Here is a 72089-nt window from a genome sequence, read left to right on the forward strand (position 1 = left end):
GGGAGTTAGTGTGATAGGAGGTTAGTATTAATCATTAGTAGAGTAATTAGTAATTAGTATTAGTATTAATCATACATAGGGTAATTACTCTATGTATTAGTCTTGTTCCAGTCAGGAGAGAGAAACCACACAGAAATTTGAACGTGGAAAATTTAAGGTAGAGCATGTAGACTGGAACAGGAGATTGGAACAATAAGACAGGCTGGCTGGTAAGGAGTAAAGAGAGTTCTAGAGAATACAGAGATATCTGCTCTAAGAGGCCACCACCCCTAGGGCTCAAACACCCAGAGAAGGGCTGCGAGTCAGACATCACTGGATGGCAGGCAAGTCTCTGTCATGCCACGCTCATGGAATTTGCTGGAAATCCATCTTCTAGAACTTGGTGGAAATATTTTCTCCAGGGTGAGGCAGAAAGCTGTTTCTGGTGACTTCTCCCTGGAGGCACTGGCCTCTGCCACACCACTGCCTTCGGGGCACCACTGGCGAGGGGCAGGGGGGCTGCTGGGTGCTGATGGCCCCAGGGTGTGGTAGGAACTGGGTGCTGGCAAAGTGGTAACAGAGAGCCAGCAAGGGATAACTTTAGTGTCAGACAAACACGTTTCCCGAAATATCGATGGGGTAGGACTTATGGAAGGGGAGAATAGGAAGGTACAAAGTACACGAGAGCTTCACCCTCTCTCCTTAGAGGTAACCTGAACTGCCTTGTTCTTGCCTTTTTTTTTAAATTGGTCTTCCCTACAAAGGACTTGGGATGTGAATCTTAAATTTTTTTTTTTTTCAACGTTTATTTATTTTTGGGACAGGGAGAGACAGAGCATGAACGGGGGAGGGGCAGAGAGAGGGAGACACAGAATCTGAAACAGGCTCCAGGCTCTGAGCCATCAGCCCAGAGCCCGACGCGGGGCTCGAACTCACGGACCGCGAGATCGTGACCTGGCTGAAGTCGGACGCTTAACCGACTGCGCCACCCAGGCGCCCCTTGGGATGTGAATCTTGAAGGGAATCACTGTAGGAAACAACTCTGTGGAATTGGGGTTTATGGCTATAGAAATATTAAGTCATCGTTCCTCCTGATACATAAGGCACTGACGCGAGAAGTCTGTGGAGAATCGTCTCTCTGTGCGCACTTCTCTTGAGCAGCAGGTGGTGTTACGACGTGGAAGCAGCGAGCAGGCACCTGCCCGGCGGTCAGTGGCCAGCATACGGGGGTCACCAACCACTGACTTGTATGGCTGACCAGATTCCGAGGAGGGTTAAAAGGAGAAATTCATCAAGGGTGGAGACTTAGAAAGGAAACGTATATAAGACTAGGACAAACTTAAACAATATAAATATGCTTCCCTGGGTAGAACATACATTTCACCCTAAGCTTTCTTTCCAAGCATCCTTGTGAATTCATTGGTGTTTGATTGCAAATAACTGCCATTATTGAATCAACTGGGTTCGAATCAACTGGGAAACCATGTCTGGATTACTTATTCAAGACTATGTCTCCCCAGGGACTATGTGTTTGAATTTAGTAAAATAAACTCACAAAGGGATTAAATTTTCTAAAGTCACTTAAGCATTATTCTCCTTTTTATTCTCCTCTTCTTGTCTAACAATTCGCTACCTATTTTTTTACTAGTTTAAGAATATCTAAGGAACTAAATCTTCTTGAACGAATTCTATGTATAATAAAAAGCAAAAATCTTAATGAATGAAAAGAAAATGAATCCTAAAAGACTATCTCAATGCTTCCATTTCTTTGGTTTGTTGAAGTTCCGTGAGGGGGAGAGAAATGTCTCAGAGACGTTTCTACACCGAGCTTGTAGGTGGGTGCTGACTACCTCCTATTTGTACCTCCTCTCTCCCCACTTAAGGTCCGTCCCATTTCTCACGGGCAGGAACTATGTATTCTCTGCTCAAAACAAAAATGAAAACAAAAACATCTTGCAAAACTGGCTTAAGTAGGCTGTGCTTACTACATGCATGACAGGGAGAGCTAATTAACAAGACAGTTTAGGATGGCAGAATTTTATTCATGGAAAAGACACTTAGAGCAGTTAACAAAACACACGTTTTGGTAGCTACTTACTACCTTTACCATCACAAATAGTTTAGGATGAGAGGATTTGTCAGACTTTCCAGTAACATCTGTGCTTTCTATTTGATCTTTTTTGATTACTTTTGTCAGTTATTAAGCAAATGGATTCCTTAAAAAAAAATCATACAACGTACCCCAGTAAATCTTTTTTCTAGATGCTTCTTGGTAACTCAGTCTCACTTCCCCTTCCTCATGGAAGCTGGATAAAGTTTTCCTGTTCAACAAATATGTGCTTGGTAGGAAGGGACACTGAGAACGGGTGGAACTCGTGTCTGTCAAATACATATAAATTTCTAATGAGGCAGAACGAGAAGCCCCAGAAGAGTTTATCATCCCAGCCATTCCCAAGGCAGTGTGGAGGTTACACCGCGACATCTTCTGGCATTTATGAACAACCTCAGCAGACACACAAGCCCTTGGAGTCTGGGAGGATGTTTTCTGAATATATATTCAAATAGTTGTACTTAAATCAAGAGACCAACAAAGAAAATGTCAATTAATTCTAGAAGAGATTATCATTTAAATGGTCTGTTAGAAAAACTAAAGCAGTATTGTTCCTCTCAGAGAAGAAGGCTGAAAAGATAATGAAGCATCAGTAGAATACCAACACAGTAGCGGGGCAAAGAAAGGACACAGTGACTTCGAGAATGTATAGAAATAAAAAGGAGCACAGGGAACTAGACCCTCATTAGTACTGAGTGTGGATGAACAGCTGTTTAAGTTTTGTACAGTTCCAGAATATTCCTTGAGATTGTTCAAGGAATCAGAAAGTGCCACATTTCATATCACCTTTAGTATTCACCATGGGCAATAAAATTCATTTTCTGACATATGCCCAAATCAATATGCATGCTTCAACAAACCAAAGTCAAGGGCACAATCTAGCATAAATTATGTGTTCATTGTTGTTATTGTTGTTGCTATTGTTACCCGCCCCTTTCTCTTCCAGGGTCAGACCCAGTTAAGGGACATAAAGAAGCTAGTGAGGTAGATCAGGACACCAGCTTTATGACACATGGTGGGCGGAAAGGAGAATGGGAGTTTATGTGTGGGCCAAAGAGGATAATCATTTGTACCCTATGAACAGACTCAGCCCCTAACACTGCATGCCCTCCCTCCCAGGGGCAGACTGGCTGCCAGCTGGAGGCCCGCGATCCCTGAAGAGAGACACCCAGGAGGGAGCACTCCCCATCAGCTCCCAGGGAGGGCAGTGAGGTGCGTGATGTCGCCCCCTAGCTGAACTCTGGGACACTGCAGGCAACAGCGACACGACTTTTCTATGGATACACACACACCCGTTTAATAATCGTCCTGATCGACTCTATTTTTTTTTTTTTTCTGGGTCATCTTGAAGCAATAGAATCTCCTAGATCTCCACCGGTCCACCAAACTACTTTCTCACTTCCGATTGAACTAATTTCTTATTCCCCTGTAACTAAGACTCGTAGGTCTCTGGGTTAAATTCATTCTTACTTGGCCAAAATGAGTTAAAATCAGATAAAACAGCATAGTAAATGAACTATGACAAATATAAGTTAAAACTTTTGTTCATTGTTATCAGAGCTTCAAGTGTCTCGAATATCATAGGCCTTGCCTCAGTATTTTCTTGATGTGACGAAAATTAAAATTGAGTCGCTACTTTATGGCAAAGCAAGAGCCAGAGGCAAGCCTTCTGATGTCCCCATCTAAAATTCTTTCCATTTCAAATCATTTGCTATCTTCAGACCTTCAGATAGGGCATTGAATAGTAAGTCAAACTGAGCAGTTAGGAGCACGGAGTCTGGAGGCAGATGGCTTTGAGGTTGACTTCTAGCTCTGCTCTTACTAGTTGTGACTTTTACAGAGATCACTGACACCTTCCTCAGCTTCCGGGGCTTCCTGTGCAAAATGCAGCCTGCAATACCTCTCTTGCAGGCTTGGTGTGTTTAAGTGAGATAATGTGTTTAAAATACACGGGAAGTGCTAGCATCACCCACCATCAAGCTGCAGTTGCACGGAGCATGAATAAAAGAGAGTTCGATCGTACATGAGTTGGAAATGGAAAAAGAATGTTTAAGTGAACCATCTGGAAAGATTCATCAGCTTTGTAGCTGCCTCCTGAGTGCACCATTAACAGAAGTGACCTGTCTATGCTTCTGTATTTCCTTACATTCTGGTTTGATTTCTGACTGTTCTGAATCAAGTTTTTCTTACATAGCTGCCTTGAGTCTGCAGAAGACCCCTAGGGCTTTCTCCCCCAAATCTTGTCTTCGTGACTATTTTCATGACGAGCTACTTAACCACGACTGTCTCGGCTTCTCCTGAGGGCCTGCCATTATTTCAAGGGAATCAAGTTTTCTCTTTCACAGATAACAGAAAGTAACATTCTAGCACCCACCAAATGTGACATTACTAACTGAGATTCTTTTGGTTCTGTAATTATCTCTTTTCTTTCTTGTAGAAATATATATGATAAACTCTAAGTAGGACTTTGTATGTGCCAGACATTTTTCTAAGCCCTTTGTAAGTACTAACTCATTTTATCTTTATACCGTCCCTATGAGTAGAATCTATATTTAATCTAATTTTATGGAAAGTGGAAAGCAAGACAGAGGGAAGCTAAATGACATACCCCAAATTACACTGCAAGGGGTGTGTAGAAGCAGGACTCTCAGCCAGGGATTCTGGATCTAGCCTTCTGCTTCCAACAACGTAGCTTTTCACAACTCTTGGCTACCCTCGTTAAATCATCTTCGAGTATAGTATTGCCACAAAAGGGCATCACAGGCTTAATTAGATGAGGACTGAAGAACTTGAGAGTGTAAGTTTCAAAGAGTCCAACAAACATTTGTGATGCCATTGTCTACAGCACTGACAGGAAAGGTGATCCAGGAGGATGCCACATCTTGGAGCATGGTTTTTTGTTTTGTTTGTAGCACAGATGCGATGAGGGAGTCCTGAGCGCAGAAAATGGGGAGGGGTGGAACTGGAGCAAAGAACCGGAGATTTGCAAATCGTCAGAGCTGAAGTCCAAGAGCAAAAGAAGGCAAGTCGGTTGGGCTTAGGGGTTCGATCAGTGCAGAGTTTACCATCACTGCCCAGAGCGGACAGCAGGGAAAATCACCTGGGACGAGAATGAGGAGGGGGTCGGAGGGGTGGGCATCAGGTAAAAGTGGTATTTGGGACAGAAGGGAATTTAATGGTGTCCCTTCTCATCTGGGATTTGCTGTGCATTTCCCCTGGGCTTTCTGCCTTTCCGAATTTGGTAGTGGCTGTGCTCAGAGTTACAGTTTTGGAGGCACTTGAATCACAATAAAAATGAAATGCCAGCATCAGAATTCTGAGTCATCCTGATGAAGACAATGACTGGGAAGCGCCTGAGGCATGAAGCAGCCACTCTGTAAGCAGAGCCTCTCACTGAGCTCAGGAGCAAAATGGACCCATGCTCACCATGGTAGGGAGCCACCTAAGCAAGACAAGGTATCACACAGTGGACCATGCTTCTTAGTAGTGTTGGGAACATAACACCCAAACCACCTGGGAGGTATTATAGGTTTCTGACACCTCCACTTAATGTCTGTGGGGCTTTGAGCAAGTTAATTGAGATCTCTATGCATTCATTCCCTCATCCAAAAAAAAAAATGCAGAAAATATCCAAATGGTGTTGGTTAAGGATGGTGCTTACTAAGTCCAATACCTGGCAAACAGCAGGTGCTTAAATCTTTGCTGAATGGATAGTGGGAACTAAAATATATTAGCTTTCCACTGGAAACGATGTTAAAGACTCCCTTTATATTGAGAATTTGCCAAAACACAGCAGAGTAGAGAATGGTAAGTCACTCCATGCTCCCGCTACCCAGAATTGATGACCACCACAAATTTGCCGGAGATGCTTTGTTTTCTAAGTAAAAGAAAATAAATTATTGTACATTTCAACATTGTGTTTGGATCAGAACAAGCGGACAAGGAGTGTAAAGTTTCATTCTTCGGGCAGGTAGCCCAGGCTGCGAGATCAGAGGGAGAAAACATAGCTGCTCAACCTTCATCTGGCCCCCATTGCTTTGTGGCAGGTAGAAAGATATTTCAGAGCGGCACAAATATTGACAAAAATATCTGAAACCACTTGTCCAGAAGCATTTCATCTGAGGACAGAAATGGATAGGGATGCCTTTGGGTGTCACTATACATGTGATGTCTCAAGAACAATGGAGAAAGTCAATAATTGATCCAGAGAGGTGAGGGAGGGCAGATGTGCCAGGGAAACCATCTATGAAACCATCTGTGATTGGTGAGCTTAACCCAGGCAACAGTATGGGTACACGCTCAAAGGAATAGTTAGGGAGAACCTGGAAGAGGAATAAGAGCTGACCCCTGGGACTCGGCACACATTCACTCAGGAAAGAAATCTTTTCGGGATGAACTTTTTGGATATGGTGGTAGACTGGTAATCCAGAGACATGGTGTAGACGTGTGTAAGTGAGGACTTGATAAGTCCCCTTTGATGCCTTTGTGGGCAAAATCGTAAATGTAGGTAGGGTGATGATATAGATAGGTAGACTGATAGGTAAATGGTTGAAAAGTATTTGTATGAAATGCCGAATAGTGGTTGATGACAGCGGAGTAAGAAGTTGCTCCCAACCTGCCTTTCTTCAGTGGCAGTGAACTTCATGCTTTATCATGAAAAAGCTCTGTGGAGATGACATAAAGATTATTCATGGGCTTTCAGCATTAACATTTAGATACTTCCCTACAATTCCATGTTTCTTTTTGGAGGACTTGTTCATTTAATCTAATGAATGTCATTAAGTAAATGTTAAAGGTCACTATGTGAAAGGAAAATGGTAAATTTCTAATATTCAATAACGAAGACTTTATTGTAACTATAACACTCTTAGGATCATCTTAAAAGTAAGAATGAGATTCTTTCAGCTTTTTATCAAAGCTTCAACTATAAAGGGCTAATACAAAACCTATAAAACCTATAAAGGGCTAATACTTTATCAATCTTGTATACTTTGATCTTATCCTACTTCACTGCATGTTCCTGTTCAACGAATTACCATTCATTGAACATGTTTGAAGATGGAATTCTGGGTGTCTCGTGGGGCAGATCCATCCTTTTTGGTTAGTTGTGGTCCTTCATTTGTTTAACAAACGGGCAAGTCTCCTTTTGTTTGGGAAATGTGACGTCTCAGGGACTGAATCATAATTGATCCTGGCTAATCATAGTAATGTCATTTCTTTTGCCAATGATGAATCCAGGGTATGTGTGGGACTGATTCTGGCTTATGAGCTCAAATGGGAATTCTGGGATGGGAGACAGTAGGGCAAGAAGACCGCCTCTTTGGCTTCTTCTCTTCCCTTTGGACACTGTTGTGTGAGCACATGACGTTTACAAGGCAAGAAGCCCACAGACAATAGCCCACACGCTGAACATCATGGCAGACGGGACGAGTGCAAGAGGTTGGTGGCATTCTGGTATGCCAGCCTAATCCTGCACCTGAGTTGGTATCAGTAATGATACTTTGGGGTAGCTGGCTGGCTCAGTTGGGGGAGGACGTGACTCTTGATCTCGGAGTTGTGAGTTCAAGCCCTACCTAGGGTGTAGAGATTACTTAAAAATAAAATCTTTAAAAAATGATGTTTTAAACCACTGGTGGGTGCGCTTGCCAATACTTGCTGCTGAACAGATCCTAACGGATGCAGAGGCATCCCTAATTTGTGGGAGGCCCCAGAATAATTTCTTCCAGCTATCCCGGTACAAGTCAAAAAATTTAAGTTCTGAGACACTGGATTGTCTCCCCTCCAGAAGTTAAGGCAACCTGTGGTTAATTCACTGAGAAAGAAAATGTGGTTTGGCCATTGAGAGATTGTTTTTGTTCACTGTGTTTGCTCCCATATGATATGGAAATTAAATTAATTTGAAAGGCCCTTTTGAATGGATGATTTGGAGAGAATATGTAAACATAAAAAAAAATGATATATGTGTACCGAAAGAGTAAATGAAATTAAAAATAAATGGGACCTGACATTCTCTTTCAGTACATTTTTCACTTTTATACACTATGCTAGTTGATTTATTAAGGCTTTTTGGCTTTGAGCTTATCATATTGAGATCTTTCCTAGGAAAAGCAATTTGAAGGCTGTTGTGGCTGAAGGCACATTATGGTGGTGGGAAATCAAATAGAACACTGACTTTCATTTAAGGTTGTCAACTTGATGAATAGGATGAAGTTGACTTCAAACAGACAGGACCTGATAAAAATGATCTGTTTCTGACAGGTAGAAGGCATGCAGAATGATGGTTAAATAGAGCGTATTTATTTACTGTGTTCCAGAAATCATACATTAGCTCCTGTTGGACATGCAGAATTAAAAACAAGCTAAGACCCAGGATCTTTCAAACCAAATTATCTGTAAATAACATATGTTTTGATAAACTTTGAAATCAGGTACAGAATTCCTCCTTTCTATCTTTGGTAGGAATTGAAATTCTTTGAAAATTAGTTTTATTTAGTTTGTTCTTCAAAAAGAATATGTATTTTTAAGATTAACTTTATGTCATAATTTGTTAGGAAATATTAACCTTGAATGATTAACCTTGTACTTTGTAATTCTTCAATATAGTGCGTAATGCAGGCTCTGAGAACCATTTATTCAATATTATTGATTTATCACATGTTCATGGACTGCCTACTCTGTGCCCCGTGGCACAGAAGAAAAACACATCAAATGATCACCCAAATAAATATGCTGTTAAAATGATAAGACTCCACTATGTTTTAAAGGGACAGTCTGGATTCCGATCTGGTGTGAGGGTCAGGGAAGTTTGAATTGAAATCTGAAAGACAAACAAGATGTGTTACATGGACCAGTGTTATTTTCATCCAGTGTTTCTCCCCCCTTGGTAATTGAATCTTGAGTGTGTGTGTGTTGTGTTCAGGTGATTTTCCTTGGCTAGAGGACTGGTCTGAACCCCCCCCCCCAAAAAAAAAAAGAATGAAGGGATAATGAGCTAAATCACAGGGAGTTTTAAAGGTAGTTCTTAAAATATTCCAGGAAGACAGAATCCCTGAGGATGGCCGAGAAGAATCAGAAAAGAGAAAGAAAAGCTCAAATGACAGATTCTGGGCAGGACCACAAAGAGCTTGTTTCTGTTGCTTTTGTATTTAAGGAAACAAAAATCAAGTTATTAATCTTCCATGGGAGTAATTTCATCCCATTTTCATGTTAAGTCGTTCAATGATTTAGCCTCTTGTACAGTCTCCAAGTAATAATAGTTTGAGTGCATTAACAGCACAGTATCTGGAGTAGGGTCAGTGTCCAGCCCCGGAAGACACGTTTCCTGAGAGCCTGCTGTCTTTTCCATTCATGGCTCTCTTCCCTTTGTCTGGAACGGGGCCAGGCACATGGTAAGTGTGCAGTAAATACCTGCTGAATGAATGAATGGATAACTGTCAGCTAAAAAGCAGAAGGGCACTCATATGGATTTGTATGCATAAGGATGTTTTCAGCTCTTAGCTTTCCAATTTCTCTTCTGCCCATAGTCCCAACTTCTACCGAAAAGCACAGAGATTTCCACCAGGCAGATTTTACAAGATAAAGATGAAGCTTTATTCTTGTTTTTTACCCTCAGAGCGCAAGACCGGGGCAATAGTAGTTGCTCAATAAATCTGTGTTGAGAGATTGAGTTTTGTCTTTGTTTCTTGCTTTCGTTTAAAGAAAGACTGAGCTTTAATACTGCCTTGAGATCAATAGTCTTCCGTTAAGTTGCTCTGGGATTCTGAACTTTAAGAGTCTCAACTGTGGGGCTATCTGAATAGGAAAGGCACCTTATTCTTGCTGCCCCTTTGATTACACACAAAGCCCTTTGCAGAGGGGCCAGAGTATATGTACCTGCTTTACATCACACCTAGATCTGCAGACGACCGTGTTCCAGGAAGCTGGCGGCCTTAAACTCTAAAATTTTTCTCTAAAATGTTTACCATATTGAAGGATTTTTCTATAGCTCTTGTTTTCTGTGATTGAAGAAGTTATAAAAATATGTTGTAAGCAGTAAAGAATTAGTCAAACATAAGGTAATGATAGGAGGCTTACCTGATAGGAGAGTCAAACACTGAAACCAGTAATCTTTGTAATCTTTAAGTGTTTTAACTATTTCCTTTATCTGTCTCTCCCCTTTTCCCTTCCCTCCCTTTATTCCTTTACCAAAGAAACAAACAGACAAACAAAAACCAGCTTTATTGAATTCTTAGTGTGTCTTAAATTGGACAGAGAGGGGTAAATAAGGAAGGATTGCTGCCTTCAAAACTCTCCCTTTCTAGTGGTGAAATAAACGTGGAATTAAATGGAGAGGGATCCTGGCACTAGACCAAGTAAGTGGGCTTGGGAGAGTTTGAAGGGTTTCATGAAACCATAGAGGAGAGGTTTGAGGAAGGAAGTAAAAAAAATGGATGAAGATGGTAATTATATTCACATCTGTTTACACCGAGTACTACACTACTTGGTATCCACGTATCCTAACCCCGGAGGGGAAGATCAGGGTGGATGGCGACTAACCTCCGATAGACCTAAGTTCACTGGTGCAGCCAATCAGTGGGTTAACCTTGTATGGGACTATCTGTTTACAGGCAGGAAACAGAAGAAGAGAGGGCAACGGGGATGTGGTGGTGGGGTCACGGAAGTTGAACACTGGTGGCCTTAAAGTAACAGCTGCTTCAAGGCGCACTATGTAAAGTGCTAACATGGGTGCCATGAAGAGAGGTGGAATATATAAGGAGACTGTAGTTCATGCTTTGAAACCATTGCTTGAATACTGTTTTCAAAATTTTATGTTTTAAGCTTTTTATTACCGAAAATTTCAAACATCCACATAAGCAGAGAGAATAGTATAAAGTATAGTAGGAGAGTATAATAATAAAATGATGCCTTCCCCTTCCATCCCCATCACCTGATTTCAACAATCACCAGCTCACAAACAGTAGTTTTTGATGTGACCTCCCCACTGCCCACCACGGGACAATTATTTTGAATTCTAGACATCGTATAATTGTATATGTAAATGTTTCTTTTTTTTTTTTAATTTTTTTTTTCAACGTTTATTTATTTTTGGGACAGAGAGAGACAGAGCATGAACGGGGGAGGGGCAGAGAGAGAGGGAGACACAGAATCGGAAACAGGCTCCAAGCCATCAGCCCAGAGCCTGACGCGGGGCTCGAACTCACGGACCGCGAGATCGTGACCTGGCTGAAGTCGGACGCTTAACCGACTGCGCCACCCAGGCGCCCCTAAATGTTTCTTTTTTGATCTCTACAGTGTAGTAATTTTTTTTTTCTAAAAATATAACATGAAGCATTCTCTCACCTAAAATATTAATAATGATTTCTAAGTAATAACAAGTGATCTGGTCTCTTCATATCATCACATATATTTTTTTTTCACTGTTGATTTGTTTGAATTAGGATCCAAACAAGGTTCACAAGTTGCGTGTGGCTGAAATGTAGCTCAGATCCCTTTTTGCCTACAGGTTTCCACTCTCTGCCATCCGTGGTTCTGTGCAGTTTATGTGTGGAAGAAGTTAGGTTGTTTGTCCCATAACACTTCCCACATGCTGGCCTTCGATGATTGTATAGCCATGGTGTCACTTAGCATGTTCTTCTAAATTCTGGTTAGATGCATGCATCTGATCCGATTCAGGTTCATTGCTGTCGTTGTTGTTCATATTTGCTACATGGTGGTTTGTAGTTCTGTGAGGAGACGTGTCTGTCTCTTAGTGAGTTGGTGCATCAGCCTGCCTCATCGACTGTTATCTTTCCATCAGGACTTCACCTCAAGGTTTTAGTAACCACTGATCCTCATTGCCCAAACCCCTGTTTTCATTAGGGCTGCAAAACAGTTGCAAAATTCTAATTCAGAGTAGATGAATCCCACTAAGGATTCGAATCCCACCAAGATTGGAACCTGGATGCCTAGATTCAGAGGCCAGGGTGGAAGACTGAACAAGTCTGAGGGACATGCAAAACTGTGGGTTTTCTTTTTCAAATCTTACGCCATGCCTTCTTGTTTTCATTTCCGGTATGGTCAACGTGCCTTCCTAATCTGTAGCGCTTTGTTGTATCAAATGACATTAAATCAAGTTGTATTATTTTTAAAGATCCTTGAATTATAATGAAGGGGGGAAACAGAAATGTTGTAAGAGCAGTTTTCCTATAATTTTCTCTTTACTCTGAATATGGGTAACTTCAAAATGAGAGAACCTGGGGGTGCCTGGCTGGCTCAGTCGATAGAGAACTCTTGATCTTGGGGTCGTGGGTTCAAGCCCCACATGGGGCGTGGAACCTATTTCAAAACTAACTAAATAATAAATAAGAACAAAATGAGTAAAGCTGTGAGCAGAAGAAAAACATGCATTGCAACATGCAGACATTCAGTACCTCTTCTGAGCAACCCATGAGATAACATTTAAACACAATTCACCATCTGAGTTGTTCAGTAGGATCTTGGCACTGTTAGATAATTTGGTAATTTTTATTCTTTCCTACTGCTACTTTTAAAGTTTAATTATGTATTTTTATCTGTTATATTTGTGTTTATTTGCTTTAAAAAAATAATGTTCTCAGGGCACCTGGGTGGCTCAGTTGGTTAAACATCTCACTTCGGCTCAGGTCATGATCTCGCAGTTCACGGGTTCAGGCCCCACATCGGGCTCCATGCTGACAACTTAGATCCTGGAGCCTGCTTCAGATTCTGTGTCTCCCTCTCTCTCTGCTCCTCCCCTGCTCATTCTCTCTCTCTCTCTCTCTCTCTCTCTCTCTCTCTCTCTCTCTCTCTCAAAAATAAACCTCAAGAAAAAAATTTTTTTAATTAGTGTTGTTATTTTTGAATGGAAACACTAGTGAGGAGCTGGCCAATAGTATCTCAGTTTGGCAATATTAGAATACCAGCGTATCATTGCTTCAGTGGATGCATTGGTGAAAATGGTTGCTGCACAATGATGGGTCATTGAGAGCTTCCTCGTTGGCCATCCTATGTGGATTTCCCCCAATGTGTGCAAAGCTCTGTGAGCAGGGTGGGCTCCATGGATACGCAAAGTATATGTAGTCAAAACAAGACCTACCCTCAGAAGGGCCCTGTGCTTGGCTTAATGCTCTGCTGTCATTGTTCTGAAATCTTGATATAATTTTATCCTTGTGTGGGGGTAGGTTCAAGAATTCCTTATACTCACATAAATGGGTTAAAAAAAAGCTTAGGGCAGAAAGCCCCCACCACGGGGCGAAAGTGACCAAGGTTAGTGAGCAAGATATTAGAATGGGATCACAAGTAACTTGTAATATCACCTTCAGGAAACTAGTTTCCATCTGGTACCAATATACCTTGATCACAAACTCCACTTGCCCCCCCAGACCCTTTGCTTCTTACACACGCAAGTTAATGTTTACTGTCTGATTGTTTTCTCCATGTTTACATGTGTAAGATCTTGTTTTCTTCACATTCAGCACGTGTGTAGATCTTGAGATCTCAATAAATATGGAGACAAAACCCCTCTTTGGGGCTCTTGTCTCCTCCGCGACAATAGCCTCTTTTGTATTCAATTCTGCATCTGCTGTCTTGCTGGACAAGAGGGAACTCAGATTCATAGTCTGCGACATCTTTGCACTTGTGTTTTGTAACTGATGTCCAGTGGGACAATGGAGAGTGCATGTGAGGTCCTGGAAATATGTGACTGCTGTTTCTTGCTGCCCCATTTGCACAAAGCATTGAGACAGTCCACAAGCCAAGAAATCCGGTGGACCCATGACATATGAGGGTTCAGTGAAACTCCAAGTACATACGAGGTAAGTGTGTTATATCCATGACTGAGTAACGGGGGGCCCCAGTGACCCCAGGAGGCCGCACTTTCTGTTTGAAGCAGAACGTGTCCTGAACACAGAAGAAGTCAGTGGTGTTCTAAGAAAAATGAGTGACCAGAGAACCCTGTCTTGTCCTTTTTTACTCACGTTACTTCCTCACATTAACCAAACACAGTGAAAATGACGTCAGGTGATGACATAATTCCTTTTCCTTTCAATCCTCCTTCATCAATAAGCCTGAGGTAAAGAGCTGGTAGAGGGTGCTCATATCAAGGAGTGACATAAAAGCAGATGAGTGAGTTTTATGCAGGTTTCTACTCTTCCGGTAACAATGCACACACAAGTAAGAGCTATAAAATGCAACTTGTGTCATTTGGTGACTCTGCATAAGAATTAAATGCTCTTATATTTGCATTTAAAACTGACATTGCACGGGGCGCCTGGGTGGCGCAGTCGGTTAAGCGTCCGACTTCAGCCAGGTCATGATCTCGCGGTCCATGAGTTCGAGCCCCGCGTCAGGCTCTGGGCTGATGGCTCAGAGCCTGGAGCCTGTTTCCGATTCTGTGTCTCCCTCTCTCTCTGCCCCTCCCCCATTCATGCTCTGTCTCTCTCTGTCCCCCCAAAAATAAATAAACGTTGAAAAAAAAATTAAAAAATAAAAATAAAAAAATAAAACTGACATTGCACAATATGAACATGGAAGGTAGAATTTGTGCTGATTATTCAAAATTTTAAGTTTTATTTACTTAGAACACTGAATAACAAATTAAACAAACAAAAAAAAAACCCTACAATGATAAGTCAAGAGGGAGATTGTGAGGGAAAGGACAAAGCTTCATATCTGAAGACATGTTAATGGTGCTTTTCTGCCACTTTTTGAACAAGGGGCTTGACATTTTTATTTGGCACTGGACCCTGTAGGTGATGTAGCCAGTCTTGTCTGTAAGACACAACGAATTTCATGTCATATTTTCCCCTTGATGTCATACTTGGCTATTGCTTTTCTCTTTTCTCCTGATTATTTTGACATTTTGTACAGTCTTACAGAAGCCAGCCCAATGAGTGATTTCTCTTATTTAATCACACAAGGGTCATTTAAAAATCTAAAATCTCAGGTGCTTCAAGATTTCTGCTCATTTGTAGAGACACACGGGGCTGTGTCTAATTAGATGAGTTAGTCTCATAAATTAATTATCTTCTTGTCTGGTTTTATGGTCAAAAGATCATATTCAAATAAGAAGACAAGCTCCACGTTTCCATTTATATGGAAGGAAGACGGTAGGAGCAATTTCTTAGGGTTGTTCATGTCAAACCAAACGAAACTAAACAATAGAAACCCCTCTTCCAGGTGAAGCCATCAGCTCATGAAATGCTCCATTCTCGTAGTGAAGTTTATTATTAAAATCAGACTTCCCCATTAATCAAACTATGCTTCAACATTTCTTGGAGAGCTAAATAGCAAATAGAAATCCTTGAGATGGCTATGAACGAAAATGTAGCAATTTATTTAACTTCTCCACGTGTATTTATGGAAAGGTTATGATCTTAATTTGAACATTTCCTCCCTCTTACAGGTTGTCATTTATCTCTGCAGCTTTTCTTTTCTTTTTCTTCCCCTACAGTTGTCTTAGCTTTATTGAATACAGGTGTTCTAATCTCTGCTGAAATGCCTCAAAATTAACTGCTGATTTTGCTGGAAAAATATGAATGTGTTAGTCAAAGAGAAATCACCACCTGGCTGTCCCATTCCATCCACCAGACAGAATGCTAACTGTTCTTAGAGATAATGTGGTGGATTTATACCCAGAGAACTAATCCCACATGATTTTTTCCTGTATCTGAAATTATGTCAAATTTGATTCACTTCATTTTCATTCCTATTCTTTTGGTTATTTTTAAGGTAATATTACTGGTTATTTTTATTAGTTTAACTCTGATTAATTTCATATAATTTATTTCTCTTCCACTCACATATACATATAGTAAGGCTGCCTCTCTTTTAATACTTTTAATTTTCCCCTTGTTTCTGTTTTTCCCTGACTACCAACATATTGTTTTTCTGCAAGTAACAGGTAGTTTCATGTATTTAAAAAATTTTTTTTAATGTTTTTATTTATTTTTGAGACAGAGAGAGACAGCATGAGCAGGGGAGGAGCAGAGAGAGAGGGAGACACAGAATCCGAAGCAGGCTCCAGGCTCTTGAGCCATCAGCACAGAGCCCAATGCAGGGCTCGAACTCACGGACCGTGAGATCATGACCTGAGCTGAAGTCGGACGCTTAACTGACTGAGCCACCCAGGCGCCCCGTCTTTTTTTTTTTTTTTAATGTTTGTTTATTTTTGAGACAGAGACAGAGCATGAGCAGGGGAGGGGCAGAGAGAGAGGGAGACACAGAATCCGAAGCAGGCTCCAGGCTCTGAGCTGTCAGCACAGAGCCCGACGTGGGGCTCGAACTCACAGACTGTGAGATCATGACCTGAGCTGAAGTCGGGCGCTCAACCGACTGAGCCACCCAGGTGCCCCGTTTCATGCATGTATTCATCAAATACACATGTACAGAAGAAAGCAGGCAGCCTGGACAAGAAATCTAAAGGAAAACTCTCAACCAAACTCTGGACCAGTGACTGCTAGTTTTCTTCTTAGAACAGCTTCCTTGTACATGACAGTTAAGGTCAGGATGTCTCATCTAGCTCTTCAGAGAAGGTTGTCCTACCTCCTCTCTTCTCACTTTATAAGCTCTCCCTGACCCAGCTTATTTAGTCCGTGAGCTCAGCTGTCTACTAGACTTGCTGGTTCTCAAGCCTCCCCCTCTAGTGAACTGGCTCCTTTGAGCTCCATCTGCTCATGAGACAACTCCATGTGGCTTTCCCACACTGGATCCACCAACTGCCCTTCTGTGTTCCCATCTCCTATAATGGCTCCATGGTCTATCTGGGAATCCAAGCCAGAAACTTCAAAGACCACCACCCCCCCCCCCCTTCCATCTCTCACCCATCTGCAAATTTGTTGATCCTGGATCCTAAATACCTTTTGTGTCTGTCCCTTGTATTCTATCTCCGATGTCCCTTGACAGAGTTGCACTAAAAGACTTCTCTTGCCTTCAGAATGATCTTTATGAAATCCAAATCTTCCCACTATGATGATGAGACTTCCATCCTCAAAACAACCCAGTTCATTTTCTGGCTCGTTCGTTAACTCATTTGTTTATTTTTAAATTCTTTTAGAAGTTGTAGTCTAAACTTCATTACATTACAGCGTTCAGTATTTTACCAGCCAGCTTCTCAGTAGCTGCCAAGACTGTGGCCCAACAAAGTCTCTCTCTGTCTCTCCCCCTCCTCTCTCTGTCTCTGTCTCTCTCCCTCACAGACTTTATATTTAAGTAACATACAATTACCGGCATTTAGACAAATATATACTCTCCCTGGTGCTCCCACACTTTTGATTGTGGGATTCTCTGTCAACAGAACTCCTTCTCCTCACCTGGCCACTGGGTAACTTCTACACACTGTTCAAGGTGCAACTCCAATGCTACGTTCTTTACAATGTCTTCCTTCAGTCTCAGGTTGGCCTCATGGCTCCATCCATTACAACTGCGGTCTAACATATTTGTAATTGTTTCTTTATTTGTTGGGTTCCCCACTGGACACTGGATCATGTCCTTTCCTCTCTGTGTCCAAGCATTGAGCACAATGCTTGACAAGCGATGGACTTTTAATAAGTATTTATTGAATAAGTGAGAATATTCGATGCCTGCTTTGATTGACATTTCAATCTTCCATTTCCATTGACTGGGTCTTATATTTCTTTTTCTCAACCTCTTTTGTCTTCAGCCTTTCCCTTCTGAAGATCAGTTGTAGAGATTAGCCATGCATCTTTTAATCTGGATAGAAGTGTATTGGGGCAGAGGAAGTGCTCAGGTGAGCATTTTGTTCAGTAACCAATTTAGTACATATTTATGGAGTTCCAGGCTTCTTCATGGAGTTTATAGTCTGGTGAGGAAGATAGGCTTCAATCAGCCCTCCCTTCAGGGAATGTAGCAAGCTGAGACAGGTTCTGTGAAGGAAGAAATGTTATTTCTAAGATGTATTAATGCAGAAACGTGATCCAGACCACAGGTGAGCCCAGAATTAATTTGTTATGGCTTTCCAACTATTTCGCTTGAACTTAGTTAGGCATGACCTGGGGCAGTTTGGTGGTTGCAGTGCAATTCTGAGGTTCCACAGGTTGAGGGCATGAGACTGCCCTTGCTTCAGACATCAGACACAAGTCTGGGGCTCCCAAACTACCGACATATCTGACCAACTGGCTATAAATCAGGGGCTCCTAGTACCACGTGTCCCCCCCCCCCAGTTTGATCATTCCCAAACCTCTAATCTTGTGGTTGGTCTGTCTTCATGGCCAACCCCAATGTCGAGTGATCTTTTTAGCATCAACTCATAAACTCAGATGTGGCTCCAGTGTCCACCATGAATTAGCAAGGCCATTTCAATCTGAGAGGTCTAGGGGTCCCTGCCAGGACCTGAGGACTAAAGCCATTTAAATTCTTTATTGTACAGCAGTGATTTAGTTCCTCAGTGACAGCCGTGAAAAGATCTGTAGATGATGGAATAACAGTTGCAATCACACAAAGGATGGAATTCATGGCCTGAGGCTGGGAAAGCTTCCTGGTTGGGCAAATAGCAATCTGTAAATATGTGCTATTAATCAAAGCTGATATTTTCGGAACACTTGCTAAGAGCCAGGTGTGATTCTCCATGCTTTTCAACTATTAACTCTCTTCATCTTCACAACAGTCCTGAGAATCTACCATTATTATCTCCATTTAACAGTCAAGGAAAGTGAGGCACCCAGAGATATCCAGTGACTCTACTAAAGTGATGCCACAGCTGATAAGATGGACAACGATGCTTTGGACTCAGGCCGTCTGGCTTGCTTCAGAGCCACATGCAGAGCCACAACCAGTACGCGGCACATGTCAAGATCAAAGGGAAAAAAAACAGATAAATTAAGAGAAGCATTGAATTCTGATTTAAGACAGCAAACACAGGGGCACCTGGGTGGCTCCGTCGGTTAAGCGTCCCACTCTTGATCTTGGCTTGGGTCATGATCTCATGGTTTGTGAGTTCAAGCCCCACATCAGGATCTGTGCTCTCATTCTCTCTCTGTCCCTTCCCCACTCGGGCGTGCACCCTCTCTTAAAATAAACAAAATAAACTTTAAAAGAAGACAGCAAACACAAAACCATGTTCGATTTTATTAGAATAACGGGAATGAGGAGCAGGGTTAATCTCATGTCTCCCTGGCTGACCACTATAAACATTTCTTCTTGGTATGAATTACTTTTGGTAATATGGCAAGGACCCATGGAATAAGTTTTCATGTCTTGTTTGAGGTTCATCACGTTGCTTATATTTACTTTGCATCAAAACACATCTGGAAGAGTTTTGTTACAGATGTGCATTTGATTCCCATCTACTCACCTGCAAATAAGATCTGTCATTCTTCTTTTTCTGTTGTGATTTCTTCTTGAAAGAAATAGAAAGATAAAGGTATTTAGATTGAATTTAGCCATTTTATTTAACTTAAGAGATTTTTCTAACCAATGGTCCTGTTGTTGATGTGAGCCATGTTCTTTTAATGGAAAGAGCAAGAATTATCAAGATAACTTTTCAAATATACATATGAGGAACCTTGAATAGATGACTTTTGTCAGTTGTCTGTCATAATTGGCAAATATTGATGTAATTTGATAATTTGTTAATTCATTATTTTTGAAAACAAATTTTCATTAAGCATTATGCTAAGCGCTACCTGGGGGAAGTGCACAAGACTTGGTCATTGTTTTGTGGGCATTTAGGTAGTCTAATTGCAGTGAGAAGATTTTTACTAACTGAAAGTTTATTAACAAAATGGGCATTAAATGATAAAAATAACAATGATGTGTGATGTGTGGTCTAGGTGCGTGGGTCTGGACTGCAGAGATCAATGTGGGTTGGAATTATTTAGGAATGTTCACAGAAGAGATGTACTGTGTGTCAGAGTCCAGAAGAGGAGATAGATATGAATGTATGAAGAATTAAGATGAGGTTAGTCTCTGTGTGTGTGTGTGTGTGTGTGTGTGTGTGTGTGTGTGTGTGTGTGGTGTGGGGAGGGATGGAGGGAAAATGACTTAATTCACACTCATGCCCTTCATTCACTACCTGAGCAAGTCTTGGCAGTCCAATCTCTGAAGTCTTGCTGATTTCTCCTTTCCATTTGTCTAATACAGAACACTCTTAATTCTGATGTAGACTTCCCCCAAAGCTTGACCTGTTCTTCCTTTCTTCTCCTCCTTCAACCCATTTTCCACCCAGCAGCAAAATCCATTTCCCCACAATGTAAATTGGACCATGCCCCTGCTTAAAACCTTTGAGTAGTTTAGTAGAGTTTTCCAGAGAATAAAAAGAGCAAGAATAGAGCAACAATATCAAAGGGAGTGGAAATAGAAAACCTTATGAAGAGTAGAGAAAGAGTGGATAGAAACATTTTCTTGGGGAGGGGAGGCATGAAGCCACACACACACACACACACACACACACACACACACACACACACACAGGTATTTCAAGAAGGAAGCAAAATGCCTACCGCAGAAACAGGACATTGGCTTATAACTTATTATAATTTCATGTTACCAGACCATTAAGAATGCATCCTCTGATAATGTGGTATTTAATTTTGAAGGACATTTCTCATTCCATGACACAGAGTATTCTCAATCTGCAGAAATTTTATCATTGCTGTGGATAAAGGCATAGGAAGTAGGAAGATCAAATTTTCAGGTAACCAAATAATAACACAATCATACTTCAAATCCATACTTTTTATTATGGATTACATTTGGCAAAAAATTAACAACAAATGCAAACAAATATAAATATAAAGTTTTAGGGTGCCTGGGTGGCTCAGTTGGTTGAGAGTCCGACTCTTGATTTCTGTTCAGGTCATGATCCCAGGGTCATGGGATCGAGCCCCGAGTCAGGCTCTGTGCTGAGTGTGAAGACTGCTTGGGATATTCTCTCTCTCTCTCTCTCTCTCTCTCTCTCTCTCTGTCCCTCCCCCACTCACATTCTGTCTCTCTCTTTCTCTCTCCCTAAAATAAAAAATAAAAACTAACTAGCAAACTATAAAGTTCCTTACTTAGGTCTAAGAGGGGAAGATATATCGTTATAGAATCATATGTCCAAGGTATTTAGTTGATTAAAAAAAGATTTATGTACATAGAGATCAAAACCCTCCCTGGCCTGAAAGGGCAGAACCACCTGAACTCTACAGCTGTGTTCACTCAGCTACAGCCATGTTCTCGCACCACATTTGTCAGCCTTGGTCCACCCTCAAGGTTTGCAGTGGCTGTTTCCTCTGCCCGGAATGTTCGCCCACAGATACACACATGGCTCCCTCCCTTATTGACTCTAGTCTTCTCCCAAATGGTGTCTCAGAGGTGCCTTCTTTGACCACCTTATTCAGAATACTTCTTCCCATATTTTCACTTTCCATTCCTGGATCTCCTCCACTTTCCTTTGTGGCACTTCCCTGCCTGACATTGTATTGTATGTTCTGTTGTTTACTTCTTGTCCATTTCTGCTTCTTAGTGGTAAGTTTCATGAGGGGCCATTTGGTCTGTCTTATTCACCTTGATGTCCCTCCCTCCAACGGGCCTCATTCTAGACCGAGACCTAAATCTAGATCTAGATTTAATTGTGATCAAATATCACATAACATGTTGCATTAAACTTAGACATGCTCTTGCATCTTAAGAATTTGTCTTATACAACCACACCTTCTCTCTTTTATCACACTACATCATTAGCAAATTGCAATGACATAGGACAAATGTTATTATCTAAGTAGCGGGCACCAGAATTTCCTTGATACATCAGTTGGGGTAGAAGTTGAGACTTTGAAGAGCAGGCTCAAGTAGCAAAACCCTCTTGCGAAGAATGAGACCTGAGGAAGGATTTACTACACTCTGTAGTACGGACAGGGGGCTACCGGGGTCAGAAAGCAGGGTAGAGAAAAGAGAGGAGGAGGGAAACAGAAGAGGCTGAGTTTAGGGCAAGTCAGAGAAACTCCTGGGGTTGGGGGTGACCACGGTCATTCAGGAACTGTTGCTTTTTCATTAGAACTCTATTTCTCCATAAACATTTGGTGAGAATAGACTTAGTGTTGTCTAAGAGACCCAAAGGCAAATACTCCATGATGTTTGAAGCACCTAGAAATTTGTAAGAATCTTGGCTTGAGCTTCAGACATTGCATGTTGAGAAAGTGGGGGTTCCAAGCCAAGATCTCAAGATCCTGAGGCAGCAGGGAGGATGAACAGATACCTGGGTTACAAATACAGCTTAATGATGGATTTTGAGGAAGAGACAGAGGCACCTGTTACTCTTAGCTTAACTTTTACCACTTTCTCCCCCATCTCCAAGCAGATTCTTACAACTTTCAGTTTGGAATATGAAGCACTCAAGTCTTAGCAGTGCCCCATGTACAGGCTAAGACTAGATTCTGGCACTGGACACTGGTTTAGAATCCCAGCTCACTACATCTTAGCTGTGTGATCTTGGGAACATGACTTGATGTCTCTGTGCCTCACCTGTGTCATCTATAAAATGGGGATGGTATTTCTTAAGGTTGCTATGAGGCCTTGAGCTTAGACATAATTAATGTTGTGTGTTTGTTTTCCTTATTATTGTTACTATTATCATTATCATATTATTATTATATAGATAGATCAGAGTTTGAGACTTGAAAACAGCCCTTGAAAACTGAAGGCAGTGATCGAATCAGAGGTAGAACTCAGGTCTCCTTGAGTTTCCTTCCCCTCCTCTGAAAGGTACAATGTTATTTGAAGAAAGAGAAAAGGAAATATTTCTAAAACTCAAATTTTCCTTCTTATTTCAGTAAGATAATATTTATCTCAAATTTCCCTGAAATCTACTGAAGTACTTTTAAAAAGTGTGTGTGTGGGGGGCGCCTGGGTGGCGCAGTCGGTTAAGCATCCGACTTCAGCCAGGTCACGATCTCGCGGTCCGTGAGTTTGAGCCCCGCGTCAGGCTCTGGGCTGATGGCTCAGAGCCTGGAGCCTGTTTCCGATTCTGTGTCTCCCTCTCTCTCTGCCCCTCCCCCGTTCATCCTCTGTCTCTCTCTGTCCCCCAAAAAATAAATAAACGTTGAAAAAAAAATTAAAAAAAAAAAGTTAAAAAAAAAAAGTGTGTGTGTGGGAGGGCATTTTCTTCCTGCAGGCTCTCACATTCTTCTAGAAGCTTCTTGGCTGAAATTTAATTCCCCCACGCCCCAGGCAAGCTGATGTGGAGGGTGCTAGCAGGCCAATGCTGAGTGAGCTCTGGGACATGATGGCCAGGTTCGGTCAGAATGCTCTCAGGGGGCAGGGCCTGGATAAGATGTGCTGTGTTTGGGTTTGTACACTTAGAAGTAGCAGGAGACTGTGGAGGCCACGAGAACTCTGAAACTTTGCTTACAAGTTGCAAGGAAAGCTGTGAGTTTTCCAAAAGTTATTTGGACAGAAGAGGATGTCAGCATGCAGAAGAGAAGATCACCACTGCTGGCTCTTCCAGTTGTAGCCAACCCCGTCCCCCCCCCAACCTCCCCCACCCCCCACCGAGTGCATGGCATTGGTGACAGCCAGGCAAGGCCAATGTTCCCGCACAGAGAGGGCCTGTGTGTAACACCAGGCCTTGGGCCCCCAAGAGGCTCTGAACAGGCAGGGCAGAAGGTTGTCCTTATAAGGCATAAGTCGTTGGAAAGACAAACTTATGCACAGGGCTGTGTGCCCTAGGGAAGAGGCTCATGTCTAGACCTAGGCTCACATTTAAATCCTTCCATCTAGGAAGGAAGTTGACAGGGTGTGGGGCTGTGTGGCCAGCCTCTGGCTGCTTGTGACACAGCAAAATGTAGACTGATCTTCTAACAACTAAAAGGGAGCAAACTCTCCCATGGCCCTGTCCCCTCACACCAGGTAGGAGAAGATATGGCATTCTCTTGCCAGGGCTATAGTGGCGGTCTCCATCAGGAATAGGTAAGAGAAGAGAAAGGTAGGCAGTATGTGTTCAATGAAGTATGTAAGCTAAGATATACCTAAGGGTAATGGGACAATACTTTGTGCTGTTGGGGCTAGGATAGTTGTATCATTGACACAAATGTGTGTGTGTGTGTGTGTGTGTGTGTGTGTGTGTGTGTGTGTCCTGCATAAGTAATAAAAAAAAAAGGCACTCAGTGGAGATCACTTCTTGGGGGATGTGAAGGCAGATGGTGTTCTCGTGGTTCTCGTTACGTCACACCCTTTTTAGGCTTAACCCTTGTGTTGAAATTAAGGCTCCTTTCTTCCCGGTAACCCCCACCCCTCTCTCTTTTTCCCCCTGTATATCACATCCCCATGAATTACTCTTTCTGGTAGCTCCAAGAACAATCTAGTTCTAGGTGAAAGGGTGCCTAGAAATAGCAGTGTGCCCTTGCACACTTCCTTCTCTACCTGGTCCAGGAAGACCCACAGCTGCCGTGAGAAAATCCTTCCAGAGAGTTCTCCATGTAGGTGAGCCAGAGGAGTTTCCTCTTTCTTGTCCTTCAAGTCCCCAGAGAAGAGCTGAAAATCTTCCTACGACTGTCCATATGACATTTGGGAACAAGGATGGCTTCTTGGCCCATGCTTGCCTTCAGCTTTGACTTGTGACCTTTCATTAGGGGCCCTGTGTTTGACCTTATCAGAATACCTGTCATCCCCCAGTTATCAGGCAAGGTCATGGGGACTCACTGTCCATCAGGATCCTATGTCTTTGTGTCATGGAGGGATGGATGCAAATGAAAGAGAACTCCCAGGCCCTGTCTCCTACAAACCCGAGGTGGACGGATGCTAAATACATGCATGAGACACACAAAACTATCAAGAAGAAAATATAAACAATTCCTTGGTGATTCAAAATGTTCATTGTTTCTCCCAACTATTTGGTCGTGGTTGAGTATTGTCTTTTTCAATGAATGTGACTATATCCAATCCCAAAGGAGTTAATCACCCCTAAGTTATGGACATATTATAATTAGTAGAATGTATAAAGTGAGTTCATGTGGTAATAATCATTTCTGCTTTGCAAAATGCCAAAGAAAATAGGCCTTAGAAACCACATTTTGTTGTTGCAAATATTGCCTTTTAAATGTTCGCCCCTGAAGTTTCCCAAGATATTAGAAGTGCTCTAGAGAATTCTTAAATGTATTAGCTTCCTACATGGATAATTTGTCCATTTAAAAATAATGTAATGCTGAATCTTGACAAAATTTCCATACAAAATTATTTCTATTGTCCTCTACTCGGTTGTCACAGTCTCAGAATCCTCCCAGCCCCTGTGCCCAGAGATTTGTACAACTTTCTAAAATATCTATCATTGAGAAAAATAATACACATGTTATCAACCATCATTAAAAAAGAATCTTTGAATTGATTAGATAATCAGTAGAGAGGTTCCATGCACATCCCTGTGCTTATACAAAGGGTGACTTCATGCTTGGGAGGAGTACAATGGCTGGGGAAAGGTATAATTTGTGGGATTGCTCTAAAGGCCCCCTTATATTGTATTATATTTTTATGGATAAGATTTATCATTTGGGGTAAAGATACCAGAGCTTTAGGGCTCTTGTTAAATAAAAATCCCCCAGGGTCGAGGGTGGGAAGCATGACCAGCCCTTATCAGCTTCTACTATTATGAATAAGATCATATTTGAGCCGACAACAACGTAGAGACCATCTATTACATATTCTCCGTTTATGGATGAGGAACCGGAAACTCAGAGCTCATCAGTGACGATGCTGAGGATGCTGGAGACAAGAGCCGCCAGGGGGATGGTGAGCACGCCCGCGTTTTGTTTAGGGCTCCCCTTCTTCATCCATTTGTGTCAGGTGAATTACGGAATGCCTGCTCCCTTCACCGTTCCAAAAGCAAGTTCTTATTTCCACCAGGCTTTCTAGGGGGCTTCAGAGGCCACAGGCATGCTTCCCTCTGTTCCTAATCTCAGCACTGAATAGGGAGCCAATGCTTCATTGCAAAGAAATTAATACACCCCTGAGGATGGGCAATTTATGCCTTCTCCCTGCAGAAAACTGGCCCCTCCGAGAAAGCCCTTGGGGCTACTGTGGCCCCAGGGCGGCAGGCGGCCAGTTTGTTTACTCCCTTTCTTGGTTGTATTTGCTTAATTCCTGTGTCTAATGAGCTCATAGAAATGGGATGTGCATAAAGTTCATTTATTTCCTTTGATAGGTTTACATATTTACAGAAAAACAAACCCCTCCAAGCACTGGAAGAACAAAGTTATGCAGCTGCTTAACATCTTTGAGTTATGACAGAAACAATTCTTTTGGTTTTAAATTAGTAAAACAATGTCAAGTGGAAGACGGAAACCTCATGCCTGACAAACGTATTTCCTCAAACAGAGGGAAGGCTTTTGGATCTCAGACAGTATGTTACTAGTGTTTTTAGTCCATAGACTTTGAAACACTCCTGACCCAAGTAAATTCTTTTTTAAAAGCATCAGCTTTACATCATTTGCACTTTAAATAAAACTGAGAGGCTTTTTTAAAGTAAAAAAAAAAAATTATTACTTCGGATTACAAACAAAAGCTTAAGTTCCCTATTGGAAGACACAAAGAAATATATTTGATCAGATAAGTACATTTGTTTCAACGATATAAATTATAGTTTCATTCCCGTCAGTTTACATAAACAGCCTTTGTAGGAATTACCAAAGTTTGGTACGATTAAATTGCTACAAAATCTCTTGTACTCAAACTCTGTTTTGGGGATTCGTAGATTTGAAATTAGGCAAAAAAAAAAAGAAAAGTTTATTTTCTAGAAGGATTTGTTTGACATTTCATATAGGTCTTACAAGGCACATTTAATTAGGTTCCCAATTTGGTAATTAAAAATATGTTAATTGGGTTTCCCTGAAGTTGTTTCTTGGAGAAAAAGCCTTCCGGATTCCAGGGTAATATCTTAAAAAAACAAACAAAAAACCGTCTAGAACGTTTCCAGGGCACAGTGCTCCAAGGACGATAGCTAGAGATTGGGATTCTCTAACCTCTGCTGCTCTTTTTACACTCCAGGGCCTGTTTATATCCCAGCGCTAATCGTAACTGCTTTCGTAGAAAAAAATCGGATCAATCCGTGTCAACCATTTGAAAAAATTTCGTGCAAATAAAAAGATAAAGAGAAGTGCTCTTTTTTGAACGTGGTTTTTGAAACACCGAAACAATTTTGAGGAAAATACTTGATCTCAAAATTCTCCTATTTTACATTTTAATGTTTTCTACTGAAAGAGTGGATTCACACCCCAAATTACATTTTCCCCCATATAGTAAGGCTTTTGCTTATTCCAGAAAGCAGCCAGCATTTTGGCGCGCCGAGTTAAATTTGTTTGCTTCCTAATTCTGCAGGAACACAAAACTCAATGCCGAGGGTTATTTAAAGAATTAAAAACAACTTTTTTCCCATTGAAATTCATGACATCTTGATATGTACCACAAGGCGTTTGTGACACCTGTTAAAATAACGTCTTACTCAAATGTGTTAAACTGTTGCATATTCCTCCCAATGACCACGGTGAAATAGCACATACCTGGAAACCCGTGTGCAGTTGTGATAACACAAGGAGGGGTTGTTTATCTGGAGATTCTGTACCTGCAGAAAGGGCAGATCATAAACCTGGCTCACTGCCAATGTACCGAATTCACGGGTTTATTACTCAGCCATTCAGTCCATTCCACAAAGATTTCGTGACACCTCCTATGTGTCAAGATCACATTATGCTCTGGGAACACCTTGTCGGATACAAACACGCCCTCACGGGACAGTCTGGGGCTGGTGGGTGGGCTTCGGCGAGTGCTCCTGTGGGGAGCACTGAGAATTCAGCATCGTCACCTGACATGGAGGGAAAGCAATGTTACTTGTTTTTAGAAGCTCAGGTATGATGCTCTTGAATCCTGCATTTATTACCCATTCTACAGTTGTAGAGCTGCAGAAAAAAAGCAAGAGTTTCACTTTACTTCCCTAAGAGCCTGAGCCAAACCTGGCATCAGTCCCATCAGAGATCCTAAGTTGGGAAAGGATGAAACGTTGAGGGAGTGAGGAACAGATTCTCACATGAGGTACAAAGGAAGGCCTAGTGCACTGGCCCCTAATCCACCTCTTGAGTCCAGATGGGCATTGGCTATACATGGGAATCAGTTCAGAACCTCTCTGTGGACGACAGAGGCACAATGCCCTAATCCGGTGGACTCCCACTGACAGGAGATCCCACCATCTGCCTCCAAGGAGCATGATGGGAAAGAATAGAGTCACAGAATGCTTGTGACCTGAGCCATGTGCCCTTCTGCCTGGGCACTCTTGAGTGGAGACTCCTGGGCTTTCGGAGAGATGGGTCTGCACAGAACCATTCCTTACTTCCATTCAGTGAATGTTTCCTGTTCCTAGCACAGGTCCTGGCACGGGCAGGTGATTAATATTGGCTGAATGGAGAGGTAACAAGTTTCTTTATTACTAGACACTGCTACGTGATACAGAACAAGCGAAAAAGGTCCATTCCTTTACTCATTCATTAAACAGTGAGTGGGATCAGGAGCGCCTGGGTGGCTCAGTCGGTTAAGCATCCGACTCTTGATTTTGGCTCAGGTCATGATCTCACGGTTCGTGAGTTCGATCCCCACATCCAGCTCTGTGCTGGCAGCACAGAGCCAGCTTAGGATTCTTTCTTTCCTCTCTCTCCGTCCTTCCCCTGCTTGCACTCTCTCTCTCTCTCTCTCTCAAAAGAAATAAATTAAAAAAAAATTTTTTTAATAAAATAAAAATTAAAAAAGTTAGTGTGATCAGGATTAGGAACTTCCAGACTCTGAGAAACAACTTTCGCTTTTTTAAAGAACGATTATTTCCTCCCCATCATAGTCCCTTTCTGCTTAAACTGGCTGAATTACCCTGAGGTCCTGGGAGAACCCACAGGCACAAGTGTGTTCTGATCTAACCGAGTCAGTCTCCTCTTCCTGGCGTTCTCCCTCCCACCACCTCATCACCCCAGGTCACATAATTGTGGAGAAAAGAGCTCAGGATGGGGTTGCAAGAGCCCTATTTTCTCCAGAAATAAAGGAGAATAAAATCTTGCTCTTACTGGGAACCTTGTATCCTACAGAATAGCTTCCACGGTATTTCTTTCTCAAGCTAGAGAGTTGACTAATTGTAATTCTAATCACTGCACTTCTAGGTCGTCTCGCTGAAAAGAAAAAAAAAGGCTTTTTATCTGGAAAATTTGCCATCATATACAAAAATATATTCATATACAATGAATCTGGTGCCAGGTTTTGGTTTCCATAACTGTCTAGATGGGTCATCCTTTTCATCTATACCTCTGCCCGCCACCCCTCAACAGGATTATTTTGAAGTCAAATCTATATATCATGTTTCATCCCTACATATTTTCATATGGATTCCTAAAAAATAAGGGGTCTTTAAAAAAGACTCCAAGACTGTAAAAAAGACTCCAAAGTCTTTAAAGTCTTTAAAAAAACTACAAGACCATTGTTACCTCTAAAAAATTGAGACTGAATCATTAATATCATCAAATATTTACTTAATATTCCCATTTCTCCAAGAGACTTCAAATTAGTTTTGATATATTTGAGAAAGATTGAAATAAGATTCATACGTTGATATTGGCAATGTATTTCCTAATTTCTTTCAGTAATCTGTAGGTTCCTCTCTTCATTTCTCTTTAATTGCAAATTTTTTTTTTTAAATTGAGGTAACTAGGTCATTTGTCGTGTAGAATTGCCCCAAGGTCTATAGTCCATATGTTTGTGAATTGCTTACCCATGGTGGTATTAAACATGGTCCCTAGGCCCTTGTATTTTATGTAAATTGGTAGTTATATCTAGAAGCTTGATATGATACACACACACACACACACACACACACACACACACACACACACTAGATATATAAGATCTATCTATCTATCAAAGTGGTGGCATCTACCCTTATCAGGAGATGTGTAGTGATTGAGTTTTCTCCTTTCTTGTCAGGCTTCTAGCCGTTGATGAGTATTGCTTGGATGGATCACTTTCTTATAAATTGCAAAATGACAAAATTATAATTTTTCATTTACTCTTCATTTATTAGCCAGAAAACTTCTATAAAAAGAAACTTCCCCTTGTTGATTCTTGAGTTAACTTAAAGTGTGAGTTGTATACAAAATGCAGGATAACTGTTTTCTTCCCTGATTTACCAATTTTGAAAAGAACAAATGGTTCCTTTTGGTCTCCTGAGGACAACCACTGCAATTTTTCGAGTATGATTATGAACCTATGGGCTTCACTTAATTATATTAAATAAGTTTTAATTGATAAATAAATAAGTAATTTTAACAAATTTTAATAAATAATTAAATAAATAATTAAATAGCGTTTATTATACTCATTGATACTAAAATCAACTTATTTATGTATAGTGGGTGCATTTGATACAATCCTCGGATTCTGTGATAGCTTCCTTTTCTGTTTTGACCAGTAAATTTTAGTCTTATCAGGCCATAAGCTCCCTGTTGCAGTTGCCATGCGCTGTATGTAAATGAATGAGTGTGGCTGTGTTCTTTATTTATAAAAATCAGGGCCACAGTCATTGTTTGGGACCTCTGTATTAAAGAGTATTAAAACCTATGTTCTAAGAGAAAAAGAGCAAATGCACATCATTAAGTACATCTAATCCTTAGTCTATTTCTTTTTTTTTTTAATTTTTTTTTCAACGTTTATTTATTTTTGGGACAGAGAGAGACAGAGCATGAACGGGGGAGGGGCAGAGAGAGAGGGAGACACAGAATCGGAAACAGGCTCCAGGCTCTGAGCCATCAGTCAGTACAGAGTCCCACACGGGGCTCGAACTCACAAACTGCGAAATCATGACCTTAGCCAAAGTCGGGCGCTTAACCGACTGAGCCACCCAGGTGCCCCCTTACTCTTAACAGCACCAAAATGTATTTCTGTTTAATAGTTTGAAAAGGGGGGCACTTAGGTGGCTCAGTCAGTTAAGCGTCTGACTTTTGATTTTGGCTCAGGTCATGATTTCATGGTTCGAGGGCTTGAGCCCCGCATCCGGCTCTGTGCTGACAGGGCGGAGCCTGCTTAGGATTCTGTCTCTCTCCTTCTCTCTGCCCTTCCTGTACTCTTTCTCTCTCTCAAAATAAACAAATAAACTTTAAAAGAATAGTCTGAAAAGGAAAAGAAGGAACACATGGCAAAGCAGAGGTGAAATGAATGATAGAGGTAATGGCATTGGTCTGAAGAAATAATTATGCTAACTTCTCATTGCAATTAAAAACATTGTTTATAAGTTTTTATATATTATATATGTGTATATATGCATACATATATACATACACATATTCATATATATATACATACATATATATATATACACATACATATATATATATATATATATATATATATATATATATATATATACAATGTCTCTATGCATATATATGTATATGAAGGGCAATATTCAATCTTAAATATTAAAAGCCCCCCGGCAAGACTTTCTTGGGGATTGTGTGGTGTGGCTGTTGATAGACTCCACAAATTTCAGGGTTGGATGAGATCTCAATTTATCCAATATATCCAATATATCCAATATATCCAATATATCCAATTATCTCAATTTATCTTATTGTGTGACTTCCTCTATAAATCATAAATCTAGCAACCAGCCAACTAGACCCTGTTTTATCCATCCACCCACATAGTGATGAGAGGCTCTCCTCCTCCTGAGATAGCCCATTCTTTGAATGATTCTTTAATTGATTTTCTTTGTCTTAAACCCACATCAGTATCTCCCCCCAGTCACTTCTATAAGGAAGTCATTCCCAACTGCCTCCCTGGTCAAATTCCTCTATCGTGTGCTTTCTATGACCTTTGCCTCTCTGGGTAAAATGTTTTACTTTCATTTGTGTGGATGTTTTGTTAGTTACTCTTCCTGCATTAGACTGCAAACTTCAAAGGGACAGAGATTAAGGGTGTTTTTATTCACTTTGTGTACCAAATATCCAGCATGTATCAGGGTCCCAAGAAATATTTTTCAAATGAATGCATTTGTTCTAATTTTTCCCTTTATAGTTATATAGAATAAGTACAGCCCTTTGAAATACTGTATTCCTCTTAGGGAAGCCTGGGTGCTCAGTCAGTTAAGCCTCGGACTCTTGGTTTGGGCTCAGGTCATGATCTCATGATCTGTGAGTTTAAACCCCAAGCAGGCTCTGCGCAGATAGCACAGATTCTCTCTCTCTCTGTCTTGGGATTCTCTCTCTCTGTCTCTCTCTGTCTCTCTCTGCCCCTCCCCTGACCGCTCTCTATCTCTCTCTTTCTCAAAAATAAATAAACATTTAAGAAAAATACCATATTCCTCTTATATCTTATTTTTCTGACAGTAAACATCTAAGCCTTCCCAATAATTCCTTCCACTGCATAGATTTTGATTTGTTTGTTATTGTGATCATTTTCCTTTGAACGGGTTCCAGTGGGGCACTCAAAACTGACCAACAGTCCAGAATGCACCTTGACCAGTTTGGAGTGGGAGTGGGACCATCATGTCACCATTGTTATGCTTCTAGCATTTAATAACAGCATTGCATGATTTATATGATGCATTAAAAATATTTTGCCTCCTTTTGTATTTCCAAGTCCTTACTGAATCCCTGATAGTTAATGCTATCAGTATTTGATTTATCCAAATTCACTGTATTCCCAGTTTCCTTGCACATAATCTGGTTTAAATAGATGTCTACTTACTGTAATTTTTTTTAATATTAAAAGCCTGTGTGTGTGATCCCCATGTAGCACAACTGAACATAAATACATGCTTCATCCAGCAACCTTAAAAATCAGAGGGTTCCTTTATATTGCTGGGCAAACTCCTTCCCAAATGATTTAAATCTCCTCCACTTTGTCCTAACATCAACACAGTACTTCCGTCGGTTAAGAGTTGATCTCTGCATAGTATATTCTTTTAGGAGCTCATTTTCGATATATTTTTGGTTACTAAATGCCTACCAACCTTCCCTTTCTGCTCTATCCTTTATTTTGGAGAGTGTTCCAGGAGACAGTGGCAGTTCATCAGTTTCCATGCCCTGCTAAATGCCACTCCCCACTCCAGCGAAGGTGCCCCTCTGTGGGATTTGCAGTGGTAACTGAACGTCTGGATTAGGCATCTGCTCTCATGAATTCCTTCTTTGGAATACATTCAGCAACTGTCTAACCCCATGTCTCTCACGAACAACATAGGTCTGGAACAGCATGCTATTATTAATTAAATGCAAGGAGCTGGGGACCTGCCAAGAGATTCCAGACTATCACAGGCTCTGGCAAATAGCTGACCCAGGAAAGACTGCTGACCAATCCTTACCCTTCTAGGGTATAGATCCATCTGATTTCCATTCATGGAGGGAGGACAGAAGGCACTGAATTATAGGTTTCTTCTCTGCCCTTATCTTTTTTTAAAAAAAATATGTATTTATTTTTGGGAAAGCACAAGCAGGGGAAGGGTAGAGAGAAGGGGACAGAGGATCTGGAGTGGGCTCTGTGGTGACAGGCTGACAGCAGACAGCCCGATGTGGGGCTTGAACTCATGAACTGTGAGATCATGACCTGAGCCGAAGTCCGACGCTCGACTGACTGAGATGCCCAGGGCCCCCCCCCCCCCCCGCCCCGCCCCTTCCCTTATCGTAATATGTCATGGGCATCATGGCTGTGGGCGTAAATATGCACAGAGACACGGAAAATCCTAAATGCTGTAGGATATTTTTTGTTCAATTTCAGACTACAGACACAAGTTCCGTGCCCACGTGTCATTTTTCTATCTTCTTTCTGGGCGTCTCAGGATGCTTCTACAATGTCTGCAGCATGTCTGTTCCATACGCTTTCAAACATCTGTTTCCCAAGGTTTGGATCCAGGACTTTCATTGGACATTTCCAACTGGATTTTGAAATATTTCCTCGAACTGAACTTATCCAAAGTTAAAGGCATAAACTCTTTTCCAAATTCTTTCAAAATTCCATCTTCCTGTTGATACTAACACCAGTTACCTAGTTCTCCCGACTCCGTATCTCAGTCGTACTCGCCACTTGTGTTCATCCTCAGATGTCCCCACAGCCCGGATACTGTAGGGTTGAAATGCCTCTTGTTTCCTCCCGAGACTTCCACCCACTGCTTACACTTAAATCTTTCAAAAAGCATGCCCCCAAGACTAGAAGACCCACAAAGGCAGGAAGTGTTGTTTTGTTGTTGTTCATGGCTGTATTCCTGCCATATGAAACTGTGCCTGGGGCGTTCAAAAATGTTTAAGTGATTTAGAAACTCCACAAATTTCCATATCGTGTTATTTACCGAAGGCCAAAGAACTCCCTAGAAAGCTTGGTATTCAAGGCATTCCAGGATTTAGCCCGATTCTGTTACTCAAAATCAAAGAAGTTCCCCCAAATGCCAAGTCTAAGGATGAATAAAATTACTGAACAATTTGCTCCACTTGAAGGCAACTAAGATTTTTTTTTTTCTGTCAACAAAGAAGTCTGCCATGAAAGGCAGTAATTTTACTAGTCCTTTGCCCAGCTAGAGTGAGGAGCATAAAAAAGGAAATGAGAAAAATGCCATGATATCATTTGGACCCATTTATAGAGAGGGTACATTTTTAATGTGGGACTAGTCCAAGTTGTAGTAAACTTGCAAAATTCTTTACACGGTGTCGGACTAGTGGAAATCCTATGATTTGGAATTGTTTAATGGGTCAAGCTTACTTAGCATTCAATAAGAAGAAATTATGACCAGTTCTGAGGTTGACTCATTGACATACGATTTGGTTCCATGAGTATTTATCTAAGTGATCCCCGGGCATTCTTCTTCTTAGAAGAGACGACCTCTTCAAAACTGCTTTTTTGGGAGGGATATGATGTAGACTGATGAGAACGGAAGGGAAAATAGAAAAGGGTAAGAAAAACGTGCTGTGTAAAGGGGGGTACTTTGTAGACACAGCTGTCACCTCATTAGTGGAGTTTTTGAATAGCACGAAGCAGCAAGAGCCAATGAGGCCATTTCTCCTGGAAAGCTGGTTTCACAAACGGGCAGAGAAAGCAGCTGCCCATTTACTCTTGGTCAGGGGCATCAGGAAGGACTCTGTTCCACAAAGTGTCAGCCTAGTGGGTGGCTGGATGGTAGATTTACAATACCATCATCTGGCTTAAAGTTTGATTTCCTATTTCTGCGGAATTATCCCTGCATTAGGATCGAACCCCTCTGTGATCAATGACACTCCCAGGAGGCCTCTGTTCGCAGTTTCTTCTTCAGAGACGAGAAACTTGAGGAGCACCCTGGTCTGTAGGAGCATAGATAGAGCACACCCAAGTCGGGGAAATGGTAAAATGAGAAGGTGACAAGCTTCCTGGTTTTTTTTAAATTGTATTTTATTTATTTATTTATTTTTATTATTTTTTTAATGTTTATTTATTTTTGAGACAGAGAGAGACAGAGCATGAACGGGGGAGGGGCAGAGAGAGAGGGAGACACAGAATCGGAAGCAGGCTCCAGGCTCTGAGCCGTCAGCCCAGAGCCTGACGCGGGGCTCGAACTCACGGACCGCGAGATCGTGACCTGAGCCGAAGTCGGACGCTCAACCGACTGCGCCACCCAGGCGCCCCAAGCTTCATGGTTTTGACAAGGGCCACTTGATTTGGTCTGGCAGTTTTTAACCATCTCGGGTGGGGGGAAAGGGCATGGATCTCTTTAAGAAACTCATGAAAACTGTGAACCTTCTCTCTGGAAAAATGCACAAAGATACACATAAAATTTTGCTTACAATGGCAATGGGTTCAGAGGTGAGCTTAATTCGCTTCCTTTTACTGGGCTTGTGGGTGGATGGATGGATGGGGTTTATCCGGGGTCATTCTTCCTTGCGCTTAGAACTGTGGTGTTACGTCCACTGCTCCCTTTCATTCTCAAAACTGTGCCTATTTGGATGATAAATTATGTGGTGACCTTCTTTGGAGCTTATGGGTCCTCTAACCCCACACAAACCTTCTGGGGCTGTGTGGGCCCACCTCAGGACCTCTGTCTCTTCAGCATGCTAGCCACTGCCACAGTGCCTTTGCTCGGATGGTCCTTTTATCAGTAATGCCCCTCGAATTCCCAGCTCTCCAAATCCCACTGCCTCCATAGAAGACCCGCATGAAGGCAAACTCCTGAAAAACACTTGCCTCAGTCACTTTTGTCTCTTCTCTACCCGCATATTCTTTTTCTGAATTCCCCCCTCATCTGGTCATTCATTCGTTTATTCAAACATCGTATGGCTTTATTTTTTTTTCCAACGTTTATTTATTTTTGGGACAGAGAGAGACAGAGCATGAACGGGGGAGGGGCAGAGAGAGAGAGGGAGACACAGAATCGGAAACAGGCTCCGGGCTCCGAGCCATCAGCCCAGAGCCTGACGCGGGGCTCGAACTCACGGACCGCGAGATCGTGACCTGGCTGAAGTCGGACGCTCAACCGACTGCGCCACCCAGGTGCCCCCAAACATGGTATGGCTTTATACGGTTGATTCATCATTGCATGGGTCGGTTTTATTTCTCCAGTTATATAACGGCAGTGTGATGAAGGGGTCGTTTATCAGCTGCACAAACTTGCACAAATTACATAACCTCTCTGAAACTTGGTTTCCCCATTTATGAATTAGGTGCAATACCTATTTTGTTGGGTTGTTGAGGGCATGAATGATAGGAAAACAGTTCCGTACCTGTCATAGCAAGAATTCGTATTATTGATGGTCAGTTTCATTTATATTGCCCTCCTTCCTTATCCCGCAGGGGTCCTATCATAATGCTGAGTACTAGTTAGTGAATAGTAACTAGCCAGACACAGGAAGAGCTGAAGATGTTGACTGTGGTCGCTGATGAAGCGTCAGCATGGCTTTTGGCCCAGTGGCTAGAAAACCAAAGATGATCCCAGAGATGAGGTATTTGTAGTGATTATTGGTGATGATCATTTTTTTTTTCCTTTAAAAAAAGTTGACAACTGATTTTTTACCTACCTTTTGTTGTTTACATTATAGAGCACATCTCAAGGAAGGTTCACATTGTCACGATCGGGTAGGATGTTCTCATTCAACTACAGAAAAGCGTATGCTTTCTGATCTTAGGAATTTCATGGTTACCTTGAGTCTCTTCTTCCTTCATATTTCATTTAAACATCCCACGGCCCGAGCAAGTTCACACACTCCATCTGCCAGTTGTACAAATCATTCTCTTACAGTCTCTGCCTTCCTCTACTCTGGCAGCACTTTTCGTAGCTCTTGGCAAAGTCAAGTTTCTCTTTGATTTTGCCTAAGAGGAACTCAGAGGCCTCCTTCTTTCCTTTCCCTCCCTCCCTCCCTTTATTTTTTCTATAGGAGAACATAATCTCTAAATGTTCCATTCATTCCTCGTTTGTTTTCTCCCCTTGCTGTGTTCTGCTAGCCAGGAAGCCCTTGTTTTAACTTCGGTGCCCTTCCCTCTACAGCTCGCTGGCAGGTGACAGTCTACTGTGAGGCATGCATGGAGCTCGAATCTCAGCTTTGTAACGATATTTAGACCTTGGGGGAAGAAAGGAGAAAGACCCAGTGAGGTTTTTTTTTAGAGAGAGTGAGAGAGAGCACATGGTGGGGGAGGGGCAGAGGGAGAGAGGGGGAGAAGGGGAAGAGAGACAGAGAGAATCTTAAGCCGACTCCACACTCAGCTGGGAGTCGGACTTGGGGCTTAATCCTGAGCCGAAATCAAAAGTTGGACATTTAACCTACTGAGCCAGCCAGATGCCCCAAAGACAGACGCTGTGTTTTTATGTTAGTGTGGTTTCAACACAAGCTCAATTACCATTTATTAGAAACATCGATTTCCCAAGTTCAAGTTGATGTAAGTGATCGGTGCTCTGGAGAAAGGTGTGTTTGTTCAACTCCCCCATGTCCTGCAAGGAACCTCGAACATTGCCAACCCAGACAGCGTTTCACACCTAGCACGCCATGTGTGTTGGTTGTACACGGGAACGCGTGTGCCTTCTGTGCCCTCCTGAAGTTTCCTGTGGGCTCTTGGGAGAGCTGGAACTTTGTCACGCTCAGTTCAGAGTATTCAGAAACAATTTGACTCCAGCTTTAGGTCGATTATTTGTCTGTCTTTTAATCATTTTGGTGGCAGCTTGTCTTTTCAGTGACACCTTCAAATAAAGGCCATTTTGCTTCTTCCTTTGCAATTCTGATAAGTTTTCTTCCTTCCACCCTCCCTCCTTCCCTCTCCCTCCTCGCTCCTCTCTCTTTTTGTCTCTCTCTCTGTGTCTTTCTCTCTTTCTCTCATTCTTTCTACCTGATTTCTCTAGCTAGGATTTCTAGTAAGAGTGGTCACCCTTGTCTTGTTTCTGATGTTACAGAAAAAGCTTTCAACCTTTCACTTTTGAGGAGCATGTTAGATGTGGGCTGGCATATGGCCTTTATTATGTTGAGATATGTGCCTTTAATGCCTAATTTGCTACGAGTTTTTATTATAAATGGATGTTGAATTTTGTCAGGTGCTCTTTCTTGTGTCTACTGAGATTATTATTTGCTTTCTTTTCTTTATTCTATTCATATAAAGTATCACAATGATTAATTGGAACCCTCCTTGCATCCCAGAGATAAATCATACTTGATCATGGTGAATGATCCTTTTAATGTGCTGCTGAATTTGGAATTGCTAGTATTTTATTGAGAAATTTTTACCCATATTTATCAGAAATAAGGGCCTACAGTTTTCTTTTCCAGGAGTGACCTTTTCTGGTCTTGATTTCAGGCTAATACTGGCTTCATAAAATGAATTTGGGAATGTTCCTTCCTCTTTGATTTTTTTGGAAGAGTTTAAGATTGGTGACAGTTCTTGAAATGCTTGGGGAAAGTCACCTGTGAAGCCGTCTGCTCCTGGGTTTTTCTTTGTTTAGAGATTTTTGATACAATGTCCTTATGAGTAATTGATCTGCTCAGATCTTCTGTTTCTTTCTGATTCTGTCTTGGCAAGTTGTATGTTTCTAAGAACTTTTCTGCCTCTAGGTTATCCAGTTTGCTAGTGTGTGGTTGTTCGAGGTAGCCTCTTATGATCCTTTGAATTTCTGTCAGTTGTAACATCTCTTTTCTATTTGTGATTTATTGATTTGCGTTTTTACATTTTTTCCCCTTGGTTAGTATGAGGGTTTGTTACTTTTAAAACATCTTTTCAAGGAACAAATTCCATGGTTAATTTTTTCCATTGTTTTTCTGTTCTCCATTTCATTTATTTCTGCTCTGATCTTTATTATTTCCTTTGTTCTGCTAACTTTGGGCTCATTTTGTTTTTATTTTTCTAGTCCTTTAAGGCATAGAGTGAGGTTGTTTATTTGCCTCTTTTTTATGTCTATTTATTTTTGAGAGAGAGAGAGAGTGTGAGCAGAGGGGGAAGGTGCAGAGAGAGAGGGAGAGAGAGAAAATCTCAAGCAGGCTCCACACTGTCAGTGCAGAGCCCGGTGCAGGGCTCAATCCCATGAACTGTGAGATTGTGACCTGAGCTGAAATCAAGTCCAGCGCTTAACCAACAGAGCCACACAAGTGCCCCTTTGCTACTTAATATAGGCATTTGTTGCTATGAACTTCCCTCTTAGAACAGCTTTTGCTGCATCCCATAAGTTCTGGTGTTCTGTTGTGTTTCCATCTTCATTTGTCTCAAGAAACTTTTTTATATCCCCTTTAATTTCTTTGGCCCATTGGTTGTTCAGAAGAGTGTTGTTTAATTTCTATGTGTTTGTGTGAATTTTACAGTTTTGCTCACATTGATTTCTATTTTCATGCCATTGTGGTCAGAGAAGATACTTGGTACAATTTCTTTCTTCTTGGATTTACTAGGACTTGCTTCATGGCCTAACACAGTGTCTATCCTGAAAAATGTTCCATGTGCACTTGAGAAGAATGTTCTACATATCTGTTAGGTCCCTTTGGTCTATAGCATTGTTCAAGTCACTGTTTCCTTATTGATTCTCTGTCTGGATGATCTCTTCATTGCTGACAGTGTGGGGTATTAAAGTCCCCAACTATGTATTATTGGTTATTTCTTCTTTTGCTTCTATTATTTTTTGCTTTATATATTTAGGTATGCTAGGTAGAGTGCATGAATATTTACAATGATTGTATCTGCCCGATGTATTGACCCCTCTATCATTATATAATGGCCTTCTGTGTCTCTTTTTAACATTTTTAGTTTTGAGTGTATTTTGTCTGATATAAGTATAGTTACTCCTGTTTCTTGTTTTGGTTACCATTTGCTTGAAATGTCTATTTCCATCTCAGTGTATGTATGTCTTTAAGGCTAAAGGGAGACTTGTAAATAGTATATTATTGGATCTGGCTTTTTTTTTTTTTTAATCCCTTCAGTCATTCTATGTATTTTGATTAGAAAATTTTAGATACAATTTTCTCCTTTCTAATAACACCAAAGGGCATTTATGAGTACTTAGCATTTTCAGAAACGCTATCAAAGTTACTTGAATTAACTTACCTGTATTAACTCTTTTTTTTAATGTTTATTTATTTTTGAGAGAGCACAAGCAGGGGAGGGGCAGAGAGAGAGGGGGACAGAAGATCCGAAGCAGGCTCTGTGATGACAGCAGAGAGTCTGATGTGGGGCCCAAACTCATGAACCATGAGATCATGACCTGAGCTGAAGTTGGACGCTCAACTGAGTGAGCCACTCAGGTGCCCTGTTTTAGCTCTTTTAATCCTACAGCAACCCTATGGGGGAGGTACTACTTGTGTCTATTATGTACTGAAGGAAACTGAGTCACAGGGAGGTAGCCATCTTGCCCAAATTAGTGACAAGACTGGGACTTGCATCTGATTAGTGTGGCTTTGGAGCCTGTTCTTCATCATCTCATAATCCACCTCCTGTCTCACTTCTTCATCTTCTCTTTCATCTGCTACTTATAACTCCTTCTATGGACATACTACCTGTACCTTAATTTTGGTCTACCTTACCCAGCAGTATTCCACATCCAGTGGAATGAATCTGCCCAGCCCCTTTAGCCTGGAAGTGATCTGAGTTGGTATTCAACAATAATGGAGCTAAGAACACATGGGAGGAAATTAGGGGTAAGATAATTGAAGGAAGGACTTTGGGAGAGAAGGCATTGATATATTCAGTTACTTGTCCCTCAACAATGTCATTGAACTTTCACTGTGAATAAATCTTGTCCTGACCAGATGCTGGAGGGGGATACAAAATGAATCACGAGGTCCCAGCCTGCTGGGAGCATAGGAACCATGAGGCATAGAGAGTTATGTTTTGCAATGGTAAGGGTTGAAGGTGCTTAGAGGAGACAGATCAGTTGTACTTAGTAGAAGATACTGGGGAATGTTCAGGGGAGTTGGAGTTTGAATCAAACATATTGCCATGTGTCTGCAACCTTCCACATCTCAGTGATGTCTAGGCAAGGAAGCAGTTCTTTTTCTCATTGTCCTTACAACACTACCATGGACTGCCCAATGCTGCACAGAGCACCCTTCTCCAAATGTGGCCAGTGACACCCCAACTTGAGAAGATGTCCAAAGACATTAGGATGAAAGCTTCTAAACGGAGGCATTAAAAAAAAAAAAAAAAAGCAGAATAACATTATAAGTGAGTGCCATTTGAGTCAGACTCTGAAACTTTTGTAAAAGTTGAGGACAAATTTTATATAACATTTTTTCATTTTTCCTGACAATTACCGAGAACATGGTATTTGTCATTACAATCTAAAGGATTATGAATATGAGGTTAGTCACAATTTTGAGGGCACTTAAAAAATAATACTTAACACTGGGAGGCAAAAAAGGTCACTGAGAAAAATACAATTAAATTTGAAAAGGGAGCTTATCTGGTCTGATTTTCAAGAGCACTATTGAGAATTTTGAATACCTCTTAAAATTTTTTTCTAATTCTGGGAAACTTTGCCTTTTTAATTCACTTCCCTCATTAAAAAAAAAACAGCGTATTTTGGTTGTTCTGAGCAATGGTTGTTTTAGAAGGCTTGAAACACCTCATCCAATGATCTGATCAAGTTTCTGAGGGGCTTTGAGATGACTCAAGGCTGGTAATGCTGGTTGTGACTTATTGGATTTTCCCCTTTTTATACTTATGGGTAACTCCATAGCATTGAAATGCGATTTTGACCTGGTCTCAAGGTCATGCCTGGAGGGAGCTGCTCTTCCTTGGCTTGCCTTTATTTCCATCTCATATCTTGTTTGGGTTGTGATTTCGAGTGTAATCCCATTTTGGCAACTCTGCTTTCTGCTCACACCTCTAGAAAGCGGAGCAAATGGCTTTTCCCTTCTTGGCCTTTGTCTCAGCTCTAAAATTTTCTTTCAGAAAAGGGGGATATTCAGTCCGGCTTAGTAATTTGGTTCTTTTCACACAGCCCAGTAGGGCAGTATTTGAGGGTTTATGAGCGTCCTGGTATCAGAGCCATGGAAATGCGACCTACTTTGCAAGAGCACAAGCTGCCATACCATGGACAGAGCTCACCACATTATATTTAAAAATTAGAAAGATGTTTCCGTTGGGAACAATTATTGTACAGAAAATTGAAGACAGTTATAAATTATCAAAAGCTTTCCATTTCGATGACCTTTGTGACATTTTTGACATGTTCACCAGTGGTTAGAACTTTTTATCTTTCACTTGCCTTTAGAAAGTACAACAGGAATGCCATGGTCACCATGATTCAGGTGACTGTTGATACACAGCAATCATAAATACCTTTTCTTGATTTTATAAGTGTAGTATTTATTGAACTTTACTATATTTCCTTTCTTATTCTTTCCTTCTTTCTATTTTCTTTCTTTCTTCTTTCTTTCTTTTCTTTCTTTCTTTCTTTCTTTCTTTCTTTCTTTCTTCCCTCCCTTCTTCCTTCCTTCCTTCCTTCCTTCCTTCCTTCCTTCCTTTCTTCCTTTCCTCCCTCCCTTCTTTCTTTCTTTCTTTCTTTCTTTCTTTCTTTCTTTCTTCCCTTCTTCCTTCCTTCCTTCCTTCCTTCCTTTCTTCCTTTCCTCCCTCCCTCCTTTCTTTCTTTCTTTCTTTCTTTCTTTCTTTCTTTCTTTCTTCTTTCTTCCTTCCTTCCCTCCCTTCTTCCTTCCTTCCTTCCTTCCTTCCTTCCTTCCTTTCCTTCTTTCTTTCTTTCTTTCTTTCTTTCTTTCTTTCTTTCTTCCCTTCTTCCTTCCTTTCTTTCTTTCCTCCCTCTTCTTTCTTTCTTTCTTTCTTTATTCTCTTTTATTCTCTTTCATCCTACTTTGTTGTGGTGAAATGGTTTCTAAAATAAGAAACAGGAGTCTATAAAACTAATTGGACCTTTTGCCCTTTGCCTCAGGTCAACAAGCAACATCATTGAATAGTTTCTTAATAGAAGCAAACTGAAATAGTAGACTGGAATTACATGATAATAAAAATGATGAGTTTTATTAGCAAGATATTTAAGAAGAAAATAAACTAGAGGTAGGCATATTTGGTACTAGGAATACCTGAAAACTTGTAGGGTAGGAAGCAACCTGTGACCAGTATTATTAATGTGGCTTGTCCTTCTGAAAGTCATTGATGACTTTTTCTGTCTCCCTAAATATTAATGAGAAAGACAAGGCATTGATTACACAGATATTTGTGTAAGTCATGTCAAAGACTGAAGAAAGAACGAAAGCTAAATATTGGAGCGACCCAAGTTTGGGGAAGAAAAGCTAATAAAGCAGAGTGTGCTACAGAATGCATTCCTCTGAGTGCTGTGTTACGTGCACTGACAAAAATGGATGTGGTATCCTGAGGAAAGGATTTGTTTGTCACAAGAAAAATGGCCAGACCAAAGAGAGAGAGAGAGAGAGAGAGAGAGAGAGAGAGAGAGAGATGGCTTTTTGTTTATTCATTCCCCACCCACCATCCCCCTCAGAGAAGTTAGTGTAACGGACTCAGATTGCAAAAGTAGAGAAGGTCTATCTGGAAGGAAATTTTCCAATGTTTTCACCACAGGTTGTTGGGAAAAGAGACCTTAAGAATGTGTTTTTTGGGGTGCCTGGGTGGCTCAGTCGGTTAAGCGTGCAACTTCAGCTCATGGTTCGGTTCGTGAGTCTGAGCCCCAGAACCCCCTTCAGATCCTCTGTCTCCCTCTCTCTCTCTGCCCCTCCCTTACTTGTGCATTCTCTCTCGCTCTCTCTCAAAAATAAATAAACATAAAAAAAAGTGTGTTTTTAATTTTTCTCTAAATCTATTCAACACAGGTGATGCTGCATTCCCATCATGACTCTGAGATCTCCTATGGTCCTCCCCCGCAGGCTCCGTCGGTGTAGACGGTGGGCAGGGATTTGGTCCACACTGCAGCTCCTCTGGAGTAGCCCTGTGCCTGGGAACTGAATGCCTGGGCTCCCCTTCCTCCATTCTTTCTCTTCCTTCTTTTTCTTTTAACAAATATTTCTGGGCATCTTATAACTGCTGCACACTTTTAAATGTTAGGTAAGCAAGTGTAGCCGATGGCTTCCAAAAGCTTCTAGTCCAGAAGGGGTCGAGACGAAGGAGTAAAGGAGCAGTTAAGGTGCAGCATGGTAAGGGCAGGATACTAAGATGGGGAAAGAAGAGGAGAGAGCATGGTGGGGACCGGCCGAAGGGGAGCCTACATCAGGGCCACCCCTGGTGGCGGACTCAGGCAAAGGCTCAGAAATGGAGTGCCGACACCAGGCTGGCTCAGTTTGTGAGGCACAGGATGCTTCAGGTCTGAGCCATCAGTGACGAGGTAGGGAGTTCATCCAGTGTGTAGGGAGGGAAGGAGGATCATAGGGGACATCTAGCTTCGGGAGACAGGAAAGACATCACAGTTACCTAGTTAAACCAGAAAGTGTTACTTTAGCAGACTTAAGAGAAACTGTGAAGGTTAGCCAGTCTTTAGCGTGAGAGACAGGCAAACAGGGGGAGAAGACTGAGCAGACACATGGAAATGCTTTGTATTGTTTTAACCATAAGAACGCATTGCCCTATGAAGGGCATTTCTTTCCTCTCAAGTCCCCGACCCCTACCCCCTTCTCCTTAGTTCAGGACGACGGATGGACCTTGTTGTGCCTGACTTTGGAATTTCCACATCGGTGTGGATTCCTCTTGTATATATATGATTCAATTTGATTTTCTCCTGTTAATCTAGCTCACATGAACTCGATTCTTAGTCCAGCTAGAAGGGCCTTGGAGGGGACCGGGATTCTTGCTCCCCAACACTTGCTTATCAAACCTACCACTTACCAACCTGGAGAGGTCTGCCTTTTTTTCAGTCTCTCCCTGCCCTGTGTGTACAGGGAGGGACCAGTTCGTGAACAAACAGAATCACAGCTTCCAGGTGACTCGTTTTGCGACTCTAGCTCTCATCATCCAGGTAAATGGTAGTAATCACCAAGCCTCAGAGTTCCTCACTAAAACTGAGGGGAGCTGGCAAGGTGAGCCATTAGCTTCCAGCTAAAACAATAACTATAATACCCATGCTTTTCTGAGTTTGGGCAAGGCATTGTCAACACACTTTTTCCTCTCCAAATCTAATAACCTAAGGGGACAAGAAATTCTAAGAACTTTCTTTTTTCAATGTTTATTTATTTCAGAGAGAGAGAGAGAACGTGAGCAGGGGAGGGGCAGAGAGACAGGGAGACACAGAATCAGAAGCAGGCTCCAGGCTCCGAGCTGTCAGCACAGAGCCTGACACAGGGCTTGAACCCATGAACCGTGAGATCCTGACCTGAGCCGAAGTCGGACGCTTAACCAACTGAGCCACCCAGTTGCCCCTAAGAACTTTCTTGAACTGAAGTGCATGTAAAGGATGTGGAGGCTCTGTTTGCCCCTTAGTGATGAAGCCCATTTACGAAGTGCCGTACATGGCAGGGACAGGGAGCCTTAACCTGTTTGTACCCAGAATTGCTAGACAACAGGGAGCTTTCGGGGACCAGCGGGGAAACCAGCATTCAGGAGCCCATGGTAGGAAGAGATTACCAAAAATAACGTCATGCCTGTGGGCAAGATGCTTGCTGGTCGATTTACTCTCTAGATGGGTCTATAAATAAGTGAGAAGAGAACTAATGTGCATAGATGGGTCTTACTGATTAGAGGTTGATGGACGATCTAGTCACAGGGCACCTTGATGAAGGTGCTTGCGGCTTGGTGCTCGCTTCCTGAATTTATGTCGTGATTCCTGTTTCTTAATTCTGTTCTTACTGATGGAGATGGTTACACGAATCAATAGATAAACGTCGTTTATTTATCTCCTTTTTCACATGTTGGAGAAAACATCCTTTATCAGTCCTAGCCTCCCGACGTTTGGTGCACAAACTGTGGTGACTTTAGTGTTGTCTGACCCTGGCCCCAGGGAACAGAGTGACCGTGAGCCTTTCCTGGGGTATTTTCTAGGGCAAGGGCCCTGGATCCCTGGCTGAGATGTGAAGGGATGGGGTTGAGTGTAACACATTCAAACGATGTGCTCAGGCTGTGGGTAGCTTTCTTCCCAAACATGTAACGTTTCTGTGTGTCCTTTCTGAAAAAAGCTCATTGGTTTTCCCCAGGGCTGGTGGCAAAGCAAAAGTTAAAAACGGCTCTGTCGGCCTCAGGCCCTCCAGCTGCCAGCAATTAGTCTCCCCCAGGAAGCACCTGCTGACTTAATAACTCGATACAGGGAGCAGCAGTCTTTCTGGTAGGTAGGATGCTAACCCAGGTGCTCGGGAGCCCCATTTTGAGCCCCAGTGGCTCCCGCACAGTGTCAAAGCTGCAGACAGCTCTGCCCACTGACACACACCTCACTTCGGAGCTAAGCCCGAATTCTGTATTTCCAGTCAGATCCCAGCTAAAAGGACAGCTGGAGACAACTGAAAATAGGCCGTGTGGTCAACATGCTTTGCTGGCCTCTGGACCTGTTTCTCATCTTCATAAACTGTAAACGAGTATTTCTGACCTTGGGCTATAATCAAGCCAGCACTGCCGTGTAGACACCAGGTTTTCCAAAACCCCTAGGATGCCTCTCCTCACCAGGGTACAGGGGTGCTGATGATGCCCGAAGAAATGTTACGATCTCTGATATTGAATAGAAATGTATGGGATGAAGTTCTGAAATTTTTACCCAACGTGTTTTCCCCTGCTCAGTCATTTGTTCTGTTTCCTGCCTGCACATCTGGTCTATGGAGGCTAGGACTCAGGGTTAAGGTTTATTAACCAGGGAAGGAAGGGTTGATGATGAGGTCTGCCTTTGACTCTCATCTCTCAGATTTCAAATTGGACTTTGAAAATTCCCTCATGAGATAATAGTATTCATTTCAGTAAATGAAAAGGTTTTTGGTTTTGGTTTTTTTTCCCCCAGAACTCCCAAAGCCAGCTTTGCAAAAGAACCATGAAAGCATTCCAGCTGAGAAATTAAGAAGAAATGCTGGGATTAGAATAACACAATTTTGCAGTGTCTAATACGTTAACAGATCTAAATAATGACCGTCACTGGCTGCTAAGTTCATACAAAGAGAGATGATCAGATATGATGTCCCTCCTGAGGGAAGAAACCTCCACCACTTACGATGTGTTTTGGGGGAAAAGGGAACAAGACAAAACAACTGAATTTGATAGAGCCTGTAGGTCCAACTTCCAATTTACAGGAAAATAGGAGAGAGGATCAAGTTCAACTATACTTGGGGGACACAATCACAAACCCAGACTGTGGGACAATGAAATCCACAAGCAAAAAAGACAGATGGGGAGAGAAATTTTAGATAAAAGGGACTTTACAGGCATGGCTGATTGCAAAAAGAAGCTATTCGATTCTAATTCTAAACAAACTATTAAAATATATTTATGAGGAAAATTAGGTGTTCCAAGAATGGACATTTGATATTAAGAAGTAATAGTGACTTTTGGTTTTTGGTGTGCTAGTTATATTGTGGTTATGTTAAAAATAAGTTATCTTTTTAAGAAATATAAGTGGAAATTTAACAGATAAAATGCATATGGGAAACATTACAGGTAGTTGTAGTATGCATGGGATTTGCTTCAAAATAATATAAAATATAAACAATACATATAAATATATATAAATAATATATATAACTGTATATAAGTATAAATAAAATAATATGGGAAAGGGAAAGTGGATGGGTGTGTAGTTGAACCAAAATTGGCTATGGGTTAACTATTACAGTCGGGTGATATAGGGATTTGGTTATTATACTATTCTGTTTACTTTTGTATATCCTTGAGATTCTTCATAACAAAAAATCTTAAATTTTTTTTTTTTAACATTTATTCATTTTTGAGAGACAGAGAGTGACAGAGTGTGAGTGGGGGAGGGTCAGAAAGAGAGAGGGAGACACAGAATCCGAAGCAGGCTCCAGGCTCTGAGCTGTCAGCACACAGCCTGACGCAGGGCTTGGACCCATGGACCGTGAGATCATGACCTGAGCCAAAGTCGGACGCTCAACCGACTGAGCCACCCAGGTATCCCTTCATAACAAAAAACCCTAAGAAAAGAAATCAGTGATAAAATAAAACGTATACTGATTACATGTATTACAATGATGAAGCAGTTTTCCATCCTAATGTTCGAGAAGAATCCCTATTTCAGGCTCCTTCGTGGGCTGTCACAATTAGACACTTGATGTTCTTTTGCTTGAAAGTGTATTACTCATTCCAAAATGTTGGAAGCTTTTGTTCATTTAAAAGATACATCAGGGTCATCCCCAAACTGCTCATTAGCACCTCCTTAGAGTACATGAGGGTTGTTATGCCTCTGTGAAGGGAATCAGTAAACTAGACCGTTTTCTTGACAGAAAATGAGAATTCTAAAACTCGATACCGGCACCAACAGCCCCAGCCCACCCTCTAGGGCAGATCACGCTATCCTGATTTGGTCTGGATTGCTTGTACCTATCAAAGAATAAGCAATCCATGTATTTAAAATGGCCTTATCAAACAGCACAAAGAAAAATCTGCAACCTTGAAAACAAAGGGTAAAATTAAGTACCTGTGATGACAATTGGGTGATATGTTCATCTATTAAAGTAAATTGTTATTTATGTTTGCTGAGTTACACCAAGATAGACTACCTAGAGCTTTCTTTATTTAGCACACCCAAGAATGTGTGCTAATGCCAAATAAAGGACTTGCTATTTACTTTATTTAACATTTGATTATTAGAAATTATCAAAACAATAATTTGCTAATTTGCTCACACCATGCTTTCAGAATTTTTAAGTACTTGAATTTAAAGTGACTTCCTTGGGGGGGGGGGGACGCCTGGGTGTCTCAAGTGGGTTGGGCGTCCAACTTTGGTTCAGGTTATGATCTCGCAGTCCGTGAGGTTGGGTCCCACAACGCGCTCTGTGCTGACAGCTCAGAGCCTGGAGCCTGCTTTGGATTCTGTGTCTCCTTCTCTCTCTGCCCCTCCCCTGCTCGGTCTCTCTCTCTCTCTCTCTCTCTCTCTCTCTCTCTCTCTCTCAAAAATAAATAAACATTAAGAAAATAAAGTGACTTCCTTGGGGTAAATTCTAACCACAATAGACAGAATAAGTTTAAAAAGAATTCTCCACCGAGTTTCTTCCCCCATAGAGGTCTTTTAAAGATTTTCGAAGCATATGATGAAAGGTGTTTTGTGGCTGACAATGTGCTCGTTATTTATAATAGGTTGGCGGTTTGCCTTTGCTGTTCCTAAGGCGAGAGACTGGCTCTCCTTTGAGGGGCTTTAATGATAGTATCTGATAGTCGTTCTTTTGGAAAGTTAGTACAGCTTTGAGTCTATGATGATCCTGCCATTTTTTCTTGGACAACCATGATGTTGCTTGGAGGCTATTATGTATCAATCCAAATTAGATAGCATTTTGTGAAGTCCTTTCTTCGTGCTCCATCTCAGGTGGGCCCGGTGGGGGCAACATACACATGGTTCCTGTCCTCTCTCTGCTCATGTGAGGCTACATGTGTGAGCGCGAACAACAGCACTTGATCCCGTGCACTGACTACACGATAGCTACTGTGAGAGGTCGGAAAGAGGAGACATCTAGGCACTCCGAGGTCTGGAGGAAGGACGTCATGAAGGAGGCAGGATTTGGGCTGGGCCTGAGGGGATATGCCATATCGTCAAAGAGAGGACAAGAGAGGGCATTTCGAGCACTGAGGGCAAGGAGCAGGATATGTTTTTTGACAGCTGTAGTTTTTGGAGCCACATTTCCCCAGGTTCCACCAGCCTGGAGGTACCAATGAGGTCTCCGTCATCTCAGTAATCTAAATTTTGCTAGTTTGTCCCCCGTCCTGCAAGCACAGGTCCTCGGCTCATCCGGTTTTCTGGGAATCCTCGACCCTTCCACACATACACAGGAGCGAGTCTCATTAAAGTCTCCTTCCAGTCCTCCGAGTTGATGTCCGCTGTTTGTAAGCCATCCCTAACGAGCTGCCCCTATTCCGGTCCCCTCTCTCCTCTGGGAGTAGCCCTTATCCTTCAAGTGTCAGATGGCTGAAGGATGGCATTGGCTTTAAAGAAGGTGATAGTATCCATTTCAGGTGACTATGGCCCCACAACTTCTACTGCCCAAGAATCTTTAAATATACGCCCTTGAGCTTGAATGCAGAATTAGGCAACGATTGGTATAGAGCCCTGGTCAATTTTCTAGGCCTAATAAATTTTCTATCATGATATACCTATGTAGAAAAACAACAAGCTGATCCACAGGGTGAAGGGATAACAGCTTGAATTCTGTGATAGCTTAACCCTTTAGGGATGACTAAAAAGATCCATTGAAGACTGTTTTTGTAGGTAATACCTCTCTTAGCAAGCATAGTAAGAATAATGAGCACATTGGTGCTGGTATTCAGCCAACACAGATATACCGGCTGATAAAATGTCCAAATACTGTTGGAAATTGACCTCTGTCTTGATTCTCCAACTGACCCCCCACCATCTGTCCTCCAACCCCTTGCGTAGGATCCGACTCCCAACTCTCCGGATACAATGAGAGTCATTGGGTGGGGTTGTGGTCCAGGATTTTGATGCTAGGGCTGGAGTTGGGTCTTTGTGTTGGTGCCCACACCAAATCAGTGGAAAATTTGTGTTTTGATTTTTTTCTTTAGTTTCCCTAATTCAATATTTTTAAATAAGTTGTAGTAAAATATGCAAACATAAAATTTACCATTTTAATAACAACATTTTTTTAATGTTTATTTATTTTTGAGACAGAAAGAGAGAGAGCATGAGCAGAGGAGGAGCAGAGAGAAAGAGAGAGAGAGAGAGAGAGAGAGAGACAGAGAATATGAAGCAGGCTCCAGGCTCTGAGCTGTCAGCACAGAGCCCCACGCAGGGCTTGAACCCATGAACTGCGAGATCATGACCTGAGTCGAAGTCGGCCGCCCAATGGACCGAGCCACCCAGGCACACCCCCCCCATTAATCATTTTTGAGTATACATTTAAGTGGCATTAAATACATTCACTTTGTTGTGCCAAAGTGCTTTTCACACACATTCTCCTTTAATTGTCATGACAACTTTTAAAATTGAGGAAAAAGATAAATGCTAGGATCAATTAGTAGGTTTTTCTCTCCTCTTTTTGGCTTGTTTACATCTCAAATTTTTATTGAAGAATCAAGCCATGAATTATGCTAATTAAATCCTAAGTTAGTACTTTACCTAAAGAACAATGATTTTGTTAGAGTTGCTTCTCAAATTCAGGTTTTTCAGAGTCAGTAAATTTAGCGTCTTTAGGATTGATAAGAAAGTTTCCATTTTATCACCCGAGGACAAATCTATTTAGCTGGCTGTAACCGAAGTATCTCTCGGGGAGCAGGGGGTCCATAATGGACAGGTTATCAGTAGAGGTTGTGAAATTGCTTTCCCAGAAGACCTTTTTGAGCAGGAGGAGATACCATGTCTCGCATGACTGATTCAGTCCTTCGGCGCTGAGCTTTCTCACAAAAGAGCAATCTACTTTCTTACCAGAGGGAAGCCCTGACTGATGTGGGCCCCTTGTGTGATCTCCCCCCAGGAAAGTGCTGTAGAAAGCTAATACTGCATGTACACATTCAAAGGCAGGCAGAAGTACAAAGAGAAAGCAATCAGACTGGGCCAGAAGGCCACCATTTGCAACATATTTAGGATGTAAACAACTTCCCCAAATCGCAAATATTATTTTATATATAATCTGACGATGGTAGGAAGATTCTCTGGTTGCAGATTATACATGCTTAATTTTATTTCTTTCCCCACTTATTTTCACATATATGATTGAGTTACTTGTTGTAGAATGTTCTCTCCTTGAGGGAAAGCTGTTTTGTTTGGGATGTCCTTGATCCTTAATCCTCGTTTGACCGGAGGATTGGTCCTGGAGTTTTTGTGATAAATGAGCATCTCTGAACTATTTAAGTCCCTCATTGATGTTTCACTCATGGAAACAATTTAGATGCCACACGAACACAAGATTTGTTGTTCCAGGTAGGCAAACAAACCATTTTAAAGAGATTATAACTAAAACAGATTGTTGTAGCCGGGACTGACGAGGGAATGGTGTTTGTCGCTCTAACTAAAATCGAGACGTGTAGATTTACTTGTGTTCGTGTAAACAAAGAGGTTTATACTTTTAAAATGCACAGTTAAAAATAAAGTAATGAAATTTTATCGGAATAGACTTAAGGAGGCTAATAGACTTAAGCATCTGACTTCGACTCAGGTCATGAACCCGCTTTTGTGGGTTCAAGCCCCATGTCGGGCTCTGTGCTGACTGCTCAGAACCTGGAGCCTGCTTTGGATTCTGTGTCTCCCTCCCTCTCTGAACCTCCCCTGCTCGAACTCTGTCTCTCTCTCTCTCTCTCAAAAATAAATAAAGATGAAAAAAATTACAATAGACTAAGGAGGCTAAAGAACACCATAAAAATCTCTCTAAGTGTTCTAATTCCCTGTATGTATCATAGTGGAAATCAGCAGTGTTCTTAGGTAAATGACTTAGTGACAGCATAATTTTCCAGGAGGAAAGAAGGGAATGAAAGGTGACTGACAGAATAACAGAACGACAAACCGAATTAAAAAGGAGCTTTACTGTGCTATATCAGAAAAAAAAAAAAAATCCCTTTGAACATCAACTTCTGTATTCAACTAGTAATCAAAATTAGATTACCCTCGCCTATGCTTTTTTCTTTGGTATCTGGGGTTAAGAAAAAAGAGGAGGAAATATCCTTGCAAGATGAAGAAATTGGTCAAATGCTAATCAGGGTCTTTTGTTCTTTAATTGATCCAGACTCCAGGGATAAAATGTGTCTGAGTGTTTCTGTGCCTGACATTGTCAGAAGAGGCTTTACAAGCACTATCTTATTTAGTCCTCTCCAGACTCTTCGAGATAGGTTCTATTATGATTGAGATGAGAACACCAGCACTCAATTTAATTCACTTGCTCAAGGTCAGTTAGCAAGTACCTGCCAGAGCAGCTATTAAAGCTGAAGTCTGTGTGATTCCAGCATCCAAGCTCTCAACCACTGAGTGAAGCTTCTTGGGCTTGGAATCCTGCTCAATCCGCCCTGTCAGCTCTTCTGGAGGATCCGGTCATCAGGCTCAGTGTTAGTGCCCCAACATCACCAAGTCCAGACAGATGTTTAAGCGTAGTCCAAAGACGTATGATACCTACTTGTGTACGGATACCTTTGACTTAGGCTATGGAAGTCCCCTATGGGCTTGAACAACCCCCCCTGCTTCCAACCTAGAATGCTTTGGAATTGCATCGGAATGGGAACTCACAACACCGTTTTGGTGGGAGCAATAATCTTGCCAAGATGGCCGTGTCATACTTCACACCCGTCTTCTTTTGTCTCAACCACTACCATTCTATCCAGTAATCACACCATTCCTGGTCACCTGACTTCTGACTGAAGTCTCAATTCTGTATTCTGGTTCTAGAAAGAACTCTTTGCAAGCTTCTGTATTCATCTCCACTGGTCCACGTCCAGCTAGGTTGATCACACATGCATGTTAGAGAAGTTTCTATAAATTTTATCTATCCACGTTTGACTGCTTTTGACTTGTGCCTCGGCAATCAAAACCCTACTCTCCACATCTACCCAGTCCTTGGCATGGCACATAAGATGAGATATCTGTGAGAAAATAAGAAAGGCTCAAATCTTGCCATTATCCATATCAGTTCTAGTCCTGGGTTCCCCAGAAAGGTTAGACAAAGGAAAGAAGACCTACGGTCTACTGCCCAAAGAAAAAGGATCCAATGTCCATAATGGGTCTCTGCCAGGTGACTCCAGAATTTCTCGTGTCTGCACGTCCCAGAAAATGGCACATAAGGGAATTGCTCAACCTAATTCTAGCCCTTTATACTCAGATTTTCCTCTTGATTCAGCCACTTGGGTGGAGCCACTGCCACTTATACTTAATCCACTAATGTTGCTCCTATCATATCCTTAAGACCACACCCTAGCGTTTAACATCTGCTGTTCGCCTTTTGAGTATCTTCATTGACTTCTTAGGCATCATTTTCTTTCTGGGCTCGTTTCAACACCCACAGTTTGGCAGCCTAAATATCTATGTCATCTCCAGTGAAGCATTCTTTATTCCAACCTTGACGCCATGAAACTTCACTGCATTGTTCTGCTAGGGCTGTCATAACAAAATACCATTCTCTGCATGGCTTAAACGATAGAGATTTAGTTCTTATAGTTCTGGAGGCTGTGCAATCCAAGATCAAAGTACCAACAAGGTGAATTTCTCTTCTCTTGACTGGTGGGTGGCTCCCTTCTTGCTGTGTACGCCCATGACCTCTTTGTGCTTTCTTGGAGAAACAGGCATCTCTCCCTTTTCCTCTTCTTGTAAGGCCACTGACCCTGGGGATTAAGGCTCCACCCTTACGATCTCATTTGACCTTAATTACTTCCCAAAAGCCCTGTTTCCAAACACAGTCACATTGGGAGTTAGAGTTTCAACGTACGCATTATGGGAGAGGGAACACAATTCAGTCCACAGCACCCACTGGGATAGGCTCCTGCCTCTAACCCCCATCGATGCCCTTGAGGGCAGATCCTATCTTTTATTCATCTTTGAACCTCCAATTCCCAATTCTTTGCTTAATGAATGCTTGTTGAATGAATAAATTTCTCAAACCTAGCCCTTCTCTTTCCCCCTTTATTTAGCACTTACTTTCTGTGGGGAAAAGATATTCATACTACTCATTTCCTTTAACAACAAGATACTGCTTTAAAAATCCTCTACTGAGAATTTTATGAATTATGTTCCCAGAGATGCAATGTCGATGTAATTCATCATCTGGAAATGAAGCCATGTACGGACAGTAGGGAAAGAAAAGGATTTCACAGTGGGTAACTGGGCTGACCGCCTGCCCACGTACAATGTGCAACACCAACTTGGTTATTGGGTGCCGTCATTTGGAACATGGTAATCACAGGTTTGAAAAACATCGAAAATGGCTCATCTTTTTGGGAACATAGCTAATGTTTGGAGTTTCTTCAAGGGTTAGGCTTTTCAGACCAATGTTAATTCTATAACAGCATCAGCTAATTGGCATATTTTCCCTCATGCCTAAATGCAGTCACTTACTTTTACATTCCAAAACCTTTTCTCTTCACTCCCCTTGTCAAATCTGTAAACATTTAAAAAAATATATTTCCCTTTTATCCCAAGTGCTTTTCACTAGGCAATAATGCTAAGGAACACTTGGTTTTCGCTACGTTATTCGGAATTTAAGTGCATGAAACTCGTGCCGATTCTCACACTTCATCGAGACCTGTAGCTTCAATTTAAAAACGGATCATATTCACAGGAAAATGCAAAGGAAGCTACTAGGGTCCTATGCACACTTTATTCCGCCTCTCCCAATGGTGGCATCTGGCATAACCAGAAAATACTATCAACACAGGGAAATTCACATTGGCACAATCCATTGAGTTTTTTCAGATTTAACTAGTCGTGTGTGTGTGTGGGTGGGTGGGGGGGGGTGGTGGTGTATGTGTCTACGTGATTTCATCACATTCACGTGAGTCTCTTCAGGCAATGACCGCCACATACAAGATGGGTAACTAACAGTACCGTCAGCATAAAGCCCCTCCATTTTACCCCTTTATAGCATACTTGGCCTCTTCACCCCCGTTCCCAATCTCTGGAAACCACTAATGTGTTTTCTGTCTTTATAATTATGTTATTTTATAAAGTTTATATAAATGGAGCCATGCAATATGTATCCATTTGAGACTTTTCTCTTTCAGCCTAACTTAGAGGTTTACCCAAGTTTGTCCATCAATAGATTTCCTTCTTTACAACTGAGTAGTATGCCACAGTATGGATATACCACAGTTTATTTATCCACTTGTTCACTGATGAACATCTGCTATGGATATTTCTGCATAAATTTCTGTATGAAAATAAGTTTTCATTTCTCTAGGATGTAGGGCCAAGAGTATAATTATTAGATTATATAAACCCATCTTGGTTGTAAAGAAACTGTTGAACTTTTCCAGAGCAGCTGCAATTCTGAATGATCCAGGTTCTCTATATCCTTGCCAACATTTAGCACTAATACTATTTTTTTTTAATAAGAAATTTATTGTCAGATTGGTTTCCATACAACACCCAGTGCTCATCCCAACAGGTGCCCTCCTCAGTGCCCATCACCCACTTTCCCCTCCCTCCCACCCCCCATCAACCCTCAGTTTATTCTCAGTTTTTAAGAGTCTCTTATGGTTTGTCTCCCTCCCTCTCTCTAACTTTTTTTCCCCTTCCCCTCCCCCATGGTCTTCTGTTGATTTTCTCAGGATCCACATAGGAGTGAAAACATACGGTATCTGTCTTTCTCTGCCTGACTTATTTCACTTAGCATGACACTCTCCAGTTCCATCCATGTCGCTACAAAAGGCTATATTTCATTCTTTCTCATTGCCATGTAGTATTCCATTGTGCATACAAACCACAATTTCTTTATCCATTCATCAGTTGATGGACATTTAGGCTTTCCATAATTTGGCTATTGTTGAGAGTGCTGCTATAAACATTGGGGCACAAGTGCCCCTATGCATCAGTACTCCTGTATCCCTTGGGTAAATTCCTAGCAGTGCTATTGCTGGGTCAGAGGGTAGATCTATTTTTAATTTTTTGAGGAACCTCCACACTGTTTTCCAGAGTGGCTGCACCAATTTGCATTCCCACCAACAGTGCAAGAGGGTTCCCGTTTCTCCACATCCTCACCAGCATCTATAGTCTCCTGGTTTGCTCATTTTAGCCACTCTGACTGGCGTAAGGTGGTATCTGAGTGAGGTTTTGATTTGTATTTCCCTGATGAGGAGCGATGTTGAGCATCTTTTCATGTGCCTGTTGGCCATCTGGATGTCTTCTTTAGAGAAGTGTCTATTCATGTTTTCTGCCCATTTCTTCATTAGATTGTTTGATTTTTGGGTGTGGAGTTTGGTGAGTTCTTTATAGATTTTGGATACTAGCCCTTTGTCTGATATGTCATTTGCAAATATCTTTTCCCATTCCGTCGGTTGCCTTTTAGTTTTCTTCATTGTTTCCTTTGCTGTGCAGAAGGTTTTTAGCTTCATGAGCCCCAATAGTTGATTTTTGCTTTTAATTCCCTTGCCTTTGGGGATGTGTCAAGTAAGAAATTGCTGCAGCTAAGGTCAGAGAGGTTTTTTCCTGCTTTCTCCTCTAGGGTTTTGATGGTTTCCTGTCTCATATTCAGGTCCTTTATCCATTTTGAGCTTATTTTTGTGAATGGTGTAAGAAAGTGGTTTAATTTCATTCTTCTGCATGTTGCTGTCCAGCTCTCCCAGTACCATTTGTTAAAGAGACTGTCTTTTTTCCATTGGATATTCTTTCCTGCTTTGTCAAAGATTAGTTGGCCATACTTTTGTGGGTCTAATTCTGGGGTTTCTATTCTATTCCATTGGGTATGTGTCTATTTTTGTGCCAATACCATGCTGTCTTGATGATGACAGCTTTGTAGTAGAGGCTGAAGTCTGGGATTGTGATGCCTCCCACTTTGGTCTTCTTCTTCAAAATTACTTTGGCTATTCGGGGTCTTTTGTGGTTCCATAAATTTTAGGATTGCTTGTTCTAGCTTCGAGAAGAATGCTGGTGCAATTTTGATTAGGATTACATTGAATGTGTAGAAAGCTTTGGGTAGTATTGACATTTTGACAATATTTATTCTTCCGATCCATGAGCACAGAATGTTTTTCCATTTCTTTATATCTTCTTCAATTTCCTTCATAAGCTTTCTATAGTTTTCAGCATACAGATCTTTTACATCTTTGGTTAGGTTTATTCCTAGGTATTTTATGATTCTTGGTGCAATTGTGAATGGGATCATTTTCTTTATTTGTCTTTCTGTTGCTTCATTGTTAGTGTATAAGAATGGAACTGATTTCTGTACATTGATTTTGTATCCAATCCAAAATGCTTTGGGATGCAGCAAAGGCAGTCCTGAGATGAAAATACATTGCAATCCAGGCCTATCTCAAGAAACAAGAAAAATCCCAAATACAAAATCTAACAGTACACCTAAAGGAACTAGAAGCAGAACAGCAAAGACACCCCAAACCCAGAAGAAGAAGAGAAATAATAAAGATCAGAGCAGAAATAAACAATATAGAATCTAAAAAAAACTATAGATCAGATAAATGAAACCAAGAGTTGGTTTTTTGAAAAAATAAACAAAATTGATAAACCTCTAGCCAGGCTTTTCAAAAAGAAAAGGGAAATGACCCAAATAGATAAAATCATGAATTAAAATGGAATTATTACAACCAATCCCTCAGAAATACCAGCAATTATCAGGGAATACTATGAAAGATTATATGCCAACAAACTGGACAACCTGGAAGAAATGGACAAGTTCCTAAACACCCACACACTTCCAAAACTCAAACAGGAAGAAATAGAAAACTTGAACAGACCCATAACCAGCAAAGAAATGGAATCAGTTATCAAAAATCTCCCAACAAATAAGAGTCCATGACCAGATGGCTTCCCTGGGGAATTCTACCAGACATTTAAAGCAGAGGTAATACTTATCCTTCTCAAGCTGTTCCAAAAAATAGAAGGGGAAGGAAAACTTCCAGACTCATTCTATGAAGCCAGCATTACTTTGATTCCTAAACCAGACAGAGACCCAGCAAAAAAGAGAACTACAGGCCAATATCCCTGATGAATATGGATGCAAAAGTTCTCAATAAGATACTAGCAAATAGAGTTCAACAGCATATAAAAAGAACTATTCACCATGATCAAGTGGGATTCATTCCTGGGCTGCAGGGCTGGTTCAACATTTGCAAATCAATCAGTGTGATACATCACATTAATAAAAGAAAAGATAACCATATGATCCTGTTAATCGATGCAGAAAAAGCATTTGACAAAATTCAGCATCCTTTCTTAACAAAACCCTCGAGAGAGTCGGGATAGAAGGAACATACCTAACCATCATAAAAGCCATTTATGAAAATCCCAGAGCTAGTATCATCCTCAATGGGGAAAAACAGAGCTTTCCCCTCGAGATCAGGAACACGACAGGGATGTCCACTCTCACTGCTGTTGTTTAACATAGTGTTGGAAGTTCTAGCATCAGCAATCAGACAACAAAAGGACATCAAAGGCATCAAAATTGGCAAAGATGAAGTCAAGCTTTCACTTTTTGCAGATGACATGATATTCTACATGGAAAATCCAATAGACTCCACCAAAAGTCTGCTAGAACAGATACATAAATTCAGCAAAGTCGCAGGATACTAATACTGTTTTTTAATTATTTTAACAGTTTCGATAGATTTTTATTGATATCTCAGTGTGGTTTTGATTTGTGTTTTCCTAGTGGCTAATGATGTTGAACACCTTTTCATGTCTATTTGCCATCTGGATATCATTTTTGGTCTTTAACCCATTTTCTGACTGGATTGTTTGTTTTCCTAATTTTGAGCTTCAAGAGTTCTTTACATCTTATAGATATTAGTCTTTTGTTGGAACTGTGATTTGCAAATATTTTCTCTGAGTCTGTAATCTGTCTTCTTGTCCTCTTAATAGGATCTTTTACGGAGCAGAAGTTTTAAATTTTGACAAGATCCAACTTACCAAATTTTCCTTTTCTGAATTGTTCACTTGGTGTCAAGGTGAAAAATTCTTTCCTTACTCCTAGGTCCTAAAGATTTTCTCTTAGGTTCTTTTCTAGAAGTTTTATGGAGTCATGTTTCACATTTGAGTGTATGATCCACTTTCTTTTGTATATAAGGTGTGAGATTTAGGTAAAGTTCTTTTTAAATATTTTTTTGTTACCTATGAATGTCCTGTGGCCATAGCACCACTATGAAGGGCTTTATTTGTGAAGGCTTTATTTCTTCCAATGAATTGCTTTCACCCCATTGTCAAAAATCAATTGGACATATTTGCGTGGATCTGTTTCTGAATTCTCTCTTCTGTTCCACCGACCTGTGTGTCTAATTCTTCACTATCACCACATTGTTTTGATTGCTGTCACTGTATCCTGAGCCTCAACATCAAAAAGAGTGATTCATTCCATTTTATTCTTCTTTTCAAAATTTGTTTTGGTCATTGTAAGGCTTCCTCCTTTCCTTATAAACTTTAGAATAAGCTTGTTTGTGTCTATAAAACACCTTGCTGATATTTTGTTGGGAGTTGAACTAAATCTATAGATCAGTTCAGGAAGATTTGACATCTTTACAATGTTAAGATTTCCTACCCAAGGACATGGCACATCTTTCCAAATATTTAGGGCTTCTTTCCTTTTATTTATTTATTTTTTTTCCATCAGCTTCTTGTAATTTTAAGCCTACAGATCCTGAACATATTTTTAAAAGTATATGCCTAAGTGATGAGGTTTTTGGGGTGACAGTGGGTTTTGTGGGGCCCATAGCTGACAACCAAGAAAGAATTCTTAAAGATGTCTTTAGTGCAAAAAGGTGAACATATTAAAGCATGGAAGACAGGACTTGTGGGCAGGAAGAGCTGCCCAAGGACCATAAGGAGAGACTGGAAGAGGTTAGAGTCCAGGGGAAGTTTCCAGTGAGATTTTCATATGCCAAAGAAGACTCACAGATCACTGGAGGCCTAGCTAGTGTCAAGCTAAGGTTGTTTTTCCCTCTAGCAAAGCATTAGCATTAAGACATAGGGAGTTCCTAGAGCAACATTTTACTCTGCCTGCCTCAAGTATTTGTCAATGGGCTGCAGGGTATAAGGAAATTTGGTTCCAGCTGCCATTTTCTTCTGCCTTTGTTTCCCACATCATTATGGAAGGGTGCTGGAGACTTAGGTCCTGTGGGACTGTGATCTCAATCAGTTAACCATTTGTTTTTCCCCTTTTCTTTGTTCTTAGATAGCCAGGAGTGCCCAGGGAATATCACACATATCCCACCCTTGGTGGGGGGAGGGGTTGTTTGCGACCTGTCAGCCTGCCTTATGCTCCCTGATCACTAAGTATTTCATTTTCTTTGAAGCAGATATAAATGGTATTGTATTTTTTATTTGTTGTCAGTTGTTCATTGTCATTATATAGAAATAAAATTGACTTTTGTGGGCTGACATTGCATACCATGGCATTATTGAGTTTGTTTATTAATTCTAGGAGTTAGTTTGTAGATTGCTTGGGATTTTCTGTGTAGCTAATTATGTCATATACAAAAAGACAATGGATTTCCTCTTTTCCAATTAATATGCTTTTTCTTCCTTTTTCTTGCCTTAATTCAGTGGCTAGGGCTTCTAGTACAATGTGGGGTAAGAGTGGTGACAGCAGACAGCAGACATCCTGCTTTGTTCCAGATGTTGGAGAAAGACCACTCTATCTGACACTATTAACTGTGATGTTAACTGCAGGTTGTTTTGTGGATGTTGTTTATAAGGCTGTGGGATTTACCCTCTATCCCATTTTTCTGGGAGTTTTTATCATGAACGATTATTGAATTTTGTCAAATTATTCTGTTAATTGATATGATCATGTGATTTTTCTTCTTTAGCGTGTGGATATGGTGAATTACATTGATCGATTTTTGAATACTGAACCAGCCTTGCACACCTGGAATAAAACATTTTTGATTGTGGTATAGCATTCTTTTTAAGCATTGGCAGATTCAACTTAAAATTTTGTTAAGGATTATTGCTTCTAAGTTTAAAACAGATATTGGTATCTACTTTCCTCTTTCCGTCTTTCCTTCTTTCTTCCTCCTTCCCTTTCTCTTCCTTCCTTCCTTCCTTCCTTCCTTCCTTCCTTCCTTCCTTCCTTCCTTATTTTCCCCTCCTTTCTTTCTCTGTTTCTTTTTCTTTCTCTTTCCCTCTTTCTTTATACCACTGTCAGTGGTTCTGGGATGCAGGACAGTATGGCACCAAGTCCGGAGGGCATATGGGAGAACAAAGGGAAACTCACCAAGTGGTTGATCGTCTTAGCCAGGCTGACTTCCTCTTTCCAGCTTTCAGAGTCTTTTTATTGTTGCCTGTTGAATAATTTCCAGGGTATTTCATTGTATTTAGAGGGAGGAACAGTGCAAAGTGAGTTGTGCTTACTGCAGCTGCATCTTTCAATGTGCTCGAGGTCAAGGCACCGACTAGGTCAATAGAAATTTATTGATTAACATGTAGTCTGTGAGGCATTGCATTTGTCAGAATTGAGATTCAGTGGTGATGGGACAGTACTGGGAACCGCAGCTAAAGCAGGGAGGATTTAAGAATATTAGTGATTGGGATGCCTGGGTGGCTCAGTCCCAATCGGTTAAACATCTGACTCTTGACTTTGGCTCAGGTCATGATCTCATGGTTTGTGAGTTCAAACCCTGCATGGAGCTTTCTGCTGTCAGTGCAGAGTCTGCTTTGTGCTCTGTCCCCTTATCCCTCTGCCCCTCCCCGGCTTGCTCTCTTTCTCTCTTGAAAATAAATAAATATTAAAAAAAATAAAGATACCAATGACAATACCAACAGCTAACATCTTCTGAACGTTACTCCGTGTTAAACACTGTGTTAGACACTTTAGTGGGATCATCTTACTGAATTCCTTAAAGTAGATATTATTTAAAGTAAATACTGTCTCTGTTTTATATCTAGAGAGACTATTGTTTAAGGAGACTCAGAACTTACCTAGAGGCACTCCCCTTAAACTCTTGACCCAGGATTCAAACCCAGATGTGGGTTTAGGACTCAGTCTCCATCACTCCCCAAAGGCATCAGACATCAATGATGGGTCAGTCCCATTGGGCAGGTGTGGAAAAGCGGCCTATACTTAGGCAATCTACAGTCTTTCTGAACCTCACTTACAGGTTTCTTCACCTGTAAAGTGAGATTAATATCAACTTCACAGTATTGTGACTTAAAAAAAATCACAAATAAGAATGGAATTGGGGGGCCCCTGGGTAGCTCAGGTTGTTTAAATGTCTGACTCCTGATTTCGGCTCAGGTATGATCTCACAGTTTGTGAGTTGGAGCCACGCATCAGGCTCTGTGCTGACAGTGTGGAGCCTACTTGGGATTCTCTCTCTCTCCCTCCCTCTCTGTCCCTCCCCACTTGCCCACGTGTGCATGCTTGTTCTCTCTCCCTCTCAAAATAGCAGTAAGGTGGGGGGGGGGCAAGAAAATGGTAGGGTCATGGGGATGGCACTGGAGGGGAATGGACGTAGGAGTAGACAGAGCTCCCGGCTGTTCTCCAGCTGGTCCTAAGGGTTAACTTGCTTCAAGTTAACATACTTCTTGCTTGCTGAGTTCTGTAATAGAACAAATTTACTTTCTTTGAGATTTGCAGACCACTGGCCTTGGGGACTGAAGGACCAGAACGTTCCCAGGCCACGGAAGCCAGCAAGTCCCTTTTGAGGCCACCCCGGCTGTCTGATTAGCTTAGCAATCTTCTAGCAAAATGCTTTTCGTTTTTAAGGTCACACAAATGACTTTCCTGACCTCGCTTTGTGCATCTGTAGACCTTGCCCTCCTTTTCAGAAAGAACAGAATACTCTTGCAAAACCCTCGGGTACCAAGGAACCAGAACTTCTTGCACAACCCTTGAGCCCTGAGATAATTCTGTAGCTGGCATCGTTGAGTCTGCACGTAATCAAGAAATGTCACAGACTGCTGCACTCCCTTAGCCAATTAAACCCTTTTAGAAATCTCTGGGCCAGGCAGACACCCCTCAAATTGCTTTCTAATCAAAACTCCTCTCTTGAGTATTGGCCTTTTGAAGGGCAGCCCCCCCCCCCCCCCACCTCCTTGCGTTAGGTAAAGTCTTGGGAGGTTTGGAGGGGCGGTCTCCCAGTCTGGCCTCAGGGGTAGGTGTTTCTCTAGCTGTTTTCAGGGAGTTTCAGCACTGTGAGCTGAACAACATCCTGACAGGCAGGAAGCCTGAGGCCACAGGACAGGTGGTATAGGCAGCAATTTCAGGGCGATTTAATGGCTGTGCCCCTATTGTTAACACAGCATCTAACTGGTTCTATTATTCTTGGTTCCATTTGTTCTATGACGGTACCAGGGCCTTACTCACTCCTGTGTCCCAGGGTTTGCCAAGGGAAATAATGAGTGAATATGCCTTTTAAGATTTTATATCTATTATATTAGATAAAACAGGAAACATAACAGGGGCCTAATAAATATTTTTGGAATGAATGGATGAATCATTGATATTTGCTAACCATGTACTTTGCAAGTTGAAGTAACATCTTTTTTTTTTAATTGCATAGTTGAAAATTAGAATACAATAATTTTAATGACAATAATTAAAATATGAGAATACAAACTGAAAATGAACATATATGTTTGGTTTATTGTTAGTCCTTTTGCTTGGACCTATTGATCCTACTCAAGTGAGACCTCCCCGACTCCTAAGAAATGAGAAAATAGCCTTTACCTTAAGTGCACCTTTCCTCTTCCCCGGGGTCCTGGAGGCATGGGATTAGACATGGAATGAAATTTCTCTTCTTTGTTAAAATAACACATTCCACAGCAATGAGAAGTAAGTATTCAAGTGTGAACAATAAAGAAGGGTAGATATTGACTATAATTAAAATTACTAGGCAAGAAATAATGAGTCAATTTCAAGGGCGAATAACTTTTTAAACATGTCTTCTCAGGGTGCCTGGGTGGCTCAGTCAGTTAAGTGACCAACTCTTGGTTTGGGCTCCGGTCATAATCTCACGGTGGTAAGATCGAGCCCCGAGTTGGCCTCTGTGCTGGGTGCTTAAGATTCTCTCTCTCCCTCCCCTTCTGCCCCCACCCCACTTGCTCTCTCTCTCTCTCTCTCTCTCTCTCTCTCTCTCTCTCTCAAAAAAAATCTTCTCAGAATTTTTGCAAGATGTGTATATGAAATCATAGGTAACCAAGTCCTTCTATATCACTACACAAAATTTGGCTTAGTGATGTGGCCAAGATGTCTAGATTTCTCTGTCCTTTAAAGGGGTGTGGGGAAAGCTGGCTGTAATAGGCCAAGTGCATTGCTTTTGCAAGGCCCTAGGGTGGTCCTCTGGGTGGCTGGGCACAGCGGGGGTCTAGGCGGGGCTGAGCCTGTGGGCGGAGAGACAGGAGCCCCAGCTAAGGCCGGTGGGGAGGTGCCACCGCCGGATTTGAGGAGAAACAAAGAAGCCAAAGACATAGTCCTTGTGCTGGGGACGAGTGTCCCAGTTGGGAAGACTGAAACAGGTGTAAGAAGCTAAGATTACAAGTAATTACAGGGTGTTGTGGTGAGGGCTTTATTTCACTTTTCCTGCTCTTGGCTGCTCTCCCTTACTTTTCATGAATCGATTGTAGGATTTTTCTGATTCTGTTGTTGTCATGTGGAGTTTTTTTTTTTTTTTTTCTCCTGGTATCTTTGAGAACAAATAATGGCTTACATTGAATTTCTTTTGGCCCCATGCAGGTCTGAATGCTTCTTCTAGGCTCAGGGATCCTTTATCTGCGCACCTCCCCTGTCCTCTTGCATGAGCTCTGCGTTCAGGGCCGTGGGGTTCCAGAAAGCTCCTTTTGTTTTGAGCAAGCAGAGCCACTGTTTTTCACTGATTTGTGATTTATCATTTGATTAATAGGAAAAACTTTGCTGCTCTCGGTCATGCTCTGCTGAATGCTGCCTGCTTCCCCCTCCCCGTGCCAGACTGTCCAAGACTGGTGAGATGTCACCCCTCTACGATTGACCCCACTCTGTCCCGAGTCTTGCAGGGCCGCGTTGGCCTTGCTGGGGCCTCACGTTCTCCTCTATGCCTTATGTTACTTGCAATGTGGCCCTGCGGAGAGACAGATTTTTATGTCCCCATATAAATATATCCACATATATAATGTATCTGTATTATATAACAGACACTTCTTTTTAACCATAAGGTCATCTTGTCCTTGAAGTTGAAAAGATTTGACATTTCCTATAAAAGTGTCACATCCTCCTCTAGAAGTAGAAATCAGGGGCTTTAGGATTAATGTGAATCTAGTGCAGGGGACACGCTGACATTGATTCCTTAACCAATATGTGTGTCAGGCATTGCTGTGGGTCTTAAGGCAATTGACCAACAATAATAATAATACAAAAGAGACTTGAATAAATGGAGCAAAAAAATATCCCTAGAAATGAAGACTGCAAACACATGGCTTCATCCCAGTGAATCTATACATTTAATATAATTCCCATTTAAAAAAGAGATGTGTGTGTGGAGATTATGGTAGGTGAGGGGTGGGGAGATGCCGGCGGGGGGCTAGTGAGGGATGGTGAGGTGGCCTCAGGGAAGGGCTCGGGAGGGAAGGGCTGGGATCTGAATCGAGTGAGGCACAAACATGACCTGCTGAAGCAGGTGCTTCGGGCACCAGGCACGACCCCCTTGCCCTCCTCTGAGTTCAGCTGTAGCTGTGTGGACAAGTCCCCTGGAACCTGGCAGTCATGTCTCTTCCCCATCTGCCTCAGTTTCCCCCAAAGCCGCGGAAGCTCAGCCCCAGCAGGGTGTGCTGTGGAGTTGTTCCCACTCCTGATTCGGAGTGGATTCGAGTTGGTAGATAAATGCCCTGGCCTCCCTTCTTTTGAAGTCATAGCTGTGAGATGCGTGTCTGAGGACCCGGGAGAACGGCCGGGATTGCCCGTGTCAGCCCCTCTCCTGCACCCTCTGGTGCTTTCCTCCTTGCCTCCCTCCCTCGGCTCCCAGGTCCCTGATCACTTTCCACTCGCACCCGAGTCCTAACCTCACCTTCTGTGTTCAGAGGAAGCCAAACCAGGTTATATACCAATTTGTTGTTGTTGTTAGTTTTCTCTTCCAAAAGAAATCTCCTTTTAATACGGAAGACTCCTAAATTATTATTTGTGTATTACTACACAATGCTTGGGGCGCCTGGGTGGCTAGGTTGGTGAAGCACCCGACTCTTGGTTTTGGCTCAGGTCATGATCTCAAGATTTAGTGAGTTTGAGCCCCACATCCGGCCCGGTGCTGACAGTGTGGAGCCTGCTTGGGATGCTCTCTCTCTCTCTCTCTCTCTCTCTTCCTCTTTCTCTCTTCCTCTTTCTCTCTTTCTGCCCCTCCCCAACTCACACTGTCTCTCTCTCTCTCTCTCTCTCTCAAAAATAAATAAACTTAAGAAAATTAGACAATGCTCTTTAAGATATTTCCTCAATTTTCCGCTTTTCATCCCCATTACCTAACAATCCCTCTCCTTCTTCTCGTTCTCCTTCTCCTTTTTCTCCTCCCTTCTTCTCCTCCCCTCCCCCTCCCTCCTCCCCCTCCTTCCCCTCCTCCTCCTTCTTTTCTTCTCCTCCACCACTTTCTCTTTTTCCTCCTCCTCTTTCTTCTTGTTCCTCTCCAACCCCCTCCTCCTTCCCTTATCCCCTCCCCTCCCCCATCCCCTCTTCTTTCTTTCTTTCTTTCTTTCTTTCTTTCTTTCTTTCTTCCTTCCTTCCTTCCTTCCTTCCTTCCTTCCTTCCTCCTCCTCCTTCATCTTTTAGCAGTTAAGCATCAAAATATGTGTACTATTGGGGCACCTGGGTGGCTCAGTCGGTTGGGTGTCCAACTTCGACTCAGGTCATGATCTCGCGGTTCATGAGTTCAAGCCTCACATTGGGCTCCGTGCTAACAGCTCAGAGCCTGGAGCCTGCTTCGCATTCTGTGTCTCCCCCTCTCTCTGCCCCTCCCCTGCTCACACTGTGTCTCTCTCTCTCAAAAATAAATAAACATTAAACAAATTAGAAGAAAAGATGTGTGCTCTCATTACCAGAATCTGAGGAATCTTCCTCAGACTTTAAAAACTAGGCCATGGTTTATTTGAATATTTAATACTGTTATGCATGCCCTTCTGTAATGTCTAAATATAACGGTGAAACATTGTCATTTATGAAAAGACGCACAGAAAAAAACCCTGCCCCGCTAGAGGCCCTTAATATTGACTGGGTGCTAAGTGCACAGAGTAGCTGCTGTTTCACAGGGGAGCAAAGAGGGAGTGGGGTTTTGTGGAAGCAGGAGCAGTGTGCCAGGGCCAAGCTGTAGTCCGGGTAGCACGGGGCTGGGCGGGCACAAGTGTGTGCAAACACGATCTCAGCTTGCAAGCTCCCGGAGAAACGGGGTGATGGTCGGCGAGTGAGGAAAAGAGCACATCCTCCTGAGCTAATCGACCGTCTCCCAGCACATTGTGGAAGGTCATGCTTCACGAGAAGTGAAAGCCTCCCCCATTTCTGCAGGTGCTAATGACCGAGAGGAAACCTTCCAAAGTCAATGTGAGGAAGGGCATAGGTGAAGATTTTACAGCAACAGGGTGACCCCGCTGGGTAAATAATACCTCCTGAAATATGAAAACATAGACCAGGATACTGTGTGACAGAGCACTTTCCTTAGTTGTGATTTCAACCAAAAGAACGTGGGTAACAGCAGGGTGTTCCTGAGCGCCTGGCCCCTAAATCTTCAAATAACTCTAAGGGAGAAGTGATTCAATGATCCTGGTTAAACATTTCTTCCTGCGATGAAAGCTTCTGCTTGTTTCTGGAGCTTTACGAAGAGCTCCCTGGGTTACATTGGGAATCAGGACGCGGGTTAAGGGCTGCAGCCTGGGGAGGTGAGGGGAGCCTTGTAGCACCCAGTTGGACCACAGAGTGCACCCTAAGCTCAGGGGAGCAGGAGCGCCCCCATGTGTCCGAGCAGAGCTGACGCCTCTCGTTTTTTAAAAAACCTAGATGACAAACCCTCTCCACCCCCCTCCTCCCCCGTGGAGTGCAGTGACAGCTGAAGAGGCTTCCCCCACCCTAGATGAGTGGCCTGTGGGAAGCAGATTTGAGGAGCGGCTGGCTGCAGGGACATCACAGAAATGCCAGAGGAGGGAGTGTGGAGAAGGAAAGACAGACGATAAATCACTTTCTGGCTATGAGAGGTGCGGGGGGGCCTACCCTGAGGGCCCACCCAAGTGCAAGGCTGAGATGGCCCCACCACGGTCTGTGCCAGGCTGGCCCTTGACTCTATCCCTTGGATAGATAGGGACTCTATCCCTTGACTCTATCCCTCTGTCTGTTGGAGGACCCCGTCCAGGAGCCATGAGACTTGGAGACAGTGGGGTCACAGGAAACACATGCCCGCTGGCTTGTAGAATCTTGTGAGATTTTATCATTGTCGTGTTTCCCTTAGAACCTTGACACTTTGGAATGAATGCCCCTGCCCTGGGCCCAGAATGAACAACACGAGCAAAGATTAAAAGTAGAGAAAACCCTCTCCCTTCTCACCTCTCCCGATGGCACTTTCACTGGGGGATATTTGTCCCGGGAGGGGCTTGGCTTTCCTTCTTCTGCTTGGTGAGCTCCTGGCTTCTGAGAACATTCAGGTGGACACTGAGGCCGAAGATCGTGCCCCAAGTTCAGGACCAAGATTCCAGAAAGTGCAAGTTGGTGACATAGGCATATTCTGGTTTCTCCTTTCTATATTCATCCTCCTTGGGGGCTATAACGGACCCCCAGCACAGGGACTGAATGGAAATCTCTTGTGTGAATGGTGCATTTAGCACCAGGAAGAAAATGTCAGTCTTGAGCTGGACCTCGGTGCAGGGGGAGGGGGTACGGAGGGAGTAAACTGCACTTTGCAAGCTGAGCATCCAGCCCGCATCACCGAGCCCCTACAGGGGAGGAGGATCTGCTGAAGGATGAGTGGAGGGAATTTGTGTGGAGGCAGATGGAGAGGTAAGAGGAGCCAGTGGCTCTGTCCTCATCAGCACCCCCTACAGCGGGGGGACAAAGAGCGGGAGGCCGGAAAGGAGGCACTTACCCAAGGTCAGAGCCCTGGGTTGGAGCCTCAGGACATCAGGTGTGGGCACTGGCCTGGGAAGAGATGGATTTTCTTATCTTGCTCCTTACAATTCCCTTGCCAGGCTGGTGTACCAGGAGACACGAGATGATTTGACTTGACCAGAGATAGGCTGCTTATTTTCATTAAATGTGCTTTTTTATTTGTCTTCCACCTTCCCTCTCAAGGGAGAGTCACATAAACATTTTTAAAATTCTGCTAGTTTCCTCACATAAATACTATAGGGGTGGAATGAAAATCAGAGCAAGGAAGCATTAGTGAAAAGGATACCAGGTTATAAGCAGGAATTGTCTCTTCGAAATCATGTTCCATAATACAGTTCATGCTTATCGCACTTAATTATTTTAATGAGTGCAAAACCTCTCTGAGTCTCAGATACCTCTTCTACAGAAATCATAACTACAATACCAGTGTCCTTCTGTTGGTGGGACACTGGAACCCTTGGTGAAGTGTCCAACAGGGAATATCCCTATGAGCGCTCTGAAGTGTGGAGCCAACCCCATAAAATGGGGGTAAAACCACAGGGAGAAGGCAGTAAACGCAACGGAGTCTCAGTTAAAAGAATCAAAACAAGTGAAGCCTCCTTGTTTTTGTGGAGTTCCCAGAAGTTACACGGAACTGAGACAAAGACTGCCATACGTGTTCAGAGACCTGAAATTTCCCTCAAAGCCGAGCTGATTTGGGTGATTTTTTTTAACTTAAACTTTTTTTTAAGTTTATTTATTTATTTTGAGAGAGATGGAGAGAGCACGAGCAGGGGTGGGGCAGAGAGAGAAAGGGAGGGAGAGAGAGAATCCCAAACATCTGGCAGTGAGGAGCCTGATGTGGGGCTCGAACCCACAAACTGTGAGGTCATGACTTGAGCCGAAACTGAGTCAGATGCTTAACTGACTTGGTCAGCCAGGCGCCTCATGCATCACTTAAACTTTTAAATTTCCCTTGGAGTTTTGTTTATCTTTTTTTCAACGTTTATTTATTTTTGGGACAGAGAGAGACAGAGCATGAACGGGGGAGGGGCAGAGAGAGAGAGGGAGACACAGAATCGGAAACAGGCTCCAGGCTCCGAGCCATCAGCCCAGAGCCTGACGCGGGGCTCCAACTCATGGACCGCGAGATCGTGACCTGGCTGAAGTCGGACGCTTAACCGACTGTGCCACCCAGGAGCCCTGGAGTTTTGTTTATCTTTATCAAAGATACTGATTAGGGTCAGGGTTTGTTTCCTTGAGACTATAGCAAAAATTGCTTACCAAACAAACAAACAAATGCAAGCAAACCCAAGTAACCTGTTTCATTGTGAAAAACCAAATTTTAAGCACAGAAGAGCCTTATATTTAATCAAAGTTCATTCAAGAAAGCGAGTTGTTAAGTATAAGAGAGATCATATCGAAGCCACCAAATCCTGGCTTCAGGGACAGATAGTTAAGGTGGGAGTCATAGCAGCAGTAGGTAGAAGTCAAGTGCTATGGTACCAGCGTCTATATACTGGGCTTCGGGCGAGGTGCTTTCATGTATTAACCGGCATGATTCTAGATTATGCCAATGTTACAGATGAGGGAAATCAAGCTCTGAGACTGACTTATCTTGAATTGCATGCCTACTAAACACTGTACTGGGATTTAAACCAAGAGCCATTTGACCCTAAAGCCCATGTCATTTCCAGTATCGTGGGTGAAAATGAGGGGAGACCACGGTCCGGGAAGAGAAAGGAAACTGCCATGATTACTAATGTCTCTCTCTCTCTCTCTCTCTGTGGTTTGCTCTCTAACTCTTCAAATCAAATCTGTACTCCAGGAGATTTGTTTGACCTTTTCCTACATGATGAAGTATCTTCGGG

The sequence above is a fragment of the Prionailurus viverrinus genome, chromosome F2 (genome assembly GCF_022837055.1).
Source record: "Prionailurus viverrinus isolate Anna chromosome F2, UM_Priviv_1.0, whole genome shotgun sequence".
NCBI classification, from domain to species: domain Eukaryota; kingdom Metazoa; phylum Chordata; class Mammalia; order Carnivora; family Felidae; genus Prionailurus; species Prionailurus viverrinus.